At 44.5% G+C, this 67,603-nt stretch overlaps 8 protein-coding genes across 11 annotated transcripts; 6 read left to right on the top strand and 2 right to left on the bottom strand.

Annotated features, from left to right (window-relative positions):
* Window positions 1–626: 626 nt before the first annotated feature.
* LOC117844507 (phosphoglycerate kinase, cytosolic) lies at window positions 627–4,400 on the top strand. The gene is made up of 7 exons (XM_034725205.2): window positions 627–786; window positions 875–1,075; window positions 2,408–2,485; window positions 2,573–2,833; window positions 3,196–3,513; window positions 3,697–3,855; window positions 3,949–4,400. Exons 2-7 carry the CDS (start codon window positions 881–883, stop codon window positions 4,144–4,146), a joined length of 1,209 nt encoding a protein of 402 aa, XP_034581096.1. The 5' UTR covers window positions 627–786; window positions 875–880; the 3' UTR covers window positions 4,147–4,400.
* A 13,560-nt stretch (window positions 4,401–17,960) lies between these two features.
* On the top strand, window positions 17,961–22,067 carry LOC117838250 (uncharacterized). Its single transcript, XM_034718205.2, has 4 exons — window positions 17,961–19,577; window positions 19,695–19,908; window positions 19,993–20,335; window positions 21,857–22,067. Exons 1-3 carry the CDS (start codon window positions 18,033–18,035, stop codon window positions 20,295–20,297), a joined length of 2,064 nt encoding a protein of 687 aa, XP_034574096.1. The 5' UTR covers window positions 17,961–18,032; the 3' UTR covers window positions 20,298–20,335; window positions 21,857–22,067.
* Window positions 22,068–29,600: 7,533 nt separating this feature from the next.
* Window positions 29,601–33,255, top strand: LOC117853294 (phosphatase IMPL1, chloroplastic). Of its 2 annotated transcripts, XM_034735691.2 has the most exons (10): window positions 29,607–29,953; window positions 30,527–30,594; window positions 30,778–30,911; window positions 31,323–31,411; window positions 31,542–31,599; window positions 31,685–31,737; window positions 31,937–32,035; window positions 32,111–32,224; window positions 32,684–32,785; window positions 32,869–33,255. In XM_034735691.2, exons 1-10 carry the CDS (start codon window positions 29,681–29,683, stop codon window positions 32,965–32,967), a joined length of 1,089 nt encoding a protein of 362 aa, XP_034591582.2. In that variant the 5' UTR covers window positions 29,607–29,680; the 3' UTR covers window positions 32,968–33,255. The 2 variants fall into 2 exon arrangements, with proteins under 2 accessions (XP_072147958.1, XP_034591582.2); XM_072291857.1 differs by lacking the exon at window positions 32,111–32,224 and having other exon boundaries at window positions 29,601–29,953.
* Window positions 33,256–33,583: 328 nt separating this feature from the next.
* LOC140221899 (uncharacterized) lies at window positions 33,584–36,873 on the top strand. Of its 2 annotated transcripts, XM_072291851.1 has the most exons (8): window positions 33,584–33,799; window positions 34,068–34,279; window positions 34,448–34,680; window positions 34,837–35,086; window positions 35,175–35,320; window positions 35,410–35,615; window positions 35,711–35,835; window positions 35,972–36,873. In XM_072291851.1, coding segments are annotated over exons 1-8 (1,764 nt in total). In that variant the 5' UTR covers window positions 33,584–33,797; the 3' UTR covers window positions 36,562–36,873. The 2 variants fall into 2 exon arrangements, with proteins under 2 accessions (XP_072147952.1, XP_072147955.1); XM_072291854.1 differs by lacking the exon at window positions 33,584–33,799 and having other exon boundaries at window positions 34,138–34,279; window positions 34,440–34,680.
* A 294-nt stretch (window positions 36,874–37,167) lies between these two features.
* LOC117847776 (uncharacterized) lies at window positions 37,168–39,850 on the bottom strand. The gene is made up of 3 exons (XM_034729062.2): window positions 38,122–39,850; window positions 37,788–37,998; window positions 37,168–37,656 (listed from the first exon to the last, which is right to left on the bottom strand). Exons 1-3 carry the CDS (start codon window positions 39,754–39,756, stop codon window positions 37,370–37,372), a joined length of 2,133 nt encoding a protein of 710 aa, XP_034584953.1. The 5' UTR covers window positions 39,757–39,850; the 3' UTR covers window positions 37,168–37,369.
* A 797-nt stretch (window positions 39,851–40,647) lies between these two features.
* Window positions 40,648–42,392, top strand: LOC117849552 (phosphatase IMPL1, chloroplastic-like). The gene is made up of 6 exons (XM_034731135.2): window positions 40,648–40,736; window positions 40,822–40,874; window positions 41,074–41,172; window positions 41,248–41,361; window positions 41,821–41,922; window positions 42,006–42,392. The coding sequence occupies exons 4-6, from the start codon at window positions 41,281–41,283 to the stop codon at window positions 42,102–42,104; spliced, it is 282 nt and encodes a 93-aa protein (XP_034587026.1). The 5' UTR covers window positions 40,648–40,736; window positions 40,822–40,874; window positions 41,074–41,172; window positions 41,248–41,280; the 3' UTR covers window positions 42,105–42,392.
* A 328-nt stretch (window positions 42,393–42,720) lies between these two features.
* On the top strand, window positions 42,721–46,010 carry LOC117849539 (uncharacterized). Of its 2 annotated transcripts, XM_034731115.2 has the most exons (8): window positions 42,721–42,936; window positions 43,205–43,416; window positions 43,585–43,817; window positions 43,974–44,223; window positions 44,312–44,457; window positions 44,547–44,752; window positions 44,848–44,972; window positions 45,109–46,010. In XM_034731115.2, coding segments are annotated over exons 1-8 (1,764 nt in total). In that variant the 5' UTR covers window positions 42,721–42,934; the 3' UTR covers window positions 45,699–46,010. The 2 variants fall into 2 exon arrangements, with proteins under 2 accessions (XP_034587006.1, XP_034587012.1); XM_034731121.2 differs by lacking the exon at window positions 42,721–42,936 and having other exon boundaries at window positions 43,275–43,416; window positions 43,577–43,817.
* A 294-nt stretch (window positions 46,011–46,304) lies between these two features.
* On the bottom strand, window positions 46,305–48,991 carry LOC117849530 (uncharacterized). The gene is made up of 3 exons (XM_034731106.2): window positions 47,259–48,991; window positions 46,925–47,135; window positions 46,305–46,793 (listed from the first exon to the last, which is right to left on the bottom strand). The coding sequence occupies exons 1-3, from the start codon at window positions 48,891–48,893 to the stop codon at window positions 46,507–46,509; spliced, it is 2,133 nt and encodes a 710-aa protein (XP_034586997.1). The 5' UTR covers window positions 48,894–48,991; the 3' UTR covers window positions 46,305–46,506.
* Window positions 48,992–67,603: the final 18,612 nt, after the last annotated feature.

Raw genomic sequence — 67,603 nt, 5'->3', positions numbered from 1 at the left:
CATTCAAACACCGTACAGAGAAAAGCATGCACGGCACACTACCTGTTGTCGTGGGAATGGTACATGGCATCAGCCAAGCAAACCGGCCTCCGCCTGCCGTATCGCCTTTTCGCGATACCAAGGGTGCTCAGTCGGCAGCCACACAAACAGATGTGGTGGGCCGGCCGAGGAGTTGCTCAACATCGCCGCCGACGAACTGTGCATCGGAGAAGAAGTGTGGCTGCCGATGATCGACAGGCTCGTTTCAGCTTCCGTGGCAACGAGACTGAAGGACATGAGAATCCGATCCCACAGGCCCCCAGCGCAGCAGCTGCAGCCACACCATAACAATGGTCCCTTGTCCAGCTCGGAGCCCACGGCCGAGAACGAGAGGCCACCCGTTGCCATTTGGCCTTCTTCGCCTTCTCCAGTTCCACGCACCTTCCAGAACCTTCCTTTCCGCCGCGTCCCCCCTGGCCCCCTCTCCCGTTCCAAAACCGTCGAGTCCTCGCCGTCCATCCCCAATCCGCGGGCCCAGGAAACCCGCAGGCGCCGCGCCCGCCGCCCCCTCCTTTCCCCCGCTCCAAGACACACCTCTCTCCCACTGACGTCCGGGGCCCGCCGAACACGACCCCACGTGTCACGGGCACGCACCACCGCCCGAATATTCCGTGCCATCGCCAAACCCGCCCTCTCTATAAAGAAACGGATCACCCCCATCCGATTGGCACATCCAAAGCTCACATCACCACCACCGATCTCATCGTCGCGTTATCCTTCGCCTCGATCCGGTTCTTCCAATCCACGGTGAGTCTTCCCCGCCGGTCGTGTTGCTGCGCCCCGGATCCGTCGCCGTCGGGCTCCGAGCTCGGGTTTGATCCTCGCGGCGTTGCAGGGAGTGATGGCGACCAAGAGGAGCGTGGGCACCCTCGGGGAGGCGGATCTGAGGGGGAAGAAGGTGTTCGTGCGCGCCGACCTCAACGTGCCGCTCGACGACGCCCAGAAGATCACCGACGACACCCGCATCCGCGCATCCGTCCCCACCGTCAAGTTCCTCCTCGAGAAGGGCGCCAAGGTCATCCTCGCCAGCCACCTGGTGAGTATGCTGACGCGGCCCACATCTCCATCACGTACTGTTAACTCAAAGCTTGATTTGCATTTAAGCCAAGATGCTGGGCCGTGGAGGATTGAGTGGATGGGATGGGGTTCTGCGTGATCACAGTGCCGAGATTTGACTCTGGCTCTAGTCAATTTGGGATTTAAATCACGGTTGTGACGCAAAAGTGCTGTGCTTACGTTTATGGCAGTATAGGTGGGATTAATTTGGCGGCTCTGCGTAGGTATGGGTGTGCTATGATCTTGCGGCGAAGGCGGCCCAGTTTTAGTTTGAGATCTGTAGTTTATGTTGGCCCGCAGCGCTGCATGCCTGCAACTCTGAATCTCTGATCGACTGCCCTTGCTGTAGTTCATTTACTGTTAAAACGGTTGTTACTGTTGCAGTTAAATGCCATGAACGAGCATGCAAACAGTGCTGAGTATATTGGCATTATTTCTTTAGTGTTGTTTTCTGAGCTTGTGCTTGGCCACTATCCGGGATATAATCTAGCTAGCAGTTCTACTACCAGTATGCCTTTATATTTAAGGAAAATGATCAGCATGGTTCAACACGGATTCTAGTGCCACCATTTCGATTTCTCAATAAATCTGCATTTAAGAATTAACATCATGGATATGGAGTGTTGACCTCTCTAGATTGTTTAAGTGGATTGTTTATTCCTTGTCAAATACATGGGGTGTTATTCATCGCTGTTGCTTTCAGCTGCTGTTGCTTTCAGCTAATGCAAGTTCATTTTTCTATTGTAGATTGTTGAATGTTGGTTTAGAACCAAAATGTGCCTTTTGTGTTCTAGTTAGTTGGAACCTAACCCATTTACACAATCTATGAGCTGTTTCTGATTCGCACAAGCAGGGTTATCGTTAATTGTTTCTTTCAATTTTTTCTTCTGCTGCAAACATCATTCCATTCATTGAGATGCGAGGGGGGGGGGACAACATTTCGTTTATCAGACAGAATGATAGTATATTTGGCACCTGATACTAGATGCGCAACAAGATATTTACCAGTGATCTTGTATCCTTTGCAGTTTGAACTATTATTATAATTTCCAGCAGAATGCATTGATTTTAGGAACACAAAAACTTAAACAATTACAGTTTAGGTTAAGGAATTGTTTTTCTTTTAACTAATTCCCATAGTTGCTTATTTGAACTTGATTGAAATTAGCATGCTGCCATGCCCTCATTAAACAATCTTTGTGATTGTGATGTTTCTTATGATTAGTAACATGGCAGCAAGCATTTATGTTTAGCAAGAAGCATGATTTGTGCCTTTTCTTTTTCTGATGTAATTTGCTGCTGTTATTTCCAGGGTCGTCCAAAAGGTGTCACCCCGAAGTACAGCTTGAAGCCTCTTGTTCCACGCTTGTCTGAGCTCCTTGGAGTCGACGTATGCTGTGATCTGACATTGGGTCATTATTGTGTTTTCTGATGTCTCTGAACTAACTAATTGCTGCTCGTGTTTCTGCATAAATAGGTTGTGATGGCCAATGATTGCATTGGTGAGGAAGTTGAGAAATTGGCTGCTGCTTTGCCGGAAGGTGGAGTTCTGCTCCTTGAGAATGTTAGATTCTACAAGGAGGAAGAAAAGAATGACCCTGAGTTTGCTAAGAAGCTTGCATCTGCTGCTGACCTTTATGTAAATGACGCTTTTGGCACGGCACACAGAGCTCATGCTTCAACAGAAGGAGTTACTAAGTTTTTGAAGCCTGCTGTTGCTGGCTTCCTCATGCAGAAGGTAATAAAATCTCAGCCCTGCTGCTCATGATCTGCCTATGTTTGTTGAACCCCCCCCCCCCCCCCCCCCCATCTCCCGTGTGTAAGAGAAAAAAATTGTTTATCTCCATAATAAGGTCCTGCTTATGTAAAGTAGGAAGTGTTAAAATGTATGTACAATGTATGCTCCCTGCAGTTTCAAAATCCTGGTCTAGTAACATAGATATTTACATATAGCTTCTGAGGAAAATGCAATGAATTACTTGGATCCTTGCATTTTAAATATGTTTATTTCTTCTTCGAAAGCAATCCTTATGTACTTTTAAGAATGGAACAAGTTTTTCAGAGCAAAAGTTTGTTTGACTAATAATTTAATTATCCCAGGAACTTGATTATCTTGTTGGAGCTGTTGCCAACCCAAAGAAGCCATTTGCTGCCATTGTTGGTGGATCCAAGGTCTCGACCAAGATTGGGGTCATTGAGTCTCTGCTGGCAAAGGTTGATATCCTCATCCTTGGTGGTGGTATGATCTACACATTCTACAAGGCACAGGGATATGCTGTTGGAAAGTCTCTTGTGGAGGAAGACAAACTTGAGCTTGCAACCTCACTGATTGAAAAGGCGAAGGCAAAGGGTGTTTCTCTTCTGCTTCCCACTGATATTGTAGTAGCTGACAAGTTTGCACCTGACGCTGAGAGCAAGGTTTGTTCATTTACACATAAACACCTCCATGGCACTAACAATTATAAAGTGGAGTTTTTCTAACATTCTCGTAGCAGCTCAATGTGAATAGACGCAGCATGTTAATTTGCATGCAAGTTTCATTTGCAGCATTGTAAAGAGATTTTCATCTATCTTTGATGCTTACTTGAACGCCTTTTACAGATTGTTCCTGCCACTGCTATCCCCGATGATTGGATGGGTCTTGATGTTGGCCCTGATGCCACCAAAACCTTCAACGACGCGTTGGACAAAACCCAGACTATTATTTGGAACGGTCCGATGGGAGTGTTTGAGTTTGAGAAGTTTGCTGCAGGCACTGAGGTAATATAGTCTCGCATTACATCAATAGATTTATGGGTTCTCCCTTTTTGTTTGCTTGAACGTTTTGGTGTCTTGTGTATTTGTTTTCTTCAGGCCATTGCGAAGAAGTTGGCTGAGCTTACAACCACAAAGGGTGTCACAACCATCATCGGTGGCGGTGACTCTGTTGCTGCTGTTGAGAAGGCTGGGCTGGCTGACAAGATGAGCCACATTTCGACAGGCGGTGGTGCGAGTTTGGAGCTGTTGGAAGGCAAGACGCTCCCAGGTGTTCTTGCCCTTGACGAAGCCTAAGCTACTGGAGCTAACTCAGCTGGCTTCAGCCTGCGTGTCATTTTGTTTTGGACCATGGTGTAACATTGCAAAGTAATGGATCTATGGACTTGAGATAGGCTTGTCATCGAGTTTTGCTAGATGAGTCGTGAATAAGCTTTGACTTCCTCGCTGCTGAGTGAAGTGACCGGAATTTGAAAAATTGGAGCTAATAAACTCCCATGGATGTGTATGATATTTTATTTTGCAGTTGAGCATCTCTGTTTCTGTTGCAATATGGCTTTTTTGTGTGGTCTCATATCCATCTCCCTCGTTCTTCTGGAGTGGTAACTGCATCGACACTCCAGAATACACATAAACAAACTTGGCCCTTTCACATCTTCAGGTTCCTAAATCCATAGAAAATAAACATCTCATAAAATTTTTACAAGGCCGATATCCTATTTTATTAGTTCGTTCAACCTTCTTACGACAAACTTTGTTTGCTTTTCAATTCCACTAGCTAAGTGCCGTATTGAGCTTTACTTTTTCTTGTATAAAACATTCTCCATACATGGCCTTCTTTAAATTGAAAATTTATATTCCATGTTTTTCAAGTGTTCATTGAGCTTTAGTTTACTTTCATATTCATATTCCCTGCATAAAACATTCTCCATCCACGGCCTCGTTTAAATTGATATTTTTTATGTTCCATGTTTTTGACTTATGAAAAGAGATGTCATCATTGGACCTAATTTTCCAACTACTGGTAGTTGTCCAACCAAAAGCGAACTTCGCCACCATCTTATATTTCAGTCGACTTCGATGCTTGTCCTTTTCATGATCTGCAGCCCAAACTAATAATTGGAGCTGCCTGACCTGCAAACAAATGAGGAAAAACATTAGGGAGAAAATGATCCCTATATGCAAATCACAAAATAGATTAACGCCACTGGAGTAAAAAAAACAAACTGATGAACGATAAGTCCAAATCCTCTGCATGATCTACAAAGATGGCCAAGATGAACGAAGACAGGCGGCTTTGAGATGGGAATAAGAAGCTTTTCCGAGTTCTGAACTGAGGTCAGCATGCACAGCGAATCAGCTGAGCCTCTTCCATGGAATGTGCGTGTTATTGCGACTGAACAGGGCGCCTAAAGGAGAAGCACAAACACCAGAATCTTGTTACATGCTTTTGTTAGTGAGCACAGCCTGAGCTGCTTGGCCTTTTGGGGGCAAGGAATCTACTAATTGAGCGTCAAACATGAATGTCTAAATTTGGTTAAGATGCTTCTCACTGTAGTTTCTTCCTGCAACACACTGTTCTCATAAGTACTTGTCGAAATTGCCTGTCCATATCTGTTTCATCTGTCTGAACTATTGGACTGTAAGAAGCCCTTGACATGATAATAACCATGCATAGTTGATTATTTGAACTCAGTTCTCGTACACAAAAAGGTTATATTGCTGTACGGTTTTGTCAATGCTGAGATTCTATGCATTGCAGGCTTTATATTTATATGAGTAACTTATAACTTTTTTTAGATGGTATGCTGAGTACTAGACAGGCAAAAAAGTGTTCATTCTGCACTGTAATAATAATTGTTAGAACTTATAACTTTATAGATGGTATGCTGGATCAATCTTGAACTAAATCTCATTGAAGCATGTGCAATGAACAGCACTGAATTCTAGAGAACAGATGGACAACACTGAATTGTACAGAACAGGTGGACAGCACTGAATTGTAGCGAACAGATGAACAAACTGAAAGCATGAGCCAAGCTGCTTGAGCAACTAGTGTGAACTAGTAGATGCAAAATTGAAGTAGATTACACCGGTTTAGTTCTTCTACACAGAAGTCGTGCAGAAGGCAAAACATGAAACGTCTGCAAAGTAAACTCTTGAAGCGTTTTGTAATACAAGGAAGCATTAGAATGAAACATCCAATGGAAAGAGAAATACCGCTTAACAAACGAGATTAGCAAATCTTCCTTTCTTTCATGCATGTTCATTGCGGGTTCTTGAATTTTTTTTTCTCAAGACAATAAAACATATCCAATGTACACTGCATGTATATATAAGCTGTTCCTGTAAAAGAAGGCACCACGAAACCACTTGATGAAGAGAGGAAAATATCATGATGAGACTGAGATGAAGATATTCAAGGCCAAGAAAATTATTGGTTAAACAGGAACAGCTTGGCAAATCTGTCTACCTTTCATGCATTTTTCATCGAGGCAAGATCACAAGAACCAATACGAACAGAAGCTTGCCCAATCCCTTTCAGATGATCCTTTGGTGGTGGTGAGCGAGTGAAGCTGCAACATGATCTGATGATGGACCAAATATTCAGAAACCATGCATGCATGCTCACTAATTCAGAAACCATGCATATCAGAATACCAAGAATCCTCCTCCAACTAACACTCAACCCCATCTAGCACCAAGAGTAGTCCTCCTGTCGCATTGCGGCATACCTAAACCCTGAAAACCTCTGCTTGTTTCGGTCCTCATCAGATCATGCTGGCAGCTTCAACCTCTCACACCACCAAAACGGGGCAGTAGCCTGTTCTTGCAAGCAGCCAGGGATCGGAGGACATGGCAAGGAGGGGGAGAGGTGCCAGTGGTTTTTGGGAAGGGGAGGAGAGGAGACGACACGGAGGGGGCGAGACAAAATCAGCGGCATGAGGCGTTTCTGTGCGTTTGTGTATCTTGTGCAGGGTGTCCTTGCTTTCTCAGTCTGGTGGCAGGCAGGCAGCCTGACGCTCCATGTACCTATCTGCCTGATGAATTAGTGACCCTGCATTTTTCTGCGTTTGAAGTGCAGACGATCGTACTGTCCTGTCCTGGTGATAATGATGCTTATCAATTAGCCATAGATCGATGAAGCCACGGTGTTTGGATGGTGCTCAAAGAATGGCAACTGAAGTGCAGACGGCACTCGTAACAGACGGAATAAGAACTGCTAAAACTCTCTGAGCTAACTAGGGTTCAGAATTGTGCGTTTCTCATTGTTATGAAGCTCATGCGAGATGTACTTGCTCTTCACTACAGTATCTTCGAGACTCGCTAGTCTTGAAACAGCAACAGCAATGATTCTTTGAAAAGTACATGGGTAGTTTAATTTGCTGCATAACACTGAATAATCACTGTTAGGACAAGCAAATGCAAGGACATCGTGCCTAGTTGCATATCTCTGTCACCAACTAGGATTATTTATGCTGTTTACATGTCTCTTGTTCTCTGGACCATCTGTTTTCAGTCTTGCTGTCTTGCACCTTAGGCAACAGCCAACAGGAAAGATAGCCACCGAGGGAACCAAGCTGTGCATGAAAACAGGAAACAGTCATCTGATGCTGGTGTAATCAATGGTGATTTGTTTAAGTGATTCTGATCAATTTCCCTGACAATGATTGCCGAGCCACCCGACATGCACGGAGCTGGTAGCAGTATGGCCAATCAGCATGTTCTAGACCAACTGGAGAACAGACAGTACACAACAACGATGTTTACATTGCTTATGCTGATGGGCCAGTAACAGGAAAAAAGGGGAAAATAGCGTATTTCTATGGACCTACTTCGTCTGAAACATGTGGCAATTTGCATGCTAAATATTGGCTGGTTTCAGCCAAAATGTATGTATCCGGGTAAAAAAATGTATTATTGACCCAAAAAAAACTACAGTGTAACAGTGACTGGAAAAATACCATTTAACTTGCCTCCAATTCAAGATATTAGATTTATACTACCCCTGACATGTTAGCCGACATGGAACTGCAGGTCGTACGAGGTTGTACGAACAGTTCTAAATCAAATTTCAGATAACTGAATGCACTCAGCACGTACGGTGAATCGCAGAGGCTGTCAGACCGCAGTGTCGCGCCAATGGGGTTAGGGTTCATGCCTGAGCTTTGCACTCGTCGACGACCCTGGCAAAGTTGACGACATGTGCAGGTGTTGCGTAGGGCAAACGAATTGAAAGCCCTCGTCACTCGTCAGGTCTCCTTAGGCAAGACGACGGCAAAATGTACGGTGATGGATGGCAGAGCGTTTTTTGTACGTGATGGGCTGGCCGTGGCTTACCTCAAGAGATGGGCCGTAGCTGGGCTGAAGACTTGGAGAAAAATCCAATATGGGTTTCCGTTGTAGAATATACCGTTTCTTTCTTTTTTTTTTCTTTTCTACTAGAATCGTGCCGGCAAAAAATCATTCTACATCTCAAAATAAAGTTAATGATTAGAAGTAGAAGATTAGGATCCACACTCCAAGTACGATTAATGGTAAGATTAAGGTTAAATATTTTTGAAGGTCAAGAAAGAAATACAAACATTGACAGGACCTTCAAATCCTCATTCACAGTTAAAAGCATCCTAGAGTTCAATAGTATCTAACATGGTCTAGTATGGTGAACTTTGAATCAAGGCATGCATACAGAACAGTTACAAGCCCTCCAAGTGCCATCCTAGAAAGACCAAAAAGAAAAAAAATTGAGGTAGTGGTTCAGTGTGTTAGAGATAGTCACTTATAGGGAAAGAAGAAATCAATCAGAATGTTACCGAGAAAGGGCCAACAAGTCCTTTTCAAGGTGAACCCGACCCTGAAGGATTCTTACCTGATGAACACAACAAAATTAATACTCCATGCCAAGAAGATGTTGCCAGGCTAAACATGATACTCTATGCCAAATTGTTCATATGATGAGCTCCCAGCTCCATAGAGAACATTTCTAAACAGATGAAAGAAGAAATCAATAAGAATATTATGAAGAATGTAACTGGATGAGAATAATGCTCTTTTATTGCCTGTCCATCTCCCAGGTTTCGGATATGATAGCTTCAGCTCTGAATTTCAGATTTATGGTGTTAATTTTAGAAGGCATGCTAGACAAAAAGCTGCGCTTAAAGGGACTCTTTACAGATAAAGTATTATTTCCCAATAAAAGGACCACTCTAGATACTTTTAACCATTAAGAGCTGAAACATTGGAAAATACCTCGTAACACCAGCATTCCCAAGTCTAAAAAAACATGCCTTATTCTCACTCGTGCTTCTTGCATCCCTGCTTTCAACAGAGTTATTAGCATATCAAGAATGATCCTTATTTTCTTTGTCAATGAAAATTAGAACAGCTGTCAGCTAGTATGGATATCATGGGAACAAAGGGAAGAGAAAAGAAAATTACATGGATATTATGGAAACAGACGTGCCTGCACAAATCACACAGGGATGATGTAGAAAGGGGGCTTGCGAGATCAAGGGCACCACGTGTTGATACCCTGCCGCCTTGATGGAACCTTCACGAGCTAGCTAATTAGGTAAACCATGATTAGTGACACAAATAGACACCATTATGTATTTCTACTATATAGGATCGTGCCCGTGCATTGCTATAGGCAACAAAATATTTATATTGAAATACATATAGCAACCTCATGGTGGATGCTAATCTTGCAACTTGAGTAACTCTAAAATTAAGCAGCGTCCATGATCTCTGAGGCTATCCACCAATCTTCTCACCTTAATCTCCATCTGCCGCTTGAGTAACTCATCCGCTGCTAACCTCTCCACTTCCTCAGCTCTCAACTTCTGTGGGTCAGAGTTCTCTGCACCAGCGAATCTGGAGTTAAATTCCCAAACGAATTTGTGCCACTTCAATGAAAAAGCAAAAGAATACGCATGAATTGAAATTTCCAATAAGAAGTTCACCCAAATTGCAAATATTTTTCTACTTTCCTATAAAAAATTCAAAGAGAAGAAAAAACTTCGTAAGTCATTTGCCCCTCCGCTCCCTTCGCCCATCCGTTGGCTCCCGCGTCCTCCGCGCAACCCAGTCCGCCCTCTGATGGAATGCCCTTTGAAGCCCACCGCGCGCGCCGACCGCTGCCCCTCCTCGCGCCCCACGCTTCACGCTCCGCCATCCGATGTTCCCCTCCCTCGCCTACTCCTCCTCCCTCGCCTAGCATCGCAGCCGCCGCCAGTAGTCCGCATCGCCTCGCCTAGCTCGGCCTACAACGCCGCCGCCGCCCGCAAATCGTCGTCGTCTACTCCCTCACCCTGCAACGCCGCAGCCGCCCGCATTCTGCCTGACCGTGGCTCCCTCGGCCTGCTTCGCCACCGCCGCTGACTGCTCCGTGGCCGACCACAGCGGATTGGCTTCGAGATCCAGGTCTTCAAGATCGGGAAGTGGAACCGGCGCCTCGTGCGCGCCAGGGTGCGTGTTGACACGCCGCTGGAGGCAGGGCCACACTCAGACTACCAGGGCCTCGCCGACTTCATCCCCGGTCTCTCCGAGTGCCGACTCCTCGACCAAGCCCACAGCCGGCCTAGAAAAGTACCAGGTAGGTCTCCTTCCTTTCCGATTCATTCCTTTAATTTGTCTTCTTCATTCAGTTCCAATTCCAAATTCCTATGATTTTGTTTATCTTTTCCCAGTCAAATCATTCTCTGATAGAAATTTGTCCTCAGCAATTATGGCTTTTATTCTAGGGATGGTTTTGTTTACCTCTGCTGTCCATTTGGTTAATATGTTGGAAATTCCAAAATGGTCATTTCTAGATCTATGCTGATGGTTGAGCAATGCATATTGCCAAGGTATATTGCAGTATTTCAAAAGATTAACGAATCAGCAATGTCTGTATGTTTTCTGTTCCAAATTTATTTCTTTTCAATGTAGCTTTGTGCTTCTCCTGATTAACTTGTAACCACAATTCTAGACTATTTTGTATTGTATGAGACTGTATGCATATGCCATCAAATCTTTCTTTGGGAGCTTTTATCTTGGGCAAAACTTAAGGTGGATGATTATGAGAAAAGGGGATGAAGCATTGATATTTCCCTATTGTCTTTTATATTTTGTTGCGGGCTATTTTATCTTTTCTGTTGGGCTCATTTGGCTATAGAGTAGAGATGGTGTCATCAGTTAAGACAAAAATTGTACCAAGGATTGGACTGCTTTGAGCCATACAACACAGATCCTCCAAATCGAAGTAGCCAAAGCTGTTGTTTGGTTGCCAGTGCAATTGATAGAACTTGCAGCGCAAAACAAAATGATAATTGACTGGAGTTGTATGAATTGATTGTGATTTTTATGGCATATAAACGTTATCCTGAAATGTGAAAGGTCTGCATTAGATGTTTGGATTTTATACATTGCTATGCCTGATTCTTGCTAAGCACATCTATCTGAACGTAAAGTTTGCCACAAATTTCAGAAAAGAACCCATTGCGTTCATGATAAGATTAATGTTGCTGGAAATGCAAGAGGTTTGTCAGACTAACACGAGTTCAGTTTGATAATTATTCATATTTTCAGACTAGCAGAGGTTGTGAGACTAACAGAGTTTGTGAGATCAAAGATATCAATGATTAACAATGGTAGGGGTAAGTTCTTTCAACCATCCCTGAATGGAGTCAATCAGATCTACTCATTGTTGGCTGCACAAAATAAGGTAATTGATCTTCTAAGTATACATTATGGACGGGTTCGTGATTTCGGCAAATAATGCTCATGATTGGAAATAGCACGGTGAATTTTGTCATTATGTTTTCTTTATTTTTCAAGCACATGGCATCATCATATCATTAAAAAATATCCATCGAAGAGGAAATGAATAGATGTGTTTATAGAACGTAGAGAGGAGCCATTGACAAAAATACATGATGTGCTTCTTGTTTGAACTTTTGTGAGGTTTCACATGATTTTTCTCTTTTTAAAAAAATCATTCATATCAATTCAAAAAATTTCTTAAAAATCATTCATATCTGTTCAAAATTAAAGGAATTTATTTGAGTAATGATGTACCTGAACATTGATTATGATCCCTGGAAGTTATAGGCATATTCAGATGAAGCTGAGCCATGCTTCTAAACCCATCTGTGGACTTATAACTGATTAGTTCCTTTTGTTAGGAAAATGATACACCTTTTTAGGATAAAGGGCCAGCAAAAGGATGATGCAGCAACTGCAAATGGAATGCCTGCTGCTGCTAAGAAGCGGAGTTCAGAGAGTTACAATAATAGACCAATTACATTATCCTACCATTCAACCAAAGTTTTTATGGCTTTTCTTGGGAAGATTGGATATGCAAACCAAATTCTTTTTATGCCACTTAGTTTGTTTGGTGAAATTTTGTATCAGGTAGAATTTTCTGGACTTCCTATTGCTCAAGTGCTACCCAGTGTCATTCAACATGGAGAAGCATGAGCTTGCCATGTCCAAGTGGTCAGGAGCAATAACTTGAGTTGCCAAGGTACAAATTTTACTGTTTGCAGTTTCTATTTCTAGATACTTGTTAGCTAATGGTTTGGTCGATTGGATTAGAAATTCTAACAATTTTGGGCGTTATCAAGTTAGGAAGGAATTCTTGACGGACAACAAGTCTCAGAAGCTTGCAATGTAGCACTGGTTCAAAACTGAAGAGCATCAATTAAGATATATTTCAGATGTTGAGACTTTATACTGAATTTCGATGAGCAAGGATAATGTTTGATTCTATCACTGCAAAATATGTTATCAGGTTAGGAAGGGATTCTTTGATTAATGGTTTGATTCTATCCTAACCCTAAACCCTAATCTGGATATACAAGATATGTGTATGAGATCCTAGCTGCAGAAATCGTTTGTTTATTTTTTGTCTCTAGCCATGTGAGATGCAAAAACAGTTTATTCAGATGCCTGTCAAGGGCAGCGTAGTAGCACATGTCTTAGGGTCATATGAAAACAAGTGATGTTCTTTATGAGATTGTTTCCAGCTTTTACAAAAAAAATGTATATACCAAGCTACAAGGATTGGAAAATGATGATTGTCAAACATGATAATTTTTTTGGATGTCAGCATTTTTGTAGTTAATATTTGGTGAATTTATGGGACATGTGTGATCTATATAAATTTTGCATTCTAAATATTTAAGTTATTAGAGCCTGCCCTTGTCTCTATATGAGGGATCCTGGCCATTGCCCTTACCACAGTCGGCAGGGTGGCAATGGAGGAGACCTATGCCATGCCGCTATAGGGCACGCAAGTTGTTATTGGCCCATACCTTGATGAGAGCTTGACATCAGGGTCGATCCAGATGAGAGATCGCTCCTAGATGGTGTTCAACTGGTGTTGTGTCTACAGTTTCCCAAGTGCTCAGGAACTGGTGTTGTGCCCAAGTCGGCAGATGCGAGATACAGATGAGAGCTCGCTCCTAAACCCTGAGCAGACAAGATAGGCCAAAGGGATATGCTGACATATGTGCTCCGAGCTGCACATAAATGTTTTTTTAATGTAAGTGCCAGGAGCTCTGCCTTTCAATACGTGGAGCTTTCTTTTGTTATGTTGATTGGTTTTCTGGAGCACTGATGATAGTCGGGGCAGCCGGGCTGGATGTGCTCCAAGCTGTGCATGTCGTCGCAAATTAACAGTGGTTTTATTTTGCATATGGGGGCGTCAAGAAGAAGCTGGAGAAGGAGGAGTTGCTGGACTGGGAGAAGTACATGAAGGAGACTAGCAAACATTCACGGAGGTACATATCTTGCTTCTCACTTAAAGTTAGGCAAAACTGCTTGCTTTTTATTGTGATAAAGTGAAGTCCATTCACCATTCCTGATTGTAGGGAAATTATTGAGATGATTTTTCTCCATTGTATTATGTGGGTAGAATGCTTATTACATTGTAGTGTTGGAGCATTGAGCTGTGTCTTTACAACACATGACTTTTTTGGGTAAGAGGACTGGCATGGTCTGAGGTGAAACACTTCATATTCCGAACTGCTTCAACAACTGTAGCAGGAAGTCTTCCTGGTTGTCCTTGTACTCAGTTCTTATGTTGATCAGTGTGCTATGTTACTTCATTGCCTCAGAGGAGTGATGAGTTGACCTTATAAAGTTTGTGTCCTAGGGACATAAAGGTATCTACTTGACTCCTGTTTTTTGGATTACCAATGTAGCATCCTCTGCCATTTTGCTTAAAATTTTGAATTATGTTAATTATAGCCCTGATGCTGCTTGGTTCCTACCTATCAATGATAATTTAATGCAGTAGTATGTTTTCATGAAATAACATGGAGGTCAAAACTAAATCTAAGATGGACAGTTATCTTGATATATATTGGAAATTAACCCAATCTGTGCTGCTTCATGTCCTTTGTTGCGGTGGTGTTAACAGATAACTGTTTCCGAGGCTGATGTGGTTGTTGGAGAAAGAATAAATTGTTTCAAACCTGGCATGATGGAAAATAGGTAATCTGCGATACAGATGCAGATAAGCTTTTAGCAGTTACAGATTGCTCATTTCTCCGCTTACTCTAATATACAATTGTTACCTCAGGCAATTTGAGATGGAATGGACTCCTCACATGGTGAATGCAAAGGTTGGTACATTTTGAGAAATCATGGTGAATTTTCATCCAGCTTAATTCATTTTAATGGACTCATCATCTTTTTATGAGCAGAAAGTTGCTTGATAAAGTTACCTATATCCAGAGTTGATATTTTCTTAACAACATTGCCTCCATGCGCGCACAATCAAATGAAAACAATTAGTGTGTACTCATTTCGTGAGATTAGCTCTGTTATCATTCTGGCATTTTTGAGGATTTCATTTGCCTTCTTTCCTTTGACTTTCCTTTGTGCAGAATTTGGAATAATGGAGAAGAAGAAATAAGTTACCAGGAGAGTGACAGATTGCTGCAACCACTGAGCTCACGAGGTGACCATCTCTACACTATGTCTTTCCCTTTGTCCTGCTAATTTAGTATCAGGTAAACGCGTACCCATTTGATATAACACATCTTTTCCCTTCTTCCTTCCATTCTCTACATGTACAATTATGCTGAAAAATTCTCATGTTTAGTTTGTGATCTAAACTAGGCTCAAGGTTAGTGTTTTTCATTTCTTAATCTGCAACTTCTAGCATGTAACCTTTGTTAGGTTCTAAGTTGTAGGGTCAAGGAACTTGATAGGAAGCACAAATTCATAGTTTGATGAACTCTCAATGCACTACTCAAATATGTGATTTTCATGCTTTCAGGTCATTCAGAGGAGATGAGATAAGCTTTCCGGTACACTAGACTGAGATTTGCGCATCGTGACAAAGCTGAATCTTAGTTAATTCCTTGGATTTGTGCCATGGTCATTATTATCCTCTTTGAATTCTTGAACTTGTGGAAATATTATATGACATAATAGCAGGTTGCGCTTCGATGAAGACCTAACTTACAAAGGTTATGTTGAGATAGCAGCGTAGGACTACAAGTAACCCCAATTGGGTTTTTAGGCATCTAGATCAAATTCTCAATGCGCTCAACTTTGCACTTTTTTAATTTCTGTTGATTTGAGTGTAGTGCCTGAAAATATGTAATGGTTTCGTAAATGCTAGCACAATTTCTTTAGTTGTCCAAGAATGTGTTGTTAGCTATGGATAACCTAACGAAATTAAGAGCCTCAAAAGTTAATCCTGCTTGTTTGGAGTGAGCCTGAAAGCATTGGATACTTTTTTTTTTGAATGTGCAGTAGTCTGAGAAATAATTGGTAACATGTTCAAAAGCTTCTGCTGTTTGCAGGATGGCACTTGGCGAAGTTTGCAGCAGCAATGGCAGATGGTGGGGTGGAGCACCTCAGCCTTGAGCACTGATCGCATCATATGAAGATTCTGAACGTGTTTAGTTCACTTCATCATTCAAATGATTGTCAAAATCTGGTTATTTTATCACTCGGTGTATATATCAAGGAGATAGATGTGCTATTTCGTAGAGTGGATATCGATTCACAACACATGTTAACACAGAATTCAATTTCTTCTTATCCAGCCTTGTCTCTCATTTGGTATTTCCTATTATTTCTGAATTTTATTTGAGTAACCTATGATCCTCCCAGATTTAGTTGGAAATTGAATGTTGAATGGAATTTTAAAAAATCTGTCATGAAAAAAGTCGAGAAGCACGGAAAAATCTTCGCGCGTGAATAAAGTCCCGTTGATATTAATTGGGCTTTAATGGGCTTCTAAAGCCAGGACTTCCGGAAGTCATATAGGAGCTCGCCGGGAAATAAATAATTAAGTAGAGAAACCCTACCTAAATTGAAAAGTGCTCAGGAACTGGTGTTGTGCCCAAGTCGGCAGATGCGAGATACAGATGAGAGCTCGCTCCTAAACCCTGAGTAGACAAGATAGGCCAAAGGGATATGCTGACATATGTGCTCCGAGCTGCCCATTAATGTTTTTTTAATGTAAGTGCCAGGAGCTCTGCCTTTCAATACGTGGATCTTTCTTTTGTTATGTTGATTGGTTTCCTGGAGCACTGATGATAGTCGGGGCAGCCGGGCTGGATGTGCTCCAAGCTGTGCATGTCGTCGCAAATTAACTGTAGTTTTATTTTGCATTTTGCATATGGGGACGTCAAGAAGAAGCTGGAGAAGGAGGACTGCTGGACTGGGAGAAGTTCATGAAGGAGACTAGCAAACATTCACGGAGGTACAGATCTTGCTTCTCACTTAAAGTTAGGCAAAACTGCTTGCCTTTTATTGTGATAAAGCGAAGTCCATTCACAAGTCCTGATTGTAAGGAAATTATTGAGATGATTTTTCTCCGTCGTATTGTGTGTGTAGAATGCGCTGCTTATGAATTTTATTACATTGTAGTGTTGGAGCATTGGGCTGTGTCTTTACAACACATGACTTTCTTGGGTAAGAGGACTGGCATGGTCTCAGGTGAAACACTTCATATTCCAGACTGCTTCAACAACTGTAGCAGGAAGTCTTCCTGGTTGTCCTTGTACTCAGTTCTTATGTTGATCGGTCTGCTATGTTACTTCATTACCTCAGAGGAGTGATGAGTTGACCTTATAAAGTTTGTGTCCTAGGGACATAAAGGTATCTACTTGACTCCTGTTTTTTGGATTACCAATGTAGCATCCTCTGCCATTTTGCTTAAAATTTTGAATTATGTTAATTATAGCCCTGATGCTGCTTGGTTCCTACCTATCAATGATAATTTAATGCAGTAGTATGTTTTCATGAAATAACATGGAGGTCAAAACTAAATCTAAGATGTCTCTGATCGCATCATATGAAGATTCTGAACGTGTTTAGTTCACTTCATCATTCAAATGATTGTCAAAATCTGGTTATTTTATCACTTGGTGTATATATCAAGGAGATAGATGTGCTATTTCGTAGAGTGGATATCGATTCACAACACATGTTAACACAGAATTCAATTTCTTCTTATCCAGCCTTGTCTCTCATTTGGTATTTCCTATTATTTCTGAATTTTATTTGAATAACCTATGATCCTCCCAGATTTAGTTGGAAATTGAATGTTGAATTTGAAAAAATCTGTCATGAAAAAAAGTCGAGAAGCACGGAAAAATAAGTCCCGTTGATATTAATTGGGCTTTAATGGGCGTCTAAAGCCAGGACTTCCGGAAGTCATATAGGAGCTCGCTGGGAAATAAATAATTAAGGGCCTGTTTGGATACACACTCCTAAAGATTAGGACTCCACTTTTAGGACAATTTTAGAACTTGTGCATCCAAACATGGATCCTAAAAGTGCATTCATAAACTTTAGGAGGGCTATTTTCATTAGGAGGGCCAATGCATCCTAATGGGTTCTTTTTCTCCTAAAAGTGGTCCCCAAAGCTCCCTTTACTTCTGTTGCCCTCCTGAAGCATTTAATGACGTGAACAGTGCAGGAACATTTAGAAGGAGTAATTGGGGGTAAAAAAGTCATTTTCCCTCTAATATCCTAAAGATTAGGATTCCATCCAAACAACCCTCTCCTAAATTTTAGGACTACAAATTTCTGGATCCTAAACTTTAGGAGAATCATAAACTTTAGGAGTTTATATCTAAACAGGCCCTAAGTAGAGAAATCCTACCTAAATTGAAAGGGGAAAAAGATCAGATCCGTTCTCCGTTCGCTTCCCCACCGCCGCTCCTCTCCCCATGGCAGATCGGTGGCGGCGCCCGCACACTTGGGACGGCACCTGGGCGGGCAAGATTCTGGACATAATCTACGGCCACTACAAGAAAGCGCTCGACCTGCTGCCGCTGGAGGACAAGACGGAGCTCGCCCCGCGCCTCCTCGACGCCGGCGTCTGCTTCGGTTTCGCCGACCCTGTCACCAACATCATCGCCAATACCCTCTCCTTCGGCGAGCCCGCTCCCGATGGCTCCATCAAGAGGCGGAAGCGCAAGCGGAAGCCCAAGACGAATGCCTCAGAGGAGGCAAGATCGAGGGAGGAGGTCCTCTCCAGGATCGTCGCCGGCGACGGCCCTTCTCCGCCGGAGGCGCGGACCGTCGCGGAGCGCTCGTTGGAGGGCCTTGTCAGCTTCCTCACATCCTATTTCCGCTACCTCCCAAACTGGGACGCGCTGCGCTATCTCAGTCTGGCCAGGGCCGACCTCCTCGTCGCAGTAAGCCTCATCCAGAAGGATCATTGCTACCGGTACAAGGATCAGTTCCGAATCTGCTCACCTGCTGTCAAGACTTCTCTCAAATGCGCTGCCTGGTCTGCAAGGCAGCCCAACTTTGATGGCTTTCTCGCCGGCTGCTTCGCACTTGTGCCTCGTATCAACAAGATTACCCAGACTTTGTCAGCAGAGGGCCGTTGCCGCCTCACTGCTCATGACATCTCCTTCTTGTCCCAATTGCTGGCAAACCCGCCCAAGCTCAAGAGGTCAGACAAGCCCATGGATCTTGTTGCCAAACGGTTCCATGACCCAGAACCAAAAATCGCTGCAAGCATTGAGGATGTGCCAGGTGAGCTGACAGAGTCACTTCGAGGGGTTCTTATGGATAGAGTCCATGAACATTATCTCAAGGCGGTGTCTCGGTTTCCAATGAAAGATCTTCAGACCCATCACCACCGCGGCCTTCTCAAGGCAGGCTACTGTTTTGGCCCGTTCGATCCTGTCTCAAACATCATCGTCAACACTGTTTGGTATGGCACTGCTTTCCCCCCATCGGAAGAGTTTGGAGTGGATATGATCTGCACGTTGAGGCATGTTGAGTCTCGGTCTGCCAACGGATTGATGGCATTTGTGCGTTCATGCTCCCCTGTGATATCAGAGCGTAAGGCTATGGTTTACTTGCTCAAGTGTAATTTGGATGTCTGTGAAGCAATTCAAATGGCAAAACAGGAAGGATGTGATGTATCGATCTGTGATGACAATGGATATAAGGCAGCAGCAAAAGCCGCATATCATCCTAATCCTGAGGCATATTGTGAGTTTGTCGTGCAGTCCTTGCCTGCGTTGAGATCTACTGTTAGGTCACTGCTGCGACCCTCTCATATGCTTGCCCCCAGCGAGATTCTTCATCTCTCTACATTGCTATCATTTTCAAGTGTTGAATCTCTGGAACCAATTATCCATCTAACTGAAGATGCCTTAAACCAGATCACAAACTACAAGCAAGATTTCCTCACTCAACAAAGTTTTGTCCGCGGAAAGGTTGAAGCGGCATTGCGGAACTATGAGCAATCTAAGGTCAGATCCTTTTGTGCCATGTTATTATGTTTCTTTCAAAATTCTGAGCACATATATGATAAAGATGCCATGTATCATTTGTCTATGTGTTTTCTTATCTGATATTCTTGGCTGTAGGGCTGTTATTATGATCTAGGTGTCATTTGTGGTGTGAATGATCGTGTTGGCAAGGTAACAGGGATTTTCGACACAAAGTTTCAGTACACACATGCCAACTTTTGGGCAAGTCAAGATAATGGAACATCTACATTGTTTTTCGCCGAATTTAGTAATGATGAAGACAGTAACTATGAACCCATTTGCTACCCTGTGTGCGGTCTACCAACGCAAGGTATTATTTTTATCTCCACATTGCATGCATCTACAAAAAATTGTATGTGTATGTCGTCTCATGCTGTCTTTTTTTCTTTGGAAGTCCGTTGCTGTTACTGTGAGTACCAAGGAATCCGGATTGTGCATCCGATTGGGAGTTGGTGGGAGGGGGTAAATGGCTTTGAGAAAATTGCCTGTGGAGAACAATATTTTACAAACACAGAAATTGTTGGTCGTTGGAAGCTGATAGATAATCGTGTGGGAATATTTGTACAAGACTACGTGTACCTAGATCCTGCTCATGACGCCAAGTTAATCCAAGCTGTCAACAAGGCTGAACGGGTGAGGAATATTGATATGGATGCTGAAATGCGTAGGAGAAAATCAGAGCCTGCTGCTGGCCATTAACCACAAGAAGCTTCATTTCTGATCTGATCTCGCAACAGGTATGTTCATTTTCCTTGCAATTTTTGTCATTTGGATGTGAAATTGAATGCATTCATTTATTGGAGTGTTTCAGCAAAGATTTCAGTGAGCATGTAATCCCAAATCTGGGACAGTTTGTAGAACAAAGGAACACAACTCTGTATACGGGGGCTCCTGAACCAACCGCGAACAAATTGGCAAATCCCTTTGATTAAGTAAATAGGCCACATGCAGGACGTCAAGTGGACACATAGTTTGTTCAGAATTCAGATCACAGTAAAAGCTAAAAGGATTGGCAGATGGGCAGAAGATACGTATATAAGAAACAAGAAAATCTAATGGATAAAAAATATCTTGAATACCAATTATACCTGCATTGGCATTGCTTTCCCCAGATTTCATTGCGCCTATGTAAAGAGTTTTCCCCCTTCTACCGCAGCTAAATAAAGCAGATCAGTAGTTCAGATTATGAGCACAATAGAGTGTATGAAAATTCTAGAATATAAAAATGTGAATTAAGGTAATAGTTGCACGGCCTTTTAAGTACTGGATTAGTAATGCAGAGCATTGACTTGCAAAAAATTGTGCTGGCCATGGAAAGAAATACAAAATGCCAATCATCTCTTTAGTTTGTCACTGACTGTGTCATCTGGTACCACTAGCTAAGGTGTGTGATTTCTATCTAGCCTTTCGCTGCTCATGTTGCCATCACTTCAGGGACCTACTCCCTCCATCCCAGAAAACAAGTCACTCTTTATCAGACAGATTAGTGAAGGAATGAAATGACTTTGCTGCCCTCATTACTGCGCTGGTAATTGCATTCATCTATGCGCTGCATGCAGCCATGCATGATCGTTGCCGATTTGCCATCAGTCCAGTAGTTGCACATATCTCATTAGGCTGCAGGCACCCATGCAGGATAGTTGCTGCCCCTGTATCTCTTGGCGCCATGCAGCTAGTTGTTTCTAAATCAAAAAAAAAAAATTCCATGCATTCCCTGGTTAATAGGTAGGGAATTAATGTTTATAGGGCTCACTACTTGCCTAAAAGCTACAATGACTTGTTTTTTGGGACAGGGAGTATCAGTCTATCACCTATCTGGCTGGATTGTTCTCACTCTTCTATTTTCCAGCTACCATCTTCTTGGCATTAAAAGTACTGGCATTAGAGTGAGTTTTTGATATAATCGGCCTCTAGTGTGCACTGCAAAAATGGAATTCAGTTATAGACTATAATTATAATGTAGTGCACTTTCCTGCTGATCTATCATTGGGGGTAGATCTCGTATGACTGGAAATTTTATATTTAGAATGTAAGATGCTACTCCCTCCGTTTCAAATTTGTAGATCGATTGTCTTTTTAGATAGATGATTTTTGCTATCTGTCTATATACTAGACAATACACAGTAAAATCTATGTATCTAGAAAAGTCAAAACGACCTATAATTTGGAACGGGGGGTTTAGTCAGAATATATATTTCTCTCCCTTGTAGTTGTGTAATGGTAAGCTATTCCATCTACTAATTTTGTGCCTTCTCTAGGTAAACAGCCGTTGAAATGGACAGTGACACCAGCATGATGAGTATTCTTCAGCAAGCCAAGCAAAGGAAGGCACGAAAGTGCAGAATTGTAGATACTCATTAGTCATTACTCAATATCACCATAACATCATTTTGCTGTGCAGACTCTTGCGCCAAGAGTTTGACTTATTCAGATGTGTTATATGCTGCATTCCAGTTACCCTTTGCATGACTTGTGCAGTTGTTGGGTGCTACCTTGGCTTCAGAAATGCAATACTAGTACATTGCCTCGCTGGCAGAATGCGCATCTCGTTGTAGATCGTCATAGTATTAGGTCCAGATTACCGATGATTCTGCTGCACAGTGGAATAATTACCGGCCCGAGGTGCTATGTTGACGTGGATCATCGCATGGAAGATAAGGTGGCCCTAATACCCCACGTTTCAGGCAATCTCTCGTTTACTCTCTCCTGTCTACTTGATCCACGAGTACATGGGTAGTTTAATTTGCTGCATAACACTGAATAATCACAGTTAGGACAAGCAAATGCAAGGACATCATGCATCGTTGCATATCTCTGTCACCAACTAGGATTATTTATGCTGTTTACATGTCTCTTGTTCTCTGGACCATCTGTTTTCAGTCTTGCTGTCTTGCACCTTAGGCAACAGCCATCAGGAAAGATAGCCACCGAGCGAACCAAGCTGTGCATGAAAACAGGAAACAGTCATCTGATGCTGGTGTAATCAATGGTGATTTGTTTCAGTGATTCTGATCAATTGGCCTGACAATGATTGCCGAACCACCCGACATGCACGGAGCTGGTAGCAGTGTGGCCAATCAGCATGTTTAGACCAACTGGAGAACGGACAGTACACAGCAACTGGCGATCAGGCAGCCCAGGCGGCTAGGCGGGCCGGTGGGGTTGCGTAGGCCGGCGGCCTGGTGATCTTCGCGAGCGGAGCGGGCCGGCGGCGAGGTTTCAGCCCATGCTGGTTAGGTAGGTTAGGTTAGTTATTTTTTAATTCAAATTTGAATCTGGAATTCAAATTTGAATTCACTCAATTTAAAATCCAATTAAAGACCAAATAAAATCCAAATGGCACACTAACATTTATTCAACCTAAGTTTTCAAATTTAATTCAAATTATTCTAGGAATTTTGGGAGAGATAAAATGAAGACACTCTTATAGTTTGAAATTTTCACACCACCTCAACAAAATTTTTGAAATTCACATTTTTCAGATATAAACATCTCGTAAAATACGGGATGTTACATATATAAGCTGTCCCTGTAAAAGAAGGCACCATGAAACCACTTGATGAAGAGAGGAAAATATCATGATGAGACTGAGATGAAGATCTTCAAGGCCAAGAAAATTATTGGTTAAACAATAACAGCTTGGCAAATCTGTCTACCTTTCATGCATTTTTCATCGAGGCAAGATCACAAGAACCAATACGAGCAGAAGCTTGCCCAATCCCTTTCAGATGATCCTTTGGTGGTGGTGAGCGAGTGAAGCTGCAACATGATCTGATGATGGACCAAATATTCAGAAACCATGCATACATGCTCACTAATTCAGAAACCATGCATATTAGAATACCAAGAATCCTCCTCCAACTAACACTCAACCCCGTCTAGCACCAAGAGTAGTCCTCCTGTCACATTGCGGCATACCTAAACCCTGAAAACCTCTGATTGTTTCGGTCCTCGTTAGATCATGCTGGCAGCTTCAATCTCTCACACCACCAAAACGGGGCAGTAGCCTGTTCTTGCAAGCAGCCAGGGATCGGAGGACATGGCAAGGAGGGGGAGAGGAGCTAGTGGTTTTTGGGAAGGGGAGGAGAGGAGACGACACGGAGGGGGTGAGACAAAATCAGCGGCATGAGGCGTTTCTGTGCGTTTGTGTATCTTGTGCAGGATGTCCTTGCTTTCTCAGTCTGGTGGCAACAGCCAACAGGAAAGAAACCACTGAGAGAACCAAGCTGTGCATGAAAACAGGAAACAGTCATGTGATGCTGGTGTAATCAATTTGGTTCACCTGCTGTTACCGCAAGGCTGCTCGTTCTCACTCGCCAAACATACAGCCGGTTTTCCATGCTTCTCGTTAACGGTCACTAGCTCCTTTCGCACCCATCGCGCAAACGTGACTTTGATCCAATATTAACCAACGGTTATTCACAACAAATTGAAATCGGTGCATATACTCCATAGGGCAGACATTTAACATTGAATACGAGCAAATCCATGAACTTTCTATCTCTACACATGACATGCATGACACAAGTGAGGTAGTTCTAATTATTTAGGGATATAAGAGCTAGAGTGACACTGATACAGTGCTGCTCTACAACACCTCCATGTAGTCTGTAGGAGCAACAGACTTGCAAATTCGGCTCGGCAGCATCAAGAGCGTCGCTGTTGAGGTCCATTGTCCGGAGCGAGGACTCTTATGTTTACCTTCTTCAGATCTTGATTTAAATCTGTTATGTTAATGGTTAATGGTGGGAGTCCTGCAAATTTTCAAACATTCAAACAGCAGCAATTAACCCAACCATCTTTCTACTAATTAGTTACTAGATATATAGGCAGGAACAAATGTAAGAAAATTACCAAGATCATGCCAATTATTACTAGGTGCCGGATATGGAGTCTCTTTTGGCAGATCCTTTCCCTTTGCCTCATTCACAGCACTCTTGTTTTTATCCATTTCAAGGCAACCAGCTTTGAGTTCCGGATCAGGGTCAAACTAACACCATGCATGCGTAGGGGGTTAAAATAATTCTTCCATAAATACTACAATAATCAAAGAAATAAGCAAGAGATATGTACTAACTCTAGGATGCTAGCTAGAAATTATATATGAAGAAAATAACTCTCAACATCTAGCCCTTGAAGAAAGAGTTTGGTTTGATAACCTATGAATCATCGATCATGTTATCGCCTCTTATGTTATGTTACACCAAGTTCATGAAATTACCACATTAATTATTCAACGGAAAAATAGAAAGATTTAGACATCTGTATCCGGGACAAAAAATTAATAGGTCCAGGGAAGTAGCTCCCCGTTACTACTAGGAAGCATAATCTCCATGAAAGAGATATTTAGGCCTGGGGGACCAGGCGCAGGGGAAGCTAGGGTTAGGAACCCTAGCTGCCACCCTTGACTCGCCAGGGCCGGCGGCGCCCACAGGCGGGCTGTCTGCCGGCTCATATACGTAACTGGGCTCGTAGTCCCACTAGTGTACATATAGGTAAATACAATCTAAAACTCCACACGCAACTTTGGAATTACGCGGCATGCTGGCATGCACTTATACTTATACTTCTCAATCTAATGCCTTGCCTCCTACAAGAATCAAACTTTTTCATATATACTAATAATAAAAGCTGAACACAAAGTTGATGAAAAGGAGGATTGTAAGATTTAGGTTGAGACTCTTGTTAAAAAAAACAGACTTGGTGTTGCGGCAAAAAATCGGACAGCGAACCCAACTCTTGCGTCGAGCACACGACCCGGGAGAATCTGCTTAACTCTTGTTCGGGTTATCGCCCTGGTGCGGTTCACGCGACATGCCAGTCAATCTAACCTGTTGATTGATAAGGAAGAACAGATGTCAGATTTTAGAGATTCGATCGGCTGAAGTTCTGATCTACTCTACAAAAACGTATCAGCGGGTTGGTCGATGTAATGTAAGGATGACCGGCTATGAAACAGCCGATAATCACGTAGCAAATGAAAAAAGGATGGCTAGAGTAACCTAAACAATGCTACAAAGACAACACCTGAAACATATCTAATCAGTTGTATGATGATAAGTAATGTATTGATATAGCCAATAGTTCGTTCCTCAAGCTGGATAACTGGTGATAAAAACTAAAATAATAGGCAAAATCTATAATTCTAGCAAATATCAATAACTGGTGAATGAATCTAAACGAGACAACGACGATACGCCCGAAGTCAAAGCTTAGATATTACTCGAAATGCGGAACTTACAAATTGGCCGGAGATCAAGTTGATGCAGCCCCGCCAACTCGCACGAACTCGTGAAAAGAAGAAGAACTTGGCGAAGTCGCTGACTTGAAAGTAAAGTTGCGTGAAAAAGTAGATTTGTATTTATGTTTGTTGATGTTTTTGCCAGCCTCACAAGGTACCTATTTATATCCTGTTACAACTCGTTTCCTAACCGACTACGACTCAGTATTCTATTTCTTATTCAAAGCAACAAATATTTACATACGGATATAACTCGCATCGGAGTCGATACCATCCAAGCCTCTATGGGCCAACCTTGTCTTCATCTTGTTACCACCTTGGCCCATTCAGGCCCATATCAACGCGTCGGCCGAGCTGTTCTTGCTTCTCATTGGCCAGGCCCTATCGATCTCATCAGCTAATCGGCCGAACCACTGTAGCTTTACCGGCCGATTTCTCTAGCCATGGCTTCTTGTTTAGTCGCATCAGCCACTTTCTTCTTCTTTTGACACCGACCCTGACACGTGTCAAAAACTGGATACAACACTTGGTTAAGACTAATCACCAATCATTAGGTATTATATACACAGCAGATGCTAAACAATCTATTAGAACAACTCACATTGTGGTGTACTCTTACTAAAAGTAAAGATGGCTTGTTAAATCTAGTAGAAGTACCTTGGAGCTTCACCAAAGAAGGGTTCTCCCGATCGAAGGCTTGTTGGAGGGGAAAACAAAAGAGGTTGGGGAAGTGAAAAATGCAGTGAGCTTGCCCGTTGCTCTTGGCTCTTGCGGCCATGCCCCATGGGTGATATATAGAAGGGGAAGAGAGATGGATTTCCATTCTACCCTTGGACACAAGTACAACGGTGGAGGTAATGTACATTATATTCCCCTTTAGTATAAGGATTGACCTGTCCAATGCACATAATCATTTCTTCTGGAGTTAACTCGCTGTTGCTAGCACCCAAAAGGGCTGCATTAATTTTGCGCCAGGCAGATTACTTGCCAGTATTTACTGAATTACAGACCGAGTTATAAGATGCCCGATGGGAAGAACAAACCGGTGCCCAGGGCCAAAAAAAAATCAATAATGGTATCCTTCTGCACTTTTCGAAAGGCATATCCTTGTGCACTGTTGACGCTACTCTACTTCAAATAATGCAAACAATTAGAGATCAGAGTAATGTAGCGAGATGCGCAACTCCGCTTCAAATAGTGCAGTCAAGAAACACAATGGTTTAGGGCCTATTTGGAGACCCCCAACTAATTTTTAGCTGCTAACAATTAGCTCTAGGTTCTCCAAACCGGAGAGTTAAAAGATAGACTAAAAATTAGCTGCACCCCAACTAGAAATTAGTCCATCAGGTCCATTAGGGCAAGTACATTGGTGTTGCCTAATAGGTGATCTCATGCATTGACACGTAATCATGAGACGACTTAACAAACAACATGTACAATGAGTTATTTTTTAAGTTGTCTCTAATTCTATTTCCTTAATTTGTGCATAGAAAAAAAATATTGTGAGTTGCATGCAACCACAACTCGTAGAATGGTGGAGTAGTCGTCTTATAGCCTATGAGACGGTTGTTTCGCGAAACAATAACCTCTTTATGTCTCCTCACCCTCTCTTCTCCACATCAGAAAATCCTACGTGGCATTGCATGAGATGACCTATGGAATTGCTGAGGTGTAGCAATGTACTTGCTCTTTGCTCTTAGCTCTTCCAATGCAGCTGATAGTAGCTAAAAGCATGCAACGACCCAAACACCCCACCTCCAACCCTATCCATAGCTAGGAGGACCATCCGAAAAGAAGGGGTATGATAGTCTTTGGTTTGTATCCAGCTAATCTTTAGTCCATGTATCAAATAGGTTGTACTAATTTTTAGCTACCAGCTAATTTTTAGTGTCCTAGTTAAAAATTAGTTCCTAAGGGATACCCGGAGTAATTTTGGGAGAGAGCGGGATAGTACTGTTGTCCGTCTGACAAAGCTGCTTTCAGTTGGAAACAGTACGGCAATACCTGGCCCATGGGATGTACATTTGGAGATTGTTCAAGATACCATTTTAACCAAGGGCAGTCTGTTGAAAAGGAAGTCGTACCCTAAAACAATGGTCGACTTGTTTTTTACTGTCCCCAAAACAAAACACTAGTAGTATCCATGGATGCTAATTGTAATGGGTGATTAGCTCTCTCGCCGCACCAAGATGGCAGCGAGGAGCGCCGGTAGGCAACAGCGGCCAGGCTGCTTCGCCCCGCCATGGCTTTGACGAGCTAGGTGAGCGGGCTCCGGTAGGAGGCGGCGGCGGATATGGTCGGAGGTGGGGGATCCGGGGATCACGTAGGGCACGGGTGGGCTGTGTGGCGCCTAGGCGGAAAAAAGGAGGGAGGGTGGAGGGGGAAAATGGGATGTGAAAAAGCTGCGGAGGAAGAATGTACGACAGAGAGTCATCGATGGATGCTGTAGAAGGTGGAATGTCGATCGGAGGGTTGTAATTTATCGGAGGGACAATGACGGGGAAGGGTCACCATCGAGTCCGTAAAAAATTCCCCCTTTTGTTTTTTAGTAGAAAAGAGATTCTACCGAGGACAGAGAATGCTGCATACGATTTGAATCTGATACACGACACGGCAACGTCGGTCAAATGCTGTCACGCTTCTACACTTGTTAACTGGTTTATTTAAGCCGCTGCTCCTCACCTGCCTATGGCATCCATGTCAATGTCACGTGTCAAGACTCAAGACTTTACATTTGTAAATATGCCGTCTATTATTCATTTTTATGATAACTTGGGACAGTTCACTCTCAATTTTTTTTTTCTTGTTCAGCAACATTTTGCCGAATAAGCTGTTGTGTAAAGTATCCATCCATGAAGAGGAACATGAACGTAGTTACTGTAGCCCCACGGATACTATCTAATTGCAAACATAAGTCGTTTTATGATTTTATATGAAGCTTGGCTATTCTACATAAAGAATAGTCTAATTATCTTTCCTTAAATACAATATATTTAAAAATACAAGGAGTAATGTAATATTCTAAGATGAAGCTAGCCGACAATATCACCAGTCGGCTACTCTCTCCGTTTCCAGCTAGCTGTTGGTCGTTTTACCTTTTCTATATACATACATTTTACTATGCACCTCCACCTATAAGTTGAAATAGAAGGATTACATTATATGGCGTGTTAATTTTCTTTTGCATGACAGCACGAGTATGTTAGTAGCACACTAACGTAGGTATCCTCAGTTTGTAAAAGTAGGAGGGTGTTTGGTTCCTCCCCCTAAACTTTAGCTCCCATCACATCAAATGTTTAGATACTAATTAGAAGTATTAAACGTAGACTATTTACAAAACCCATTACATAAGTGGAGGCTAAACGGCGAGACGAATCTATTAAGCCTAATTAGTCCATAATTTGACAATGTGTTGCTACAGTAAACATTTGCTAATGATGGATTAATTAGACTTAATAGATTCATCTTGTCGTTTAGCCTCTATATGTGCAATTAGTTTTATAATTAACTTATATTTAGTTCTCCTAATTAGCCTCCAAATATTCGATGTGACATGGGCTCGAGAAACCAAACGCTCCAAGTAGGTATCCTCAGTTTGCAAAGAGAGTATAAATCGATTATAAATTTATATGAGCACAGAGCAGGTAGATATCCTCAATTTGCAAAAGTAGCACACGTAGGTATCCTCAATTTGCAAAAGTAGGTATCCTCAGTTTGCAAGGAGAGTATAAATCGATTATAAATTTATATGAGCACAGAGCAGCAGAGAGCTCATACAAAAAGCTTCTCTCAAAAAGCCAAAGAGGCCATCAAAGTATCGAAAACCTTCCTCTGAGCACCAATGGCACGGTATCTTCTCGCTCCCACCACCACCGCCTCCTCCTCCTCTGCCCTCCTCCCCAAGGATGCCGCCAAGAACTTGCCGCCGTCGCGGACCCTCCGCCTCCGCGCGCTCGGCTCCAGGTCCGGCAAGGCGCGCCCCATCATGGCGGTAGCGTCGGAGCAGGCGGCCCCGGCCGCCGGTTACCCCAAGGTGGCCGCCCCCACCACCGGCCCGATCCCCGCTGCCGAGCTGCTCGGCGTCATCGAGGCCGCCGCAAAAGCTGGGGCCGATGTGAGTTCGAGTTCCCTTTCTGCTCGATGTTTCTGCTCCCCAATTTCCAGTTTTAGGATTAGATGTTTGGGGGTGACACTTGCACCTTGGTAAATTAGCTTTTAGATGTAAGTGGTCAGTTCACAAAGCTGCATATTTGTTGAACACTTGAACTGCTACAAGAAATGCTATTCATTTAACTGGTCAATCGCAGTCCAGATGCTGGTAATTGCACTATGGTGTGGCAAACTAATTGTTGATTGGGTTCTAGGGGTGCTCTGGCACAATTATGTATTTTAACCTATTGTAAGAACGCCAGTCTGTTTCTTTGGTTAAAGAATGGGTTTTAGGGGTGCTCTGGCACAATTATGTCTTTTAACCAATTGTAAGGACGCCTGTCTGTTTCTTTGGTCAAAGAACATTTTTTATATAATAACCAAACAAATATGGATTATTAAAGTGCTCTAAATGGTTGATGTTTCTTAATCCTTGTAACATTTTTAGAAGGCAGGAAATATATCTTTTTCTATTAGGTTTACTATTGATGGAAACAAATTCTCAAGGCATGTATTCATTATCTCCTATCAATATCAGGTTATAATGGAAGCTGTTAATAAACCACGCAATATCCACTATAAAGGTGTTGCAGACTTGGTGACAGAGTAAGGATGATTCTCGCTTACCTTGTTGTTCTGCACCTGTTGTTAGCTTCATTTCTATAAGATAGCAGATATAAGGTCGTGGTGCCTTTCACATAAGACTTCAAATGTTGCCTAAGTCATCTTTTCATACAGTAAAGTGGAACACGATTAGCATTTGAATATACTGCTCTATATTTTGTTCAGCACAGATAAGTTGAGTGAATCAGTAATTTTGGAAGTTGTCATGAAGAACTTCAAAAACCACCTCATACTTGGGGAGGAAGGTGGCCTTATTGGAGATTCCTTGTCAGAGTATCTCTGGTGCATTGACCCTTTAGGTTTGGGTCCTCACTCAGTTCCTACTTCCTACTTCTGATTTGATAAATAAGTATTTAACATTGTGGGTTATGTTGTCACGAACCTTTGTTTGTAGTCCTGGACGGCTCCAGTAATTTTCTGTATCGTTTCTTGATCCATGCAACAAACCTGTGCACTTGAATAGTGTAGTCCATTTCATTGATTTAGAAGGTGACAGTTCTGTTTATTATTATATTCTAGCAAAAAAGTTCTCTGTTATTATTGACAAGCAAATTGAATAATAGAATAACAGAGACAATTCATAAATCTGACAGCACACTAGTATAGCTTAGGTGCATATAAGGGTTATTTTAACTGAATATAATTAGAAAACTGGGTCAGCATGATGATTTCTCCATAGGAATCTAATCTACAAAATTTCCCCCTTTTAGATGGAACAACAAACTTTGCACATGGTTATCCAAGCTTTTCTGTGTCCATTGGGGTTCTCTTTCGTGGAAAGCCTGCTGCTTCCACAGTGGTAAGTGTTTGGACATATTGTTCTTGAACCATATGATCTTCCCAATAGCAGAGCCACAAACTACTATGGCATCACACTATAGGAAACAGTTTCTCTATGTATTTTCACGTTTTACCACTATCTTATTTAGGTGGAATTTTGTGGTGGGCCTTTTTGCTGGAGCACCCGTACAATTTCTGCATCTGCTGGTAGGTTCTTTGATCAACAACTGGTGCTTCTTTGTTCTAGAATACCAGAGGCTTCATCTGTAAGGCTTTCCTTTCTCTTGAACAGGTGGGGGAGCTTATTGTAATGGGCAAAAAATTCATGTTAGTCAAACAGACAAGGTAGCCTCTTTTCTATTCTAGAAGTAGCTATGCATTTTCCTATCATGTGCATCTGTGGGTGCAAGCTTGCCTGCGGTGATGATATCTCAGCAGTCATATGCTCAATGCATCCGTTCATAAAAGTGTTTCTGGATGTCAGAATTAAGTGTAAAATAAACCACTGTTTCTAAGTTATCCCTAATTGGTAGTCATTCTGTAGGTGGAGCAATCTCTTCTCGTCACAGGGTTTGGATATGAACATGATGATGCCTGGACAACCAACATTAATTTGTTCAAAGAGTTTACTGACATTAGCAGGGTAAGTGAATATGTCCGAGATACAGAACTGAATTTTTTGTGCTCCCCTTTTGACAATATACTTTATTTGTTTAAGGGAGTTCGAAGGCTAGGGTCTGCTGCTGCGGACATGTCTCATGTTGGACTGGGCATTACAGAAGCCTACTGGGAATACCGGCTTAAGCCATGGGATATGGCTGCTGGTGTCCTGGTATAATTCTTTTTCCTCCCATGGAAATATGCACATCTAATAGTTACCTTTCCAAACCAGTTTTGATACATAATCATGTAGTACAGTAGAAATAGGGATTGGCCTATTCTTCTTGGTAATAACATCTTACCTCAATCAGACAATACCTTTTTCGTGTTTATGAGGGTCCGTATATATTAGTTATAGAAATTGCCTCAAAGATGGCACTAACCAGGTTTAAAATGTGTAAGAATGCTGTTGGTGACCTTTTCTGTAATCAACTAAAGAGTTAGCGTGTGAAAGATATGAAACTGATGCATATAAATCACAACTGTGTTTATGTATCATATTATTTGTTTCAGTTAGAACAACTGCTAGTGCTACTGATTAATCCTGAGTTCTAGAGCTTTCTTCCCAATTTAAACATATATTGTTGTTTGGCATTTGTTGTGCTCATGTTTTTGGTCAATGTTTTAACAGATAGTTGAAGAAGCTGGTGGGGTGGTAACACGCATGGATGGTGGAGCATTTACAGTCTTCGACCGTTCTGTTCTGGTCTCCAATGGTGTTGTTCATGGACAGGTTTGTTCTTAAAATAATTCTGTAGATTGTTTGCTTAGAGAAGTTTTATAGTGTTGTTGATGCACCCTGTTACTGAACTGCAGCTTTTGGATCGGATTGGCCCTCCTACTGAAGATCTTAAGAAGAAAGGAATTGATTTCTCGTTGTGGTTCAAGCCCGACAAGTACCCAACTGACTTTTGAGTATCACAAGAGCGCCGGCCGTGGACAATCATAATAAATCAGCCATCATCTGTTGTTTTACTTCAAGAAGAAATAGTGACGTTTAATTCAACAGACGTGTACTTAGACATACAATGTACAGTCCTTTGACTCAAGTTTAAGAGATTCAAGAGCCAAGCTCGACAAAGAGCACAGCTTTACAATTGAACCTGGAATGGAATGCATCCATTCCTTTGGCTTTAGGACGATTACATGTATCAGAAATAGAGATCTTGAAGGAGTGACATCTTTCGCGTTGCCATTTCTGCATCTAGCTGATTTCTTCATCTGAGCTGCGTTATCCTGCTAGACTGCTACTCTTCTTTGAGATACCATACCATGGAGTGAAAAATATGTTAGCTTGTGGCCCGACAACCAGCAAATGCTTAGAAATTGCGTCTCAATCGCATTGGATTTTATGTTACTATGATGCACAAAACCTGTGACAATCAGAAGATTAGCATAGCAAAACTGCACATGTTAGTTGAGTCACTGTTCCAAAACTGCCCATGAAGGCCATGCCCAGATTTTGTTGCCTTTTTGGATAAGGGATTCTGAATGATAGGTCCCAGGAGGCTCAAAAAGACAACACTGGATAGAACAAGCCAAAACAAAGAAAACCAAAGGAGAGATATTTCAGCTTGCTCTGTTCGCAGCTTCTGCCGTTCACAACTCCCATCCCCTCCGAAAGGGCCATAGCTCAAGCGAAGCTTGGAAGCTCAGCGATATTTTCCCTCGCTGTTCAGCAGGTCCGCTCTCGCTGCCTGTCAGGAGCGCTGGGCCGTTGTTGGCCTTCAACACCCTGTGTGCTCATGTAAGCCGGACGCTACCTCTCTGGATTCGCATACAATTCTTCCCAAGTTCATGCAGTTTTGCATTGTTTATGTAATTTTGCGGGTATTTGTGAATTGGTGTTTCGATTTTATGGTACTAATTTTTAATTGGACAATACTCTGGCCGTAGTTTGTAGTAACTGTTTGATTCTGCATGTCTGAGCAGTTCTGAAACTGAAAGAACATTGCTCTGGCTCTCTGAATATCATTTGCAATTATCCTGACATTTCTTTGCCCACCGTTTTGCAGGTTAAGCGTTGAGGCTCCAGCGTATTACTTGACTGCAAGACCTAGATGGAAATTACGTGCTTGTAGAAATGTCATGCAAGAAGCTGCCTCACAAGATGCAAAGGCAAATTTCTACAGGAGTGAGAGGAAAAACCGGAAAAAGGAGGGCACTTACATTGACAAAGATGGCATAGCAAGGACCTTTGATCGAAAGAAAATATCCAGAAAGAGGGGTAATGGCAGTGCCAACACTCCTTTTAGTTTCATTCGGTCCTGCAAATCAAGAATTCTTAGACCATCTATCGAAAATATTCTTGTTATCTTTCTTGCATTGACTGTTTCATTGGAAGTTCAAGAAGGATATAGCTTTAGTTCTGCTCTGAAATGATATAGACATGCAGGGGGTGCTATGAAAGGCCGTGGTTGGAAGTACGGCTCTGGGTTTGTGGATGGAGTCTTCCCTGTGCTCAGTCCAATGGCACAGGATATCCTAGAACTTGTGCAGAAGGGGACCGATGTTGCCAAAGTCTGCCAGTCACTGGACAACATTCCTCATGCACACGATCTTTGGGATGACATTGTCAATGTCGCCGTCCAGCTCCGCCTCAACCGACAATGGGAGCCCATCATCACAGTAAGTCCTGGTCCTCCACTTGTCGATAGCATCTCCTTGTGCCTTAACTTTCACCAAAATGCTGATCATATCTTGTGAAATCGGCCAGAATAAAATGTATACCTGGCTTGTTGATTCCTGAGGTTTTGATGTTTGATCTACCAAAAGTGCCTGTAGGTCTGTGAGTGGATCCTTTACCGGAGTTCATTCCGGCCGGACATCATCTGCTACAACCTGCTGATAGATGCATATGGCCGAAAGCGTGAGCTGAGCAAGGCGGAGTCGATTTACATGGCTCTTCTGGAGACTCACTGTGTGCCTACAGAGGACACCTATGCTCTTCTCTTGCGCGCTTACTGCAATGCTGGACAACTGCACCGAGCCGAGGGCGTGATTTCAGAGATGCAGGAGAATGGGATTCCTCCAAGTATGCACCTGAATTGCATTCCTCTGATTTGCCAGATGGAGATACTTGTACATCATCAGAAAAACTAATATCAATAGCTCTCTTGTAGGTGCAACTGTATATAATGCGTACCTCGACGGCCTACTGAAAGCGAGGTGTACCGAAAAGGCGGTCGAAGTGTACCAAAGGATGAAGAAAGAACGCTGCAGAACTAACACTGAGACGTACACCCTGATGATCAACGTGTATGGAAAGGTCAGTCAATTTGTTTTTGTAGCTTACTTATTGCGCAGAGATACGATGAGCTTAAGTCTGTAGCAGCATTGCTCATCCTTTTTTTGCAGGCAAAGCAACCGATGTCATCGTTGAAAGTCTTCAACGAGATGAAGGCGATCGGGTGCAAGCCCAACATCTGCACCTACGCTGCGCTGGTGAACGCGTTCGCGAGGGAAGGCCTGTGCGAGAAGGCCGAGGAGGTGTTTGAGGAGATGCAGCGGGCCGGGCATGAGCCCGACGTGTACGCCTACAATGCCCTCATGGAAGCTTACAGGTAGAAAGAATTCCCTCCCTGTTCATTGTTCTAGCAAAATCTGTTTAAATTGATGTGAAGCAATTCAGTTTCATCGATCTGTCCATACACCGCAGCCGAGCAGGGTTCCCGCAAGGCGCGTCCGAGATCTTCTCTTTGATGGAGCACATGGGGTGTGAGCCTGACAGAGCCTCATACAACATCTTGGTGGATGCCTATGGAAGAGCTGGTCTTCATCAAGGTACTCTCAAGTCTCAGCTTCTACATTGCAATAGCTCAAAAAGCTTCCTCTGTTTCACTTCCATGGACAATTCCTTTCCCTAGTGAACTCAAGAACACGCTGAATTTAATTTTTCTGCTGTTTTGTGATTGTTCAGAGGCAGAAGCGGTGTTCCAAGAGCTGAAGCAGGTGGGCATGCGGCCGACGATGAAGTCGCACATGCTCCTCCTGTCCGCGCACGCCAAGTCCGGCAACGTCTCCAGGTGCGAGGAGGTGATGGCCCAGCTGCACAAGTCCGGCCTGGAGCCGGACACCTTCGCGCTCAACGCCATGCTCAACGCGTACGGCCGGGCGGGGCGGCTCGACGACATGGAGCGGCTCGTCGCGGCGATGGAGAAGCGCGGCGGCGGCGGCGCCCCGGACATCGGCACGTACAACGTGCTGGTGAACGTGTACGGGCGCGCGGGGTACCTGGACAGGATGGAGGCAGCGTTCGGCACGGCGGCGGCGAGGGGGCTCGCCGCCGACGTGGTGACGTGGACGTCGCGCATCGGCGCGTACGCGAGGAAGAAGGAGTACGGGCGGTGCCTGGAGGTGTTCGAGGAGATGGTGGACGCCGGGTGCTACCCGGACGCCGGCACGGCGAAGGTGCTCCTCGCGGCGTGCTCCGACGAGCGGCAGGTGGAGCAGGTCACGGCCATCGTCAGGTCCATGCACAAGGACGCCAAGACGCTCTTCACACTATGAGATCAACACCAGCTGATGCATGGGTACGGTATGGCATCACGTTGCTATACATGAACCTCTTGTGAACAAGTGACTAATGTAGTGTAGTGAAAGTCTAGCATGTATGAGTATGGATTGCCGTATAATTGCTGCTAGATGATTACATATCTTGAAGAACATACTCCAAGGTGACCAAGCTCAAGTAGTCAAGTTCGACAGAAAAAGTACATATCTCAGTCAAATTGAACCAGGCAAGCGGTTATTCTATAGTTACCTGCAAGTGGGAAAAAAGTATCACTAATGATGTTTGAAGAGATTCCGGAATTCCCATAACCAGTCTCCAAATGTATGGAAGTATAGTAGTATGCATTTTCTGGGTAACAAAGTCATATTTGACAATCAGCTGAATATCACCACCTCTGATAATGTTAAGAATAATGAAGGAGAGTAAAAAAAGAAAGAAAAAATCAATGAACTCATAACACCGTGGCTTGAAATGCATCGCAAAGTGCAAGTAAGAAAAGCTACCACACCTTTATAAAAGCAACCCCAATTATACCAAAATATTTGAACATCCCGCCACAAGAAAGGAAACCCTTTCTTTATGTTAACAAAGAGACATCTGCATACATCCCAAAACTCATTTTCACCATATCATTGCAGCGTATCTTGATTCTTGAATGACCATCCAATTCATACGAAATTACAATCCAAAGTGGCATATTCATTATAAAAGGAAATCAAGAAACATTTTTCTGGGTCAGGGCTATCCTCTCAATGTCACTGTCTAGGTATGGGCTATCCTCTCGACGTCTCGATGACTCAGTGTCTAGGCTTGGGCTCTCCTCATGATGTCACTCCAACTTTCATTTGCCCTAGAAGCAGTCAAATTCATGCCTTGAATGAGCTTAGTGTCTCGGGTAGGATCCAAATAGATATAATCCTCACAGCACATTCCAATTTTATCTATTGCCAGCTTTCCACCTGCGATGATCCTTTCATTGGTGATCTCATGCTCTCCACAAGCTATTTTTGTGAAGTCAATGTCACCACCACAATAGTTCTCATCTGGATGCACAATTCTGATCCCATCATACTCGCAATAGCAACAGCGAGCTTACCGGAGAAAAAATAGAAAAAAGAAAAAATGGTTAGCTTCAAATAAGAGGAAAATGTGGTAATCCAAATTTTATTTCAAGAAGAAAGTGACACAATTATATCAAACATGTGAGCAGAAAGTAACATACCATGTATTGACTTATTTGATACAGTGCGGCAGAAGGATTGGTCATCGTCGCCATTACTGAGCTCAGCGAAAAATAACTTAAGACCACCGCCAGTTTTTGGTTTTGCAAAGAAGTTTACATGTGAGTACGGGCATGTAAAATCAATAAAGCTCTTCTGGCTGCCAACACACTCATTTATTCCGCATATCACATGCAGTTCATATAAATATCCCTATATAATCAGGAAAGAAGTAATATTAGGAGAGCAGTATTTCACAATAGCAAATAAAGTTATGATGGAATGAAGAAGTAGTAATTCAGGACATCAAAGAAATAACATGAAGGAAAGAATAACCTCGTTCCTCAATGCAGTTTCGATCTTTTTGCGGAAGAAACTCTGCTTGCCAACAAAGTTTTCCTTAAAACTCGCGAACATCTCTAACGCATCGTTCGATAGCTCAATGCTTGGTTCCAAAGTTGCTTGCAAAGGTTTAGCAGGGTTGCAATTTGAGGGAGAAAGTAAACTAGCAAGCTGGAGAACTTCACTGGAGGAAAGTGAGTCAGAAACTTTCAACAATGACTTGATAGCAGGCTGCACCAAAGGTAGAGATTGCATGACAAAATCTACATAAGCTTCTAGTTCCGGATGAAACGATTCCCTCCCTGCAGCCTTGTAGGTATTGATATCCCAGTCATGTACATCACAACCTTCAGATCTTGCCATTTGGATGGCTTTGTTGACTTTCATGTTATTCTTTAGCAAATAAACCATAGCCTCGTGCTCAGATATATCGGGAATGCATGTGAGCAGGAGCTTGATGAGACCACTAAGAGACCGAGACTCCACACGTACAAAGGTAGTGGTGCAGATCATGTCCACCTCCAAATTTTCCGAAGGAGGGAAAGCAGTGTCATACCAGATGGTGTTGATAATGATATTGGTCACAGGATCTAATGGACCATAGCAGTAACCAGCTTTGACAAGGCTGCGGTGGTAACGAGCCCGAACATCTTGTGTGGGCAGCCGAGAGATTGCTTTGAGGTATCGAGCATGAATTCTATCGATAAGAACAGCACGGAGTGATAATGTGAGCCCAGCTGGCACCTTCTCCTCAGTTGCGTCGCTGTTGCAGTTAGCAAACCGTTTACCAGCAAGAAGTATTGGACTGTCCCCCTTTTTATGCTTGAATGGCTTCTTCAGAGCTCTGGACAACTTGTGAATTTCTTCAATAGAGAGTTGGCAGCTACGATCTGCCAGCACAGTCTGGGTTATTGATTTGAGATGATATGCTAGCGACAATGAGCTGGTGTGGAAGCCATCGACATTGGGCTGCCTTGCTGACAATGCTGCGTATTTCAGAGCAGTCTTGGCCGCGTGGGAGCTGATGCAGAATTCATCCTTGTTGCGGTAGCAGCGGTCGAGCTCGATGAGGCGGACGGCGACGAGGAGGTCGGCCTTGGCCAGGCACAGATAGCGCAGCGCATCCATGGCGGGGAGATGGCAGAAGTAAGATGTCAGAAACGTGATCAGCCCCTCCAACGATCGCTCTGCAATGGTTCGTGAGGGGACGTCGCGGGCGACGATCTCGGAGAGAACCTCCTCCCTGGACACCGCTGCCTTCTTCGTCTTCGTCATCATCTCCCGCTTGCGCTTCTTGGCGCCGTCGGCCTCGAGCTCACCATTGTTGTCGGGGAGGAAGCAGAGGGTGTTGCCGGTGGCGCCGTCGGGCTCAGGCTCGCCATCGTTGTCGGGGAGGAAGCAGATGGTGTTGGCGACGATGTTTGTGACCGGGTCGGCGAAGCCGAAGCAGACGCCGGCGGCGAGGAGGCGCGGGGTAAGCTCCGGCTTGTCCTCCAGCGGCAGCAGGTCGAGCGCCTCCTTGTAGTAGCCTTGGATAGTGCGCAGAATCACGGATCGATTACGGGCCATGCCCGCCGATTCGCCGTAGGAAAGGTCCGGGCTCCCGCCGCGCCGCCGCCGGCCATCCATCGCCGGCGATTAGGGTTTGGCGAGGATCGGGGATTTGTTTTTTTTTTTGTCTGTCTTTTCGATTTGTCCCCCTCCCCTCCGCGGCTGCCGCCTGGCTAGCTTCTCGATAGAGACGGCGGCGGACGGGGGAAGGGCAGTTCAGGTAGACAGAGTTCAGGCCCATGAATGGAGTGGAGGCAGGCTCGACGAGATGAGACCTGCCAAATAGTAGGCTTTCGGCCCAAGAGATCAACAGAAAAATAATAAGGCCTCAGAAGGGAAAAATGGATAATTCTATGGCCTAGCCCTAGCAAAAGAAGTACAAAAATATATAAAACTTTATTGGCTGAATTAGTAGGTAAAATACTAACTAAAAATATTTAGTTAGTCGTTTGTGTCTCTGGAAAATTATTTTGACGTTTTATTAAAAAGAAAAAAAAGTTTTACTCCCTCAATTCCACATTAGTATTCTATGTCAAACTTCTCTAATTTTGATCAAGTTTATAAAAAAATTATGTTAGTGTTGGCGTTCGAAATTGGTCAACCGAATCCCCAGCGTCTAACACACGACCCGGAAGAATCTGCTTAACTCCTGTTCGGGTGATTGCCCTGGTGCAGTTCGCGCGGCGTGCCAGCCAATCTGACCTGTTGATTGGCAAGGAAGAATACGTGTCAGATCCAAAAGTCACGATCGGCTAAATTTCCGATCTCGAGGGAGCTTATCAGCGAATCGGCCGATTTGCCGTAATAAAGAAATCGGCTATGAAGCAGCCGACTATCAGGCAGTGAATCGACGACTAATTGAAGTAATCGGTAAGTGTTTGGACATATTGTTCTTGAACCATATGATCTTCCTAATAGCAGAGCCACAGACTACTATGGCATCACACTACAGGAAACAGTTTCTCTATGTATTTTCACGTTTTACCACTATCTTATTTAGGTGGAATTTTGTGGTGGGCCTTTTTGCTGGAGCACCCGTACAATTTCTGCATCTGCTGGTAGGTTCTTTGATCAACAACTGGTGCTTCTTTGTTCTAGAATACCAGAGGCTTCATCTGTAAGGCTTTCCTTTCTCTTGAACAGGTGGGGGAGCTTATTGTAATGGGCAAAAAATTCATGTTAGTCAAACAGACAAGGTAGCCTCTTTTCTATTCTAGAAGTAGCTATGCATTTTCCTATCATGTGCATCTGTGGGTGCAAGCTTGCCTGCGGTGATGATATCTCAGCAGTCATATGCTCAATGCATCCGTTCATAAAAGTGTTTCTGGATGTCAGAATTAAGTGTAAAATAAACCACTGTTTCTAAGTTATCCCTAATTGGTAGTCATTCTGTAGGTGGAGCAATCTCTTCTCGTCACAGGGTTTGGATATGAACATGATGATGCCTGGACAACCAACATTAATTTGTTCAAAGAGTTTACTGACATTAGCAGGGTAAGTGAATATGTCCGAGATACAGAACTGAATTTTTTGTGCTCCCCTTTTGACAATATACTTTATTTGTTTAAGGGAGTTCGAAGGCTAGGGTCTGCTGCTGCGGACATGTCTCATGTTGGACTGGGCATTACAGAAGCCTACTGGGAATACCGGCTTAAGCCATGGGATATGGCTGCTGGTGTCCTGGTATAATTCTTTTTCCTCCCATGGAAATATGCACATCTAATAGTTACCTTTCCAAACCAGTTTTGATACATAATCATGTAGTACAGTAGAAATAGGGATTGGCCTATTCTTCTTGGTAATAACATCTTACCTCAATCAGACAATACCTTTTTCGTGTTTATGAGGGTCCGTATATATTAGTTATAGAAATTGCCTCAAAGATGGCACTAACCAGGTTTAAAATGTGTAAGAATGCTGTTGGTGACCTTTTCTGTAATCAACTAAAGAGTTAGCGTGTGAAAGATATGAAACTGATGCATATAAATCACAACTGTGTTTATGTATCATATTATTTGTTTCAGTTAGAACAACTGCTAGTGCTACTGATTAATCCTGAGTTCTAGAGCTTTCTTCCCAATTTAAACATATATTGTTGTTTGGCATTTGTTGTGCTCATGTTTTTGGTCAATGTTTTAACAGATAGTTGAAGAAGCTGGTGGGGTGGTAACACGCATGGATGGTGGAGCATTTACAGTCTTCGACCGTTCTGTTCTGGTCTCCAATGGTGTTGTTCATGGACAGGTTTGTTCTTAAAATAATTCTGTAGATTGTTTGCTTAGAGAAGTTTTATAGTGTTGTTGATGCACCCTGTTACTGAACTGCAGCTTTTGGATCGGATTGGCCCTCCTACTGAAGATCTTAAGAAGAAAGGAATTGATTTCTCGTTGTGGTTCAAGCCCGACAAGTACCCAACTGACTTTTGAGTATCACAAGAGCGCCGGCCGTGGACAATCATAATAAATCAGCCATCATCTGTTGTTTTACTTCAAGAAGAAATAGTGACGTTTAATTCAACAGACGTGTACTTAGACATACAATGTACAGTCCTTTGACTCAAGTTTAAGAGATTCAAGAGCCAAGCTCGACAAAGAGCACAGCTTTACAATTGAACCTGGAATGGAATGCATCCATTCCTTTGGCTTTAGGACGATTACATGTATCAGAAATAGAGATCTTGAAGGAGTGACATCTTTCGCGTTGCCATTTCTGCATCTAGCTGATTTCTTCATCTGAGCTGCGTTATCCTGCTAGACTGCTACTCTTCTTTGAGATACCATACCATGGAGTGAAAAATATGTTAGCTTGTGGCCCGACAACCAGCAAATGCTTAGAAATTGCGTCTCAATCGCATTGGATTTTATGTTACTATGATGCACAAAACCTGTGACAATCAGAAGATTAGCATAGCAAAACTGCACATGTTAGTTGAGTCACTGTTCCAAAACTGCCCATGAAGGCCATGCCCAGATTTTGTTGCCTTTTTGGATAAGGGATTCTGAATGATAGGTCCCAGGAGGCTCAAAAAGACAACACTGGATAGAACAAGCCAAAACAAAGAAAACCAAAGGAGAGATATTTCAGCTTGCTCTGTTCGCAGCTTCTGCCGTTCACAACTCCCATCCCCTCCGAAAGGGCCATAGCTCAAGCGAAGCTTGGAAGCTCAGCGATATTTTCCCTCGCTGTTCAGCAGGTCCGCTCTCGCTGCCTGTCAGGAGCGCTGGGCCGTTGTTGGCCTTCAACACCCTGTGTGCTCATGTAAGCCGGACGCTACCTCTCTGGATTCGCATACAATTCTTCCCAAGTTCATGCAGTTTTGCATTGTTTATGTAATTTTGCGGGTATTTGTGAATTGGTGTTTCGATTTTATGGTACTAATTTTTAATTGGACAATACTCTGGCCGTAGTTTGTAGTAACTGTTTGATTCTGCATGTCTGAGCAGTTCTGAAACTGAAAGAACATTGCTCTGGCTCTCTGAATATCATTTGCAATTATCCTGACATTTCTTTGCCCACCGTTTTGCAGGTTAAGCGTTGAGGCTCCAGCGTATTACTTGACTGCAAGACCTAGATGGAAATTACGTGCTTGTAGAAATGTCATGCAAGAAGCTGCCTCACAAGATGCAAAGGCAAATTTCTACAGGAGTGAGAGGAAAAACCGGAAAAAGGAGGGCACTTACATTGACAAAGATGGCATAGCAAGGACCTTTGATCGAAAGAAAATATCCAGAAAGAGGGGTAATGGCAGTGCCAACACTCCTTTTAGTTTCATTCGGTCCTGCAAATCAAGAATTCTTAGACCATCTATCGAAAATATTCTTGTTATCTTTCTTGCATTGACTGTTTCATTGGAAGTTCAAGAAGGATATAGCTTTAGTTCTGCTCTGAAATGATATAGACATGCAGGGGGTGCTATGAAAGGCCGTGGTTGGAAGTACGGCTCTGGGTTTGTGGATGGAGTCTTCCCTGTGCTCAGTCCAATGGCACAGGATATCCTAGAACTTGTGCAGAAGGGGACCGATGTTGCCAAAGTCTGCCAGTCACTGGACAACATTCCTCATGCACACGATCTTTGGGATGACATTGTCAATGTCGCCGTCCAGCTCCGCCTCAACCGACAATGGGAGCCCATCATCACAGTAAGTCCTGGTCCTCCACTTGTCGATAGCATCTCCTTGTGCCTTAACTTTCACCAAAATGCTGATCATATCTTGTGAAATCGGCCAGAATAAAATGTATACCTGGCTTGTTGATTCCTGAGGTTTTGATGTTTGATCTACCAAAAGTGCCTGTAGGTCTGTGAGTGGATCCTTTACCGGAGTTCATTCCGGCCGGACATCATCTGCTACAACCTGCTGATAGATGCATATGGCCGAAAGCGTGAGCTGAGCAAGGCGGAGTCGATTTACATGGCTCTTCTGGAGACTCACTGTGTGCCTACAGAGGACACCTATGCTCTTCTCTTGCGCGCTTACTGCAATGCTGGACAACTGCACCGAGCCGAGGGCGTGATTTCAGAGATGCAGGAGAATGGGATTCCTCCAAGTATGCACCTGAATTGCATTCCTCTGATTTGCCAGATGGAGATACTTGTACATCATCAGAAAAACTAATATCAATAGCTCTCTTGTAGGTGCAACTGTATATAATGCGTACCTCGACGGCCTACTGAAAGCGAGGTGTACCGAAAAGGCGGTCGAAGTGTACCAAAGGATGAAGAAAGAACGCTGCAGAACTAACACTGAGACGTACACCCTGATGATCAACGTGTATGGAAAGGTCAGTCAATTTGTTTTTGTAGCTTACTTATTGCGCAGAGATACGATGAGCTTAAGTCTGTAGCAGCATTGCTCATCCTTTTTTTGCAGGCAAAGCAACCGATGTCATCGTTGAAAGTCTTCAACGAGATGAAGGCGATCGGGTGCAAGCCCAACATCTGCACCTACGCTGCGCTGGTGAACGCGTTCGCGAGGGAAGGCCTGTGCGAGAAGGCCGAGGAGGTGTTTGAGGAGATGCAGCGGGCCGGGCATGAGCCCGACGTGTACGCCTACAATGCCCTCATGGAAGCTTACAGGTAGAAAGAATTCCCTCCCTGTTCATTGTTCTAGCAAAATCTGTTTAAATTGATGTGAAGCAATTCAGTTTCATCGATCTGTCCATACACCGCAGCCGAGCAGGGTTCCCGCAAGGCGCGTCCGAGATCTTCTCTTTGATGGAGCACATGGGGTGTGAGCCTGACAGAGCCTCATACAACATCTTGGTGGATGCCTATGGAAGAGCTGGTCTTCATCAAGGTACTCTCAAGTCTCAGCTTCTACATTGCAATAGCTCAAAAAGCTTCCTCTGTTTCACTTCCATGGACAATTCCTTTCCCTAGTGAACTCAAGAACACGCTGAATTTAATTTTTCTGCTGTTTTGTGATTGTTCAGAGGCAGAAGCGGTGTTCCAAGAGCTGAAGCAGGTGGGCATGCGGCCGACGATGAAGTCGCACATGCTCCTCCTGTCCGCGCACGCCAAGTCCGGCAACGTCTCCAGGTGCGAGGAGGTGATGGCCCAGCTGCACAAGTCCGGCCTGGAGCCGGACACCTTCGCGCTCAACGCCATGCTCAACGCGTACGGCCGGGCGGGGCGGCTCGACGACATGGAGCGGCTCGTCGCGGCGATGGAGAAGCGCGGCGGCGGCGGCGCCCCGGACATCGGCACGTACAACGTGCTGGTGAACGTGTACGGGCGCGCGGGGTACCTGGACAGGATGGAGGCAGCGTTCGGCACGGCGGCGGCGAGGGGGCTCGCCGCCGACGTGGTGACGTGGACGTCGCGCATCGGCGCGTACGCGAGGAAGAAGGAGTACGGGCGGTGCCTGGAGGTGTTCGAGGAGATGGTGGACGCCGGGTGCTACCCGGACGCCGGCACGGCGAAGGTGCTCCTCGCGGCGTGCTCCGACGAGCGGCAGGTGGAGCAGGTCACGGCCATCGTCAGGTCCATGCACAAGGACGCCAAGACGCTCTTCACACTATGAGATCAACACCAGCTGATGCATGGGTACGGTATGGCATCACGTTGCTATACATGAACCTCTTGTGAACAAGTGACTAATGTAGTGTAGTGAAAGTCTAGCATGTATGAGTATGGATTGCCGTATAATTGCTGCTAGATGATTACATATCTTGAAGAACATACTCCAAGGTGACCAAGCTCAAGTAGTCAAGTTCGACAGAAAAAGTACATATCTCAGTCAAATTGAACCAGGCAAGCGGTTATTCTATAGTTACCTGCAAGTGGGAAAAAAGTATCACTAATGATGTTTGAAGAGATTCCGGAATTCCCATAACCAGTCTCCAAATGTATGGAAGTATAGTAGTATGCATTTTCTGGGTAACAAAGTCATATTTGACAATCAGCTGAATATCACCACCTCTGATAATGTTAAGAATAATGAAGGAGAGTAAAAAAAGAAAGAAAAAATCAATGAACTCATAACACCGTGGCTTGAAATGCATCGCAAAGTGCAAGTAAGAAAAGCTACCACACCTTTATAAAAGCAACCCCAATTATACCAAAATATTTGAACATCCCGCCACAAGAAAGGAAACCCTTTCTTTATGTTAACAAAGAGACATCTGCATACATCCCAAAACTCATTTTCACCATATCATTGCAGCGTATCTTGATTCTTGAATGACCATCCAATTCATACGAAATTACAATCCAAAGTGGCATATTCATTATAAAAGGAAATCAAGAAACATTTTTCTGGGTCAGGGCTATCCTCTCAATGTCACTGTCTAGGTATGGGCTATCCTCTCGACGTCTCGATGACTCAGTGTCTAGGCTTGGGCTCTCCTCATGATGTCACTCCAACTTTCATTTGCCCTAGAAGCAGTCAAATTCATGCCTTGAATGAGCTTAGTGTCTCGGGTAGGATCCAAATAGATATAATCCTCACAGCACATTCCAATTTTATCTATTGCCAGCTTTCCACCTGCGATGATCCTTTCATTGGTGATCTCATGCTCTCCACAAGCTATTTTTGTGAAGTCAATGTCACCACCACAATAGTTCTCATCTGGATGCACAATTCTGATCCCATCATACTCGCAATAGCAACAGCGAGCTTACCGGAGAAAAAATAGAAAAAAGAAAAAATGGTTAGCTTCAAATAAGAGGAAAATGTGGTAATCCAAATTTTATTTCAAGAAGAAAGTGACACAATTATATCAAACATGTGAGCAGAAAGTAACATACCATGTATTGACTTATTTGATACAGTGCGGCAGAAGGATTGGTCATCGTCGCCATTACTGAGCTCAGCGAAAAATAACTTAAGACCACCGCCAGTTTTTGGTTTTGCAAAGAAGTTTACATGTGAGTACGGGCATGTAAAATCAATAAAGCTCTTCTGGCTGCCAACACACTCATTTATTCCGCATATCACATGCAGTTCATATAAATATCCCTATATAATCAGGAAAGAAGTAATATTAGGAGAGCAGTATTTCACAATAGCAAATAAAGTTATGATGGAATGAAGAAGTAGTAATTCAGGACATCAAAGAAATAACATGAAGGAAAGAATAACCTCGTTCCTCAATGCAGTTTCGATCTTTTTGCGGAAGAAACTCTGCTTGCCAACAAAGTTTTCCTTAAAACTCGCGAACATCTCTAACGCATCGTTCGATAGCTCAATGCTTGGTTCCAAAGTTGCTTGCAAAGGTTTAGCAGGGTTGCAATTTGAGGGAGAAAGTAAACTAGCAAGCTGGAGAACTTCACTGGAGGAAAGTGAGTCAGAAACTTTCAACAATGACTTGATAGCAGGCTGCACCAAAGGTAGAGATTGCATGACAAAATCTACATAAGCTTCTAGTTCCGGATGAAACGATTCCCTCCCTGCAGCCTTGTAGGTATTGATATCCCAGTCATGTACATCACAACCTTCAGATCTTGCCATTTGGATGGCTTTGTTGACTTTCATGTTATTCTTTAGCAAATAAACCATAGCCTCGTGCTCAGATATATCGGGAATGCATGTGAGCAGGAGCTTGATGAGACCACTAAGAGACCGAGACTCCACACGTACAAAGGTAGTGGTGCAGATCATGTCCACCTCCAAATTTTCCGAAGAAGGGAAAGCAGTGTCATACCAGATGGTGTTGATAATGATATTGGTCACAGGATCTAATGGACCATAGCAGTAACCAGCTTTGACAAGGCTGCGGTGGTAACGAGCCCGAACATCTTGCGTGGGCAGCCGAGAGATTGCTTTGAGGTATCGAGCATGGATTCTATCGATAAGAACAGCACGGAGTGATAATGTGAGCCCAGCTGGCACCTTCTCCTCAGTTGCGTCGCTGTTGCAGTTAGCAAACCGTTTACCAGCAAGAAGTATTGGACTGTCCCCCTTTTTATGCTTGAATGGCTTCTTCAGAGCTCTGGACAACTTGTGAATTTCTTCAATAGAGAGTTGGCAGCTACGATCTGCCAGCACAGTCTGGGTTATTGATTTGAGATGATATGCTAGCGACAATGAGCTGGTGTGGAAGCCATCGACATTGGGCTGCCTTGCTGACAATGCTGCGTATTTCAGAGCAGTCTTGGCCGCGTGGGAGCTGATGCAGAATTCATCCTTGTTGCGGTAGCAGCGGTCGAGCTCGATGAGGCGGACGGCGACGAGGAGGTCGGCCTTGGCCAGGCACAGATAGCGCAGCGCATCCATGGCGCGGAGATGGCAGAAGTAAGATGTCAGAAACGTGATCAGCCCCTCCAACGATCGCTCTGCAATGGTTCGTGAGGGGACGTCGCGGGCGACGATCTCGGAGAGAACCTCCTCCCTGGACACCGCTGCCTTCTTCGTCTTCGTCATCATCTCCCGCTTGCGCTTCTTGGCGCCGTCGGCCTCGAGCTCACCATTGTTGTCGGGGAGGAAGCAGAGGGTGTTGCCGGTGGCGCCGTCGGGCTCAGGCTCGCCATCGTTGTCGGGGAGGAAGCAGATGGTGTTGGCGACGATGTTTGTGACCGGGTCGGCGAAGCCGAAGCAGACGCCGGCGGCGAGGAGGCGCGGGGTAAGCTCCGGCTTGTCCTCCAGCGGCAGCAGGTCGAGCGCCTCCTTGTAGTAGCCTTGGATAGTGCGCAGAATCACGGATCGATTACGGGCCATGCCCGCCGATTCGCCGTAGGAAAGGTCCGGGCTCCCGCCGCGCCGCCGCCGGCCATCCATCGCCGGCGATTAGGGTTTGGCGAGGATCGGGGATTTGTTTTTTTTTTTGTCTGTCTTTTCGATTTGTCCCCCTCCCCTCCGCGGCTGCCGCCTGGCTAGCTTCTCGATAGAGACGGCGGCGGACGGGGGAAGGGCAGTTCAGGTAGACAGAGTTCAGGCCCATGAATGGAGTGGAGGCAGGCTCGACGAGATGAGACCTGCCAAATAGTAGGCTTTCGGCCCAAGAGATCAACAGAAAAATAATAAGGCCTCAGAAGGGAAAATGGATAATTCTATGCCCTAGCCCTAGCAAAAGAAGTACAAAAATATATAAAACTTTATTGGCTGAATTAGTAGGTAAAATACTAACTAAAAATATTTAGTTAGTCGTTTGTGTCTCTGGAAAATTATTTTGACGTGTTATTAAAAAGAAAAAAAGTTTTACTCCCTCAATTCCACATTAGTATTCTATGTCAAACTTCTCTAATTTTGATCAAGTTTATAAAAAAATTATGTTAGTTCTACCATACTAAATAAAAACATTATAAGTACATAGTGGATTAATAAAAATTACTTTGATGTAGTAGATGTTGGTTATTTTTCTATAAACTTGGTTAAAATTAGAAAAGTTTGATTTAGGCAAATAATTTGGAAGGAAGGTGTGTTTATTTCCTAAACTGCGAAAAATCTCCACTCCTAGGGTTTCGGCGGTGTGGTGCTGAAAGGTTGTGTTTGTTTGATTGATCATTTGATACAAGGTTCACGGTTTTATATTTATACCCTCGAGCAAGCTAAAATCCTAGTCGATTGCGACATGACTATTACAGCTATTTCTAAAAACTAATAAAGATAAATCTCCACACTTTCCCTTATTCAGTGGAGCCTATTTTGCTTCGAACTAGGCCCGTTTGGTCTTCCATCGGCTTCTGGAATCATGGTCAGCAGCGGCTAGTCTTGGTCAACGCGGCGTCAAATTCAAGCTCTTTTTCTCTCCTCTATGGGCTATCAGAACCTTATCCACAACGGTTGACTTTGGCCAAAAACCGGTATCAACATATGCCCTCCAATTTTAGAATATAATATTATGTTGCAAAATTCTCTTTTCTTATCAGCATCTTCATAGGCCCCAAGCTGATACCCTTCCAAAACCAAAAGAGTCATTGCCGCAATCATGATTCTTTTCCCAGTCTTCGTGATGGCACCAGCCTCGATTTTTGGGATTCACCTGATAAACAATACTATTATATAACCTCTCCATCCTTTCTTCTTCTACCTCAAGCTAACCAAGTTCCCTACTGTCACAAATCAAAACTGGGTGTCTTCATCATTAATCATCCTCAACCTTCCTCGCAGACACCGGAGCTCCGAAGTCAATCAATGGCGACTTCCACTTCTATTCTTGAGGTATTCTCATGTCACCACCTTGTTCTAGAGCTTTTTAGATCCGATGTATTTTCTACCATGTTTTTCGTTCCTTCCCTTTTTTGCCTTGATCCGTAGATCCTTAGAGACCATGTTTTGGTTCCGCTTGGTGACATGAATAATGCATTCTTCCTTGGCCCTATGGGTGATGAGGATCCCATTGATTTCATCGATGTTGAAACCCAAAGAATTCCTTATAAGTCCTCCTCCATGGATTTAACTGTCTAGGAAAATGGTTTTCGCTCATGACCTTGCAACCTTCAAGGTTGGAGGACATGGTACCAAAGGATGTCAGCTGCTAAGAGGGTGGAATGGGATGAACTGTGCATCGACCACTGTATTGAGCTTTCTTTGTCTGACATGGAAAAGGATGGACCTATGCTTGTTGCTGCCTCATACTTTTGGTCCGATGCATTGAATGCCTTCATGTTTGGGGATGGCCCAATGGCTCCTAGTTTGCTGGACATTTGCATGTTGACAGGCCTTGATATCACTTCCTCTACTTCTCCTTTTCTCCTCAAGGCTGTTAATAAACATAGACTGGATACAAGAGGTATGATGAACTAGAGTCGATACATCGCCACCTTTAGCAAAGCTTTAGGAACCGTCAGTGACAAAGAACATACAGCCTTTCCAAACATGTGGCTGGAGAATTTCGTGTTCTGTGGATCAACCTCAATTCCTTCATCAGATTCACAGTGTTTTACTGAAGAGCTATCTGTTAGTGGTGAAATCCCTCTTGGAAAATATCTTTTAGGTGCTGCATATTCCTTGATGCATCAAGTGTCAACTAAACTCAGAGCGGGTTCTCCCATCGGCCCAATCAATGGCGTATGGTGGTTTATCTAGCTTTGGCTTAATGTCTATACTACATCGAGATTTGGAAGAACTATGATAGCAAATTCCTTCCTATCCAACTATGCTGAAGGTGATAGAATCACGCATCGTAGATGTACCTCTTTTGGTGAAGCAGCATCGTCTTGTCATGGAGTTTCGGCCAAGCCCCAATTAACCTATTCTTCATGGACAAAGTGAGAGCGAGGGATCCTCTGAATCAACCCCTTGAGTTTGACCGACTGAAGAACTCAACTACTTCAATACCTTTTCCTACCCTCTTGGAATGACAATGTCTCTTAGGATTTGCATCAAAGCTCTTTGTCTTATGGTGGAATGAATGGAGGAGTCATCTGGCCAGCAAATCGGCTGCATATTACTGCAAGAAAATCTTCCCAGAATATGATTCAAACAATGAGGTAACAACCTTTATTCTTAATCATTCCCAAAATTTGCCCTTGCTTCCTCTTATTTTCTTTGCCTCTTTTAAGAAATAATTGATAATGAAAGTTCGACTGTGAGTAATTCTAGTCGGCCAATTGATTATGGTCCACCAACTCCTGCTCCAATTTTGGGATCCGATGCCGCACCTGTTTCTGCTCTCCTCAAGGGCACTTCTTCTGTCAGCAAACGCAAGTTGCCTTCCACAGATACTCATCAAAGGAAGAAAAGGCAATCACACATTGGATCAGCATCAAGGGTATGATCTCTACTTTCTTTACTTCTTACAACAACCTCTCTGCTAATTTTCCTTTTGCTACAGACACCACCAGATTCAACATCGGCTCCTCATTCAGAAAATGAAGATTTGCAAGAGCAGCATGATTTGAACCAGCAGCAACCACTGTCATCACTTCAGGTAAAACTTTAAACTGACAACATCCACGGCTCCACTATATGTCAACTCACAATCTTCTTACAGGAAGAAATAATTCATGAAGAACCAATCAACCCGCCCAAGGTTATGTCGTCTGCTTCGTTATCACTCAAGAATCTCCTCAACCCCTCAGGATCCGCAACGGACGAAGATGACATCCAAGACGATGCCCATCTACAGCAAAAGAATCATGTCCAGGTACCAATTCTTTGCTCTTAGCAATAATACCCTTTTCAATGAATATCTGCTTATATTGATCAATCTTTCAGGTTGACAAGCCATCAACATTGGCCTTATTCTCCTTCAGCATCGACAAATACGTGGATGATGAAGAAATAAGCTCAAATCTCAAAGCCTAGCCAATTCCTTTAAATATTAAAGACCAACTGTCATCTATGCTGCAGTTGCTTAACCTAGGCACAATGACTCTCATGGAGGATGCAGAGCCAATACAGAAGCTATTTAGACAAATCAAAAACCATCTAACTCCGAAGCTGGTGCCATTGTTGACCCCCCACAGCCTTCATCAAAGCAAACTACATCCAAGTGCAATCAGCCAAAAAGCACATAGTCGACAGACAAGCCAATCAACAAGCAGAAACTTAGTTGGAAGCTAGCCGGCTAAGAGCAAAAGAAGCAAAACAACACTTTGATGAATTAGTCGCCTCTTCCTCTGCTGTAGAGTAAAGTCTAAAGGAGCTGGAAACTGAACGAGATCGGCTGTTGTAGGAATTAAACCGAGTTGATCAAGAGATTACAACAACCAAGCATCGGATCAACAATCACCCCTCGCAATCCAACAAAAGTAGAAAGAGCTGGCAACCCTCATAAGTGAAGCTCATCACCAACACCAAAACATCAGTAAGATCTCAGGATCAGACGAAGGAGCTGATAACCGACATGGATCAGATTCGCCTGAGTGCGATTGAGGCCCTCGAGAAGGCTTTGTAAAGATGCTTTGTTCCCTCCTTCATGTCAACTTTCTGTCTTGCTTTTTAATATTTGGTAACAACATTATGTACCAACCTAGATGCTAGGATATTACTTTTTTAAATATCATCCATTTAAAGCTTTTGTGAATACTTCTCCTTCAAGAGTTTCCAAAATGTATGCGTTTCCAGGAACACAACGATTGACTCGATAGGGTCCTTCCCAATTAGGCGACCATTTTCCAAACTTATTATTTTTGTCCCTATCAGCAATATCATCTTCCAGACTAATTCACCTTCTTGAAAACTCTGAGGTACCACCTTCTTGTTATAATACTTGGCAACCTGAGCTTTATCAGCTTCAATCCGTTCCAACGCAATCAGCCGACGATGAACCAAATCTTCCAACTTATCTTTCATTAGACCATAATACTCATTGGCTGAAAGTTGATATTGACTGTTAACCCTTCTTGATCTAGTCTTGATTTCCCAAGGTGATACTGTTTCATGCCCATAAACCAATTGATAAGGTGAAACTTTAATAGCTCCATGATAAGCCATCCGATAAGCCCGTAATGCATCATTCAATGTTGCATGCCACTTCCTGGGAGCTTCATCAATACTGCGCTTTATCAACTATCAATATTGGGCTTTATCAGCTTGATCACACTCTTGTTGGAAGCTTCTGCTTGACCATTGGCTTGAGCATAATAAGGTGAAGAATTTAATAGCTTAATCCCCAAACCATCAGCAAATTCCTCAACTTCTCCAAACATAAACATCAACCCTTGATCAGTTATAATAGTCTGAGGAATGCTGAATCTATGGATTATATGTTCCTTTTTGAAATCGATGACATTACTTGAACTAGCATTCTTTAAAGGAATTGCTTGCACCCATTTTGTGAAATAATAAGTTGCCAATATTATAAATTTGTGACCTTTACTTGATGACGGATAAATCTGGCCAATGAGATCAATTACCACTACAAGGTTTTGTCACTAGCGCAACGGCACGAAATCATTGCAATAGGGGTCATTTTGTTGCAATAGGGGTCTATTGTAACGATTTCGTGTCGTGGCGCTAAAAATCATGTCGTCGTGTAAAATGTCGTTGCAATATGCTATTACAACGACACAGGCAGCCGTCGCAATATGGATGAGTTATTGCAACGATGTGTGTCATCGCAATAAGTGGATATGACAACGCCCATTGTCGTTGCAATAGTGGCTATTGCAACGGTAGGCGTCGTTGCTATAGTGGCTGTTGCAACAACATTGCACTGTTGCAAACAAGCGTTAATGCAATGCAAGAATGTTGTTGCAATACGAGATTTATGCTGTTGCAATATGCTAACAGGCTATCTCAACGAAATACTAGTCGTGGTTATACGCGCCAACCATATCCCAACGAAATATGGGTTGTCGCTATATGCTCAACGGATATCGCAACGACGAGAAAGCATCGTAATATGCTTACAAGGTATCGCAACGAGGTACGTTTCGTCATTATATGCTTCAACCATATCGCAACGAAATATGTCATGGTTATATGCGTACAGGGTATTGCAACACAATACAGATCGTGGTTATACGCTTAACGGATATCGCAACAGAAAATATTTCATCGCCATATGCTTAATATTTAACGCAACGGAGGATCCAAAATAGAAATTGATGCCACATATATATATATCATTAATTAAATCAATATATTATTCACGCACACCATTCATGATAAAATAGAATATTCGACATATGAAAGTAACTCTTGTCCATTCATCCACTTAGCTAGTTCATAGTTTAACATACCCAGACTGTGTGAACTCCTGCATAACAGCAGCGGTTTCTCTAACAAGCTGTGTAACATAGTATGGTTTCCTGCAATGGTTGACTTAACAATTACAAAGCACAACGTAAAAGCTCAGCAGAATCAGCAAAAGTAAGCTAACTGCGAAGAATTGACAAGGACCACAAGAATGCATGAAGCTTACACAGGCTTTATCCCTGCTTCTAGCATTCTTACTGTCAGGATTTGTGTTCACGCTAAATGGTGGTGCTGTTAGTTGGAAGAGTTCCAAGCAGGAGACGGTGGCCGATTCTACGACAGAAGCCGAGTACATCGCGGCTTCGGAAGCCGCGAAGGAAGGTGTTTGGATAAGGAATTTCCTCATTGAGCTTGGTGTGTTCCTGAATGCGTCCAGCCCATTGAATCTCTACTGTGATAACAATGGGGCAATTGCGCAAGCAAAGGAGCCAAGGAACCACCAGAAGAACAAACACGTAATGCGGCGATTTCATCTCATTCGAGACTTCGTTAACCGGGGTGAGATCAAGATATGCAAAATACACACGGATCTGAACATTTCTGATCCGTTGACAAAACCACTCCCGCAGGCTAAGCATGATGCGCATGTAAGAGCTATGGGTATTAGGTACCTTCTAGATTGACTCTAGTGCAAGTGGGAGACTGTTGGAGGTATGCCCTAGAGGCAATCATAGAGATGATGATATTCCATTTGTATCCATGATTTGTATATTGTGTTCATTGAATATCCATTAAAGGCTACTTGAATTGATTTGCAATTATGTGAATTGTATGTGAAACTCTTTACTTGTATGGTTATTCTAAAGTTGTCCCTAGTCGGAGTTCATGTGAGGACACACATGAATATTAGACTAGCACATGTATTAGTTGATGACTATGTTTCACAAAGTCATAGACTTGGAGATGTTGAACTAATAATGTGGACACATGTGAAGACATGTGTTAGGACTGACCCAACATGAGAAGTAGTTCTCTCTTTAAACAACATATACGCTTTGTCCTTAGACCTGAGATTGTCGCATGTATTCTAGATGTGGATCGACCTACTTAGGGGCTATCAAACGCTACGCCGTAACAGGGTAGTTATAAAGGTAGCTTTCGGGTTTGTCAAGAAGCATGCTATGAGACATGGTCAATCAAGATGGGATTTGCCCCTCTCTGATTGAGAGTGATATCTCTGGGCCCCTCGAGTGATCGGATCCGAAAATGCATGGCCATGCTACGTACGGTTAAGAGTTAACCTACAAAGGGATTCCGAATCACAGGATCGAGAAAGAGCGGTCGGCTTGAAGCTAGACCAAATATCGTGAGGCAAAGGGAATAGCATGTATATTATGTTATGATGGTTCGTCTGATATGATCTTCGTGTGCGTATAGGAGTTGGCACGTCTTGCTAGAGGCCGCTACCGACTATTGGGCCGAGTAGGAGTACTCGGGCCATGTCTATACGTATCCGAACCCATAGGGTCACACACTTAAGGGGCTGGAAGCCCAATTCGGATCTGATCCGAGTTGGATTAGGTTTAGGAGTACTAATGGGCCTCGGATCCAGAGGCCCATCAGGAACCTCTATAAATAGAGGGGTGGGGGCGCCCTAGGGTTTACACCTTTTTGGCGAAACACTTCTGCCGCGCCTCCCACGCCCTCGCCTGTTGCAACTCGCGGATCTAGCAATCCGGCTTGCGACGCTTCCTCCCTGCACGTGTGGATACCTTGGAGGTGTTGCGCCTGCAGCACTTGGACGAGCCATCGACGAGCCGCCGACGAGCCGACGACGAGCCGCCGACGAGCCGACGACGAGCCACGGCACCGGAGGCGATCTTGCTGTGCACGTGGACGAGCTGCTGAGGAACTGCTGGACGTGATCGACTACGTACGGCTACGTTGTTCGACTACGTACGACTACGTGATTGTCTTCACTGCATCGACGCATATCTACATCTTCCGCACCAGTAGTGCGTCGAGTGGTAATCCCGTGATCCTTATACGGCAGTTCTTCCTGGTTATACGCGGTAGAAATTTTGATTTGCGCTAGTGTAGCCTACCTCGTATCCCAACAAGAGAAACCCGTAATGGTAAATTGACCCAATAAAACCTAAGTACACAAAAGCTTGCACATGCTAATAGCCTAATAGTAATAGCATTAGATTTAGAGAAAAAAAACTGGGTAGTAGTCTTGTAAATTGAAATTCTGGCAATGGTATTAGCCTCTGAAACTGAAGAATAAGTGGTTGCTGGTTGTATACTTGCATTCAAAAAATACAGTAGTAGATGCCAAATGTATCAGAACATAGCCATTGTCTCAAAAAAAAAAAAATAGATGCAGTGCCATCGTGCTTCCATATAACCCCTATTAACCGACACCTTGCATGAATTTCCTATATGCCCATACCCACAACAGCGACATCATAGAAATCACCTGTCATATCGCACCAAATTTGAAACTGGGAACACTCCCCTAATCATATCAACGGAGAAATCTAACTCTTAGCTAGCAATGCTGTACCCCAAACGCGACGACGACTCACGAGGAACCGGTCACAGGAAACTGAAGCGAAGGGGCCAAATAAATGGAGCGGGCGGGCGCGAACGAGCTAGCAACTCACAAAGAACTAGTAGAAGCTGAGGCTTGCATCGACAACGATTACGCGACTGCGGTAGTCCTCCACCCGCCGCTGCACCGCGTGTCGGTGTTTTAGATCGGCAACCCGCCTAGGGAGTTTCCTAGGTGGTCTTTTATGCGGTAAGGATCGTCGAGAATCAAGGAATCAATGGTGACGCAAGGAACACGATTTAGACAGGTTCGGGCTGCTAGATCGCGTAATAACCTACGTCCTGTGTGTTGGTTTGTATTTGGTGAACTGGAGTTGTCGTTGAGAGGGGTCTCTGCCCGCCCTTATATACATGGAAGGGTAGGGTTACAAGTCTGAGTCCTAGTCGGGTACTATTACAGAGTTCTACTCGGTAAGGCCCGAGTAGTTTTCCATAAACATACTTGACTAGTCCAAGTAAGATACGCCCATCCTTGTTCTGATCATGTCCGAGTACGCCCCACGGTGGGCCGTCCAAGGTCTACTCGTGGGCCTGGGGTGTATGCCCGACAAGCCCTCGAGTACTTTGTAGTCGTGCGCCATAGTCTTGGGCACTGCGGGCACTTATCCAAGTAGCTAGTCGTAGAGGTTGCAAACTGAAGTGCTCGAGTACTGTCACGTGGCTAGAAGGTACTCTTTTTTGTTCCTTCTAGTTGTTTCTGTCCCGAGAAATTTTATATGGTAGTGCGATGTCAATCGCACTCCATATGGAGTAGCCCCGAGCCTTAGGTTGAGTCGAAGAGTCAGGCTTAGGGTCAAACCAGCTTTTGTCCTTTTTACCCTTGGAAATCTTTGAAAAAGAAAAAACTGACCAACGGGTACGGTACCCGCAGCCCTCGAGCACTTAGGCGATCTCTATCGTTGAAGTGGTCAACAGTCCGTTGAAAAGAGTAGCCGTTGAGTGTTTAAGGCGATTAATCTGCAATTAATCTGTTAGAATCCGTCCATTGCGTAACCGACGCGTGGAAACCGAAGTTGGCGGAGATAAAACTGGAAATCCCCCTTTCGGTTGGTTTTACGCCCACCGTAATCAGATCTGTTCTTCTGCCTCCCCGTCCTCCTGCTCCACATTTGCGCCGCCGTCAGTGCTGCTGCCGCCATTGCCGCCCCTTGAGGTAGATCCGAGGAAGGGTGTCGTTTTAGCTTGAGGTTGAGTCCGTCGAATGCGCACCAAGAAGATGGGCAAGAAACCCGAGAAGACCCAGGGTAAGGCTCCGGCAACAGGCAAGGCGAAATCCAAGAAGGGGAAGGAGCTGGTGCTGCCGGCGCCGAAGGTGGGGCTGACGAACCAGACTGCGCCGCCACCGCTTGGGGCAACGTGGCAACATTCCGTGATGAAGGAGGAAGCCGTGCAAGCATTAGTCGATGCGAAGCTTCTTCAACCGAAAGAGATTCTGGAGTGGCATCCCACATTTCCAAATGCGTGGCAATTTGAGGAGCATCCAGTCGAGACCGTGATGCTCGCGCACTTTGTGGAGAGGGGGTTGGCAGTGCCCACCTCCGACTTCTTCAGAGGTATTCTCGAGTACTATAAGCTTCAACTCGTGCATTTGAACCCCAATGGTGTACTGCATATAACGATCTTTGTACACCTCTGCGAAGTGTACTTGGGAATTCCTCCAAGTCTCGAGTTGTTTAGGAAGCTGTTCCACTGTAAGCCGCAGCCTAGTGTCCATAGGACAGAAGTCTTTGGAGGCGCCGGGTTCCAACTCAGAAACTCGAGCGCGTACATTGAGTACAACTTGACTGACTCCCATGGGGAGTGGAAGAAAAGGTGGTTCTACATTGGGAACCATAATCCTCACTTGCCTGTGGTGACTGGTCACGCACCCAAGCACGCAGAGAACTGGGTGGGCAAACCCGAAGACACCCCTGAGCTTGATCACCTGATGCAGCAGATTACCGAGTTGAAGGCACTCGGTCTGACTGGAATCAACATGGCGGCCAGCTTTCTGAAGAAGAGGGTCCAGCTGCTTCAACAACGTGCTCACTTGGGAAGTGAGTACGCAGGTCTTAAGGATCCATCGCGTATGTCCGATGAGGATATATCTGATGATGATGTAGAGGCGCTGCTGGCCAAGTTCTTCAGGAACTATCAGGGAGTACCAGTAATCCCGGCGGCCCTTCGTCAGTATGACGCCTGGTATGAGCTAGAAGTGGTATGTCTTTGCACCTGACTTGTACTTTTTTGACTTGTGTGATATTTGTTGTTGATATCGACTTGCTTTTTGTAGTCTCGAGTTCTTGTCGGCTACTTGGCGCAGTTGAAAGTTGAGTCAGAAGCTGTTGCTGAGGAGTCAGAGGACGAACCCTCTCCTCCCATCAAGAAACACAGAGCGGTCCGCAAGATGTCTGCGGGTAAGTATGCTTCAACCCTTGAGAAGTCTCGGGGTGCCAAGGTATGTAGTCGTGAACTTATCTGTAGCTGATCAATTTGAACTTGCTATTTATGACCAATTCTTTTTTGTCATAAAAGCTGTTGACACGGCGCTTGGTAGCGATGAGGCTGCTTCTGAAGAAGTAGTCGTAACCGACTCGGGTGTCGGTGATGTATCTGTTGATATGGTGCTAGAGACGGTGCCATCAACAGAAGTTGGAGTAGCCCCTGAGTTGTCCGCACTAGCTCCGTCGGCTACCGTGATGCCCGTTGCTGACCAAGCGGTCCTTGGGCTGCCTGCCGGAATAGCGGGTGTTGCCAAGGAGGTGTCGCCAGTACTTTCTACTGGTACTATGCTATCCAATGTGATCGCCAGTGGTAAGCATTGTCCCTTTCTAAATGTTTTTGTTTGAGTTGTATTGTAGTCTTGACTTTTGCTTCACAGGCCTTGGCAAGAAGATAGCGCCGACAGCTGTTCCTACAGCATCCAGTACTCAGCCGCCTGTTGCCGAGAAGAAACATGTGCGATTGCCGCCACGCTCAACCCGGTGAGCTTTCGGGTCTGTTGAAAGTCTTTAGTTTGTCTTGAAATCCTGTAGTGACGTATTTTGGTGCAGAGATACAGAGGAAACGATTCCTGTAGAAACAGGGGTAGGGTTGGATCCCTCGACTACATTATCTGCTCCTTTCGAGGACTTAATCGTTGAGGAGGTACCCGGGGTTGACGCCGGTCGTCTTGGAGCTACCATGTCGATGCTTCAAGACGTCATTCGTTCGGCGGAAGTTCCCGCCGTTGCATTAGGTTCAGGAAGTGCAGCCTTATCAACATCTACTGGCGGATCGCTGGCCGTAGTGGGTGTTAGAAAAGCTAAAGAGATGACTGCTCCAGGTATGTTTCTGTAGTCTTGTTATTGTAGTCGTAGCAGGCGGTTGACTGACGATAAATGATGTAGGTGCCATTTTATGTACAACTCCTCGTCTTGCGGAAAGTACTCAAAGACCAGTGGTCAGCCTGCCATCCAACTTGAAATTCCAGAAGGCCATCGATGTTTTCCAGAGCTTCTAGGTAAATTTCCTTTCCTCTTTTTTTTTATGAGTTGTCACATGGACCGAGTAGTCGTGAGGCTTTTGACTCACCATGATACCTTGCATACATGGATCTCTTCAGGAATGAAGTCATCAACTGGAGTAGGAGTGTGCCCGTTTGACAGAAGCTCTAAGGGTTCATGAAATTAGGGCGAAGTATTTTGCCGTGGAACGTACGGATCACGCGGTTCTGCAGCAAAAACTGGAGAGCTGCTACCAGTCGCTGAACAAGAAGTATCAAGGTAAGTATTTCGCCTACTTTGAGTATGTCCAGCTGTAGTCGGCTGTGACTGAACTTGTTGTCTTGTAGAGCTCAAGAAGCAGGAGGCGGCTACAAGGAGCCAAGTTCTCGATTGGAGAAATGCGCACGACCGAGTGGCGGATGAAGCCGACCATCTTTGGGACGCGCCGACGGAAGCACAGGCTGCTTGCGAGCATCAGCGGGATCGAAAGATGCAAAATGGCGTGATGCTTGCCATGGCCATGGTGGCAATGCAGAGATCATGCTCAGACCATGGGAAGACTTCGGGGAGAACTCCAGGAGCTAACTGCAGCAGCTGAAGATTTGGTGAACGCCATAGCCCCCGTGGAAGAAGGCGCAGGGCCGCAGTCACTAGTCGAGCGGTTGAAGGCTACCCCGAGTAACGTGGCGGGACTCTGCAAAACTGTTTGTAAACAGGTCCTTGCCGTTGTGAAGTCCTACTACCCGAGGGTAGACTTGGCGGCAGTTGGTGATGGCGTGGCTTGCAACTGCACAGAAGAAGCTTATGCGCAGTACCTCGAGGAGGCGGAGCCGATTGCATCGAAGATGTCAGAGTTTGTCTCTCTAGAAGAGCCTTGAACTTTAGTATGTACTCGTGTATTTGTGTCGAGTACTTTGAACGATGCTTTTGATACTTGCCCATTGGTCTTGGTGCTTTGAAGTTTGTTGTCTTGCGAAGAGTAGTTTTACTCTAGCTTGTCCGATACAAAGCCCCGGGGTTGGCTCAGCCTGACCCTTTGGGGAAGGAGCTCCGCCTCGCCTGACCTTGAGTCTGGGGTCGGCTAAGCCTGACCCCTTTGAGGGTGGAAACTCTGCTTCGCCTGACCTCGAGGCCTGGGGTCGAGTGCGCCTGTCCCCTGAGCAAAGGGTCAGGGTAGTTCAAGCCCCCGAGATAATGGTGTGAGCGTAGGCCGCGCTTAGCTTGTAGTAGTCCCGAGTGTCGAGTAGTCGTAATACTGTCGAGTACTCTATTTTTGAAGGTCACGAGCGTACTGTACTCCTTTGTCCTTTGTGAATGCACGGGTGTACTGTGCTCTTTTGTCCTTTGTGGCATAAGTACCATCACGTGGGTAGAGTCAGGAGTTGTTAGACTCATTGATCACGGGCGCATAGTAACTCTCGGGCAGGTGGTAGTTGCATCTTTCGGCTATAAATAGAGCTAGTTGGAGAGCGAACCAAACCAAGCTGCTGAGTGTCAATGGATTGCCTTCGGTTGTTTTTGTTTGAGTGTGGGGAGCCATCAAAGAGTGCACCGGTGCTAGAAGATTCCTCGTAGATTGAGGCCACCTTCCCTCCACAGACTCCTGCGCTCGTAGGGATAGCCGTGATGCTAGAAGAATCCTCGTAGGAGGTTTCATCGCACGCCTCATCTTGCAGCTCGTGATCCAATGGAGTACGCGCTGGAACTTGCGAGTGATGGGTGATGAGTGCCGTGGTCTTTATCCCGCTCTCTAAGAGGTGGAGGTGCGGCCGTAGAGTAGATTGGCTCCGCAAGGCTAGCAAAAGAGCAGCCTTGGTTCCCTCTAGGCGCGTCGTGCCGGATTCATCGTTGCCGTTGTCGAGGTAGTGGCAATGCTGGAGTTCCTGGCGTTGCCTTGGGTAGAGGACCTGGATATGGCTGCGTTTTGCGCAGCTTCCTTGCGTGTGGGCCCTTCCCCTTGTGGTCGGCAGACCTGAGTGGCCTTGTGATATAGTAAAAGCCCGAGGCTTAAATGCAGCCCGCCAGTAGGCAGTTGCTTGTAGTCTTCGTGTATTCCGAGTACTTGTACTCGTATGTAACCTTATGTATCCTTGTTTTAGTAAAGAAATATTGATACGGAGATTTTATACCAGGGCAATGATGCTTGTTGAGTTGATAACTCTTGTCAACGCTGAGGTATCTTGAAGTCGATAGTCGGGCAGTTAGCCCAAGTAGACATCGTGAGTTATTGCCTTGAAGCAGTTAATCGGATGCTGCTATGGGTAATAGCGACAAGGATGTTCTATATTCCAGGAGTTTGGTACTTGTTCTCCTGAAAGCTCTTGGAGTCTGTAAGATCCAGGTCTCGTAACCTTTGATACGATGTAAGGACCTTCCCATGGTGAATTGAGTTTATGCAACCCTGACGTGTCTTGGATACGCTTAAGGACCATATCGCCCGAGTTGAAAGATCTTTCCTTGACGTTGCGGTCATGGTAACACCTTAAACCGTCAAGGTATCTGGCAGATTGCACTAGTGCTGCGCATCTTGTTTCTTCTAGACTGTCTATATCTGTTCGCCGTGTTTCTGTTGCCAGTTCTTCGTCGTATTGTTCAACGGATGGTGATTGCCACATGATGTCAGCGGGTAGTATGGCTTCCGAGCCATATACCAGGAAATAGGGTGATAGCCCCGTAGTCTTACACGGTTGGGTACGTAGGCCCCACAAGGCATTGGGTAACTCTTTGAGCCATTTGCCACCTTTGGTGTTGCCAATGTCATGTAGTCTTTTCTTCAGGGCGTCGAGTATCATGCCATTGGCACGCTTGACTTGTCCATTGGCTCGCGGGTGAGCGACCGAGACGTAGCGGACTTCGATGCCGCTATTCTCGCAATATTCCCAAAAGTCGTGATTGTTGAAGTTTGACCCTAGGTCTGTGATAATCCTGTTCGGAAAACCGTAGCGGTGTACGATTTCGTCCAAGAAGTCGAGGACCCGGTCTGCCTTGGGGCAAGTGACTGGTTTGACCTCGATCCACTTAGTGAATTTGTCGATTGCCACGAGTACTCGGTTGAATCCTCCTGGCACAGTTGGTAATGGCTCTATCATGTCGAGCCCCCAGCAGGCAAACGACCATGTTGGAGGTATTGTTACTAGCTTGTAAGCCGGTACATGTTGCTGTTTTGTGAAGAATTAACAACCTTTGCATTTCTGAACTAGTTGTTTAGCATCGGCCAGAGCCATTGGCCAGTAGAAACCTGCTCTGAAAGCCTTGCCAACTAGTGTCCTTGAAGAGGCGTGGTTGCCACAGATTCCTCTGTGAATTTCTTCTAGGATTTCTTGGCCATCTTCTCTGGTGACGCACTTCATGAGTACTCTAGACGATGCACCTTTCCTGTAGAGCTTGTCTCCGACTAGAACGTAATTTTTTACTCGCCGAGAGATTTGCTCAGCTTTATTTTTGTCGGATGGTAGCTGGTGATCTTTGATGTAGTCGATGAAGGGTGTCCTCCAGTCGACTTCTATCATCATGACTTCACAAGAGACATCAGCAGTCGTGATTGCTGGTGGTGGGACTTGGTCGGATATGGACGGCTTACGCAGTTCGTGGACAAAGATTCCTGCTGGAACCTCTGTGCGAGTAGAGCCCATTTTAGATAGGACATCGGCGGCAACGTTATTGTCGCGGACGATGTGATGAAATTCCAAGCCTGAGAACTTGTTTTCCACTTTGCGGACTTCTTTGCAGTAAGCGTCCATGTTGTCCTTGTTCCGGTCCTACTCGTCATTGACCTGGTTTATAACGACTAGAGAGTCGCTGTACACCAGTAGTCGTTTGATGCCGAGGGAGATTGCGAGGCGAAGGCTGTGTAGCAGTGCTTCGTACTCGGCTTCGTTATTAGATGCTTCCTAGAATATTTGCAGTACATACTTGAGCTGGTCTCCCCTGGGAGAGATGATTAATACGCCTGCGCCGGCTCCTTCAAGTTTGAGGGATCCGTCAAAGTACATTACCCAATGTTCTGGTCGTTCGACTGGTGTTAGAACTTGATTTTCAGTCCATTCAGCTATGAAGTCGACCAAAGCTTGGGACTTGATGGCTGTCCTGTGGGATACGAGGTAGGCTACACTAGCACAAATCAAAATTTCTACCGCGTAAAACCAGGAAGAACTGCCGTATAAGGATCACGGGATTACCACTCGACGCACTACTGGTGCGGAAGATGTAGATTTGCGTCGATGTAGTGAAGACGATCAACGTAGTCGTATGTAGTCGATCAACGTAGTCGTACGTAGTCGATCACGTCAACGTCCAGCAGCTCCTCAGCAGCTCGTCCACGTGCAGCAAGATCGCCCTCGTGCCGCGGCTCGTCGTCGGCTCGTCGTGGCTCGTCGGCGGCTCGTCGTGGCTCGTTGGCGGCTCGTCCAAGTGCTGCAGGCGCAACACCTCCAAGGTATCCACACATGCAGGAAGGAAGCGTCGCAAGCCGGATTGCTAGATCCACGAGTTGCAACAGGCGAGGGCGTGGGAGGCGCGGCAGATGTGTTTTGCCAAAAGGTGTAAACCCTAGGGCACCCCCACCCCTCTATTTATAGAGGTTCCTAACGGGCCTCTGGGTCCGAGGCCCATTAGTACTTCTAAACCTAATCCAACTCGGATCAGATCCGAATTGGGCTTCCAGCCCCTTAAGTGTGTGACCCTATGGGTTCGGATACGTATAGACATGGCCCGAGTACTCCTACTCGGCCCAATAGTCGGTAGCGGCCTCTAGCAAGACGTGCCAATTGCTATACGCACACGAAGATCATATCAGACAAACCATCACAACATAATATACATGCTATTCCCTTTGCCTCACGATATTTGATCTAGCTTCAAGTCGACCGCTCTTTCTCGATCCTGTGATTCGGAATCCCTTTGTAGGTTAACTCTTAACCGTACGTAGCATGGCCATGCATTTTCGGATCCGATCACTCGAGGGGCCCAGAGATATCACTCTCAATCAGAGAGGGGCAAATCCCATCTTGATTGACCATGTCTCATAGCATGCTTCTTGACAAACCCGAAAGCTACCTTTATCACTACCCTGTTACGGCGTAGCGTTTGATAGCCCCTAAGTAGGTCGATCCACATCTTGAATACATGCGACAATCTCAGGTCTAAGGACAAAGCGTATATGTTGTTTAAAGAGAGAACTACTTCTCGTGTTGGGTCAGTCCTAACACATGTCTCCACATGTGTCCATATTATTAGTTCAACATCTCCATGTCCATGACTTGTGAAACATAGTCATCAACTAATACATGTGCTAGTCTAATATTGATGTGTGTCCTCACATGAACTCTGACTAGGGACAACTTTAAAATAAAGAGTTTCACATACAATTCACATAATTGCAAATCAATTCAAGTAGCCTTTAATGGATATTCAATGAACACAATATACAAATCATGGATACAAATGGAATATCATCATCTCTATGATTGCCTCTAGGGCATACCTCCAACATGTCCTTGGCTTGAAGTCCAAGGTGAGGGCTCCGAGTTCAACTGCCCATTTGGAGATTCTGCCCGTGGCATCCTAGTTGTGGAGAATTTCGCCGAGCGGGAAGTCGGAGATGACTGTGATGTTGTGCTCTTGGAAGTAATGGCGCAGTTTCCGGGAGGTGAGAAAAATTGCATATAAGAGCTTTTGTATCGGTGAATACCGAGTTTTGGAGTCAGAAAGTACTTCATTGACAAAGTAGACAGGTCGTTGGACCTTGTAAGCGTGGCCCGGTTCAGACCGTTCGACTACTATTGCCGTGCTGATGACATGAGTAGTAGCTGAAATGTATAGGAGTAAGTCTTCGTTCGGGGAGGGAGCGGTGAGTACTGGAGGCTTCGACATGAAGTCTTTGAGCTGTGTTAGTGCCTCATCTGCTTCTTCCGTCCATTTGATCTTGTCCTGGTGTTTGAAAAGCTTGAAGAAGGGTAGCCCCGTTCTCCGAGTCTCGAGATGAACCGGTTAAGAGCGGCCATGCAGCCTGTGAGTTTCTGCACATCCTTAATGCTCGCTAGTGCCTGCATGTTTGTGATGGCAGATATTTTTTTTCGGGTTGGCCTCAATGCCGCGATGTCTAATGATGAACCCGAGTAGCTTACCGGAAGGTACTCCAAAGACGCACTTAGTAGGATTGAGTTTCCATCGGAAAGCGTGGAGACTAGAGAAAGTTTCCTCCAAGTCAGCAATGAGTTTCTCCCAGTTTTTTGTTTTGACGACGACGTCGTCGACATAAGCTTCAACATTGCGGTGAAGTTGCTTTTCGAAGCACATCTGTATGGCCCTTTGATAAGTTGCCCCTGCATTTTTTAGTCCGAAGGACATTGTTTTGTAGCAGAAAGCTCCGAAAATTGTGATGAACGTTGTTTTGGCTTGATCTTCTTCTTTGAGGCTTATTTGGTGATAGCCGGAGTATCAGTCGAGAAAGCATAGCAAAGTACACCCAGCGGTGGAGTCAACCACCTGATCGATCCTGGGTAGCCCGAAAGGGTCTTTTGGGCAGTGTTTGTTGAGGTCGGTGTAGTCAACACACATTCTCCACTCGTTGTTTTTCTTACAAACGAGCACAAGATTGGGGAGCCAGTCAGGATGAAAGACTTCTTTGATGAAACCTGCCGCGAGTAGCTTGGCTAACTCTTTTTTGATTGCTTCTCGCCTATCCTGAGCGAACCGGCGTAGTCGTTGCCGTTTTGGAGTAGCTTTGGGATCGACATTGAGAGAATGCTCAATCAGTTACTTGGGCACACCTAGCATGTCAGCTGGTTTCCAAGCGAAGATATCGGTTGGATGGAGCTTTTTTGA

The sequence above is a fragment of the Setaria viridis genome, chromosome 1 (genome assembly GCF_005286985.2).
Source record: "Setaria viridis chromosome 1, Setaria_viridis_v4.0, whole genome shotgun sequence".
NCBI classification, from domain to species: Eukaryota; Viridiplantae; Streptophyta; class Magnoliopsida; order Poales; family Poaceae; genus Setaria; species Setaria viridis.
Note: the sequence above shows the minus strand (reverse complement) of the source record. Positions and strands in the feature narration are given on the sequence as shown.

Excerpts from the sequence above, each read along its gene's own strand:
- LOC117849552 (XM_034731135.2), top strand. The coding sequence starts at position 41,281 with ATGTCTCATGTTGGACTGGGCATTACAGAAGCCTACTGGGAATACCGG. Across the intron at positions 41,362-41,820 it reads ATATGGCTGCTGGTGTCCTG|ATAGTTGAAGAAGCTGGTGG; the intron begins GTATAATTCTTT and ends ATGTTTTAACAG. Across the intron at positions 41,923-42,005 it reads ATGGTGTTGTTCATGGACAG|CTTTTGGATCGGATTGGCCC; the intron begins GTTTGTTCTTAA and ends ACTGAACTGCAG.
- LOC117849530 (XM_034731106.2), bottom strand. The coding sequence starts at position 48,893 with ATGGATGGCCGGCGGCGGCGCGGCGGGAGCCCGGACCTTTCCTACGGC. Across the intron at positions 47,136-47,258 it reads AAACTGCATTGAGGAACGAG|GGATATTTATATGAACTGCA; the intron begins GTTATTCTTTCC and ends CTGATTATATAG. Across the intron at positions 46,794-46,924 it reads ATCAAATAAGTCAATACATG|CTCGCTGTTGCTATTGCGAG; the intron begins GTATGTTACTTT and ends TTCTCCGGTAAG.
- LOC140221899 (XM_072291851.1), top strand. Across the intron at positions 35,616-35,710 it reads GCCCTCATGGAAGCTTACAG|CCGAGCAGGGTTCCCGCAAG; the intron begins GTAGAAAGAATT and ends CATACACCGCAG. Across the intron at positions 35,836-35,971 it reads AAGAGCTGGTCTTCATCAAG|AGGCAGAAGCGGTGTTCCAA; the intron begins GTACTCTCAAGT and ends GTGATTGTTCAG.
- LOC117853294 (XM_034735691.2), top strand. The coding sequence starts at position 29,681 with ATGGCACGGTATCTTCTCGCTCCCACCACCACCGCCTCCTCCTCCTCT. Across the intron at positions 31,412-31,541 it reads AGCCTGCTGCTTCCACAGTG|GTGGAATTTTGTGGTGGGCC; the intron begins GTAAGTGTTTGG and ends TATCTTATTTAG. Across the intron at positions 31,738-31,936 it reads ATGTTAGTCAAACAGACAAG|GTGGAGCAATCTCTTCTCGT; the intron begins GTAGCCTCTTTT and ends GTCATTCTGTAG.
- LOC117838250 (XM_034718205.2), top strand. The coding sequence starts at position 18,033 with ATGGCAGATCGGTGGCGGCGCCCGCACACTTGGGACGGCACCTGGGCG. Across the intron at positions 19,578-19,694 it reads GGAACTATGAGCAATCTAAG|GGCTGTTATTATGATCTAGG; the intron begins GTCAGATCCTTT and ends TCTTGGCTGTAG. Across the intron at positions 19,909-19,992 it reads GTGCGGTCTACCAACGCAAG|TCCGTTGCTGTTACTGTGAG; the intron begins GTATTATTTTTA and ends TTTCTTTGGAAG.
- LOC117847776 (XM_034729062.2), bottom strand. The coding sequence starts at position 39,756 with ATGGATGGCCGGCGGCGGCGCGGCGGGAGCCCGGACCTTTCCTACGGC. Across the intron at positions 37,999-38,121 it reads AAACTGCATTGAGGAACGAG|GGATATTTATATGAACTGCA; the intron begins GTTATTCTTTCC and ends CTGATTATATAG. Across the intron at positions 37,657-37,787 it reads ATCAAATAAGTCAATACATG|CTCGCTGTTGCTATTGCGAG; the intron begins GTATGTTACTTT and ends TTCTCCGGTAAG.
- LOC117849539 (XM_034731115.2), top strand. Across the intron at positions 43,417-43,584 it reads GAAAATATCCAGAAAGAGGG|GGGGTGCTATGAAAGGCCGT; the intron begins GTAATGGCAGTG and ends ATAGACATGCAG. Across the intron at positions 43,818-43,973 it reads AATGGGAGCCCATCATCACA|GTCTGTGAGTGGATCCTTTA; the intron begins GTAAGTCCTGGT and ends AAGTGCCTGTAG.
- LOC117844507 (XM_034725205.2), top strand. The coding sequence starts at position 881 with ATGGCGACCAAGAGGAGCGTGGGCACCCTCGGGGAGGCGGATCTGAGG. Across the intron at positions 2,834-3,195 it reads CTGGCTTCCTCATGCAGAAG|GAACTTGATTATCTTGTTGG; the intron begins GTAATAAAATCT and ends TAATTATCCCAG. Across the intron at positions 3,856-3,948 it reads AGTTTGCTGCAGGCACTGAG|GCCATTGCGAAGAAGTTGGC; the intron begins GTAATATAGTCT and ends TGTTTTCTTCAG.